Source organism: Neopelma chrysocephalum, unplaced genomic scaffold, assembly GCF_003984885.1.
Source record: "Neopelma chrysocephalum unplaced genomic scaffold, ASM398488v2 Primary Assembly neopelma1_100, whole genome shotgun sequence".
NCBI lineage: Eukaryota > Metazoa > Chordata > Aves > Passeriformes > Pipridae > Neopelma > Neopelma chrysocephalum.
Window position 1 is genome coordinate 156361 of NW_020897763.1, and position 69729 is coordinate 226089.

Sequence of the window (69729 nt, forward strand, 5' to 3'; positions counted from 1 at the left end):
GCTGCTCCCACTCCGGGCTTGATGATTATTTAAAAAAAAATAATAATAATATCAGCTTCAAATAGATCCTGGTTCAAATTAAATGAATAACTTGTTCTGGCTCAGCTGGACAAATATAATTGTGATTCCACCTTAGTAGCCCGTATTCATGGAATCATGGAATTGTTTGGTTTGGAAGGGACCTTGGAGCTCGTCTCATTTACCCCCCTGCTGTGGGCAGGGGCAGCTTCCACCAGACCAGGTTTCTCCAGACCCCAGTGTAAATCACCTCCAATGAGCTGTGTCTGGAGCACACCCTCGTTAATCCAATTGCAGTGTGCTCCTGACTTCCCAATTCCTCAAATGTTTGGGTAACGTCTCTGGTGCTTGGCTTCTGCTTTACTGGAAGAAAAATGATCCTCTTTTCTCCCTCTCAGGTTATTAGGAACTTTTCCACTTCCAGCCTTGCTCCCTGAGCAGTGTCTGCAGCCTCGAGCTGCCACAAGCTGCAGTTTTCCTCCTTTCCTTGCAGTTTTCATTCCTTTTGTGTTCTTGTCTGCAGTGATTATTTCAGAGGTGACTCAAGAGCTGCTGTGTTGCCTATAACTCATTTCTCTCTGTAATCCGAGTCTGTTGAGCCACTTTTCCCCAAATTTATTCCACTTCCAAGGCTGCTGTTGTGTTTAACTGCCTCTCTAGATGTGCCATCAGGGAACTGGACTGGGGGGAAGGTAAATGAGGGAAGGCCATCCGTGCTCTCTGAAAGGCCATGGGAATGCAGCTGCAGGGAAAAGCTCTGCCAGACTGCAAATCCTAAATGCCAGGGTGGGTGTGGGTGAGACAACACCCCTGAGCCCCTGCAGAGACCATCAGCTCTGCCCAAGTCCCTGGAGCTTGGAAGGGGGCAACTTGTCTGTGTTGTTCATCCCGAGAGGTGGAAACACGACTCTGGGAGCAGTTTGGCTCCAAGTACCAATGGAGGCCGAGGCAGCTGGAAAAAGGATGCTCCCTGTGGGGGTGGTGGGAGCTGCAGTGTCAGGGGATGGGATCCAACTTCTCCAGGGCTTTTCCTGGGCTGCTCCACGTGGCAAAGTGGGAGCTTCTCAGTGGGATACGAGAGGGAAAACCCTGTATTCCAACAGCTGTGTGTGTGTGGATGTGGGAGAGGAGGAGTGGGATCAAGAGTCCCACTGCTTGGGAAAAGCAGTGTTTGCATTTTCAGCTGTTTTGGAGCCTCTTGTGTTGAACAATAAAGAGTGTATGTGACATAAATCCAAAGGCACAAAGTGCAAAAAAAGTCTGGTTTTTGCTTTGAAGAAATATTTGTTGAGATCACGGATGCTAATACCAGGGTCTCCTGTTATTGGTACCCAGCGAGCCTGGAATCCTCTGATATCTAAATCAAGGTGAATAATTGACCCAAGGTGACTTTAAATTTAAAAGTAAAAAGTTCTTGCTATTACCTTTGTAATAAGATTAGCCTTTTTTTCCAAATAATTGAATTTTATTATTGATTTCTGTGTTACAAGCTCTCAATTGGGCATTAACCTTTTTCAAAGGGTTTGGTCGGGGTGTTTTTTTGTCTGTTGAAATCTCTTTAAGGTAAATTCAGATTTCAAATGCAACACTCGACTGATGTATTCCAAGAATTCCTCTCCTGGTGCCAGTTTTGGTGGCTCAGGCAGGAACTGTTGCTGTGCTGGAGAGATGACGTGATGCCTGGGGCTCATTTGCAACCCCTTGGGTACAAATCCTTTGGTTTTGGGAGTCTGGGACACAGATGCAATGGAGGAGGCAATGAAAGGAGGAGCAGGGGAGAGTTGCTGCTCCCTCCCCAGCTCCTGGTCTTCTCTCCTGGCAGCTCAGGTATCCTGGCAGGTGCCAACAGCTCTTGTGAAGCATCACCTGAGATGCCTGTGCACGTGCCAAGGCTGACACAGGTATCACTTATGGGTCCATGGGCATCATTTATGGGTCCATGGATAAAACCTACAGGTTTCTGTGGGGCAGGGGGCAAAACTCTCCCATTTAGAAAAACCTGGGGAGGCTGCAGTACACATCAGAGGTTGTAGAGGGTAAGGCCCAGCCCCAAGTAGGTGTTGTAGGGATCCAAATTTCTAAAAGGCAGATTTGAGGTGTAATTCGAGTGTCAAGTTTCTTAAAAAGATAAGTATGTGGGTGGTTTTAGCGAGTTTGTCATCAAATATAATGCAAACTATACCTGAGCTTGAGTGCTTGGGAAATTACTGGTTTAGCTCCCAGCCTTGCAGTGTCTGGAATCTCTCCTTGGTAAACACAGACCTTTGGAAGCCACGGGGCTGCTGGCAAGAGGTTGGTGATGCTGGTGTTGGCTTGCAGGTGGTGAACCCTTCAGAAACAGTTCCCAATCTGCAGTCGTGTCTCAATCCATTGGCAGCAGCAGGTTATGGAGCACTGACTGGGAGGTGGTGGTGTGTAATTAGAAGTGGCTCTCTGTGACCAGTTGCAGGATATTGCTGGGTTAATAAATGGTTTCACTCGTGTTGTCTTGGCAACAGAAGTTTTTGGGAGGAGAAGTGCTTGGCAGGTAAGTTGCTCTTGCCAGGCAGAGGTTGCCATGCTGGGCACAGCACTGTGGCAGGAGGGATGGAGGGTGAGGTGTCCAAAACACATCAGTCTGGGCAAGGAAGGGCCAGGGGGGCTAAAAGGGCCCTGATGCTGCTTCACAGGGGCGTTGGGCGATGCCTTTGCATCACATGTGCACCTCAAGTGCCACCCACGCCCTTTGTGTCACAGTGAGTCACCAGCCCAACAGCTGGAGAAATTATCCAGCCTGGGAATCGGGGGATGGAGCTGCTGGGAGGTTGGATGGAGGGCGGTCAGAGAAGCTCCAGGGCAGCCTCGTGCTGTGCTGGGTGCTGGTGTCACCCCTGGGACACTCATGGTGTGGCAGCTCCAAGTGCTTCAGCAGGTAATTACCAGGGAACATAAACACCACGGTGTGATCTCAGCACACCCTGCTGCCATGTGGGGCTGAGGGACCTGTGCAGCCTCAGCCCTGGCTCTCCAGAAGGCTCATTAGATTTCCAGAAGCTGCAAGAAGTCATCCTGCTGTACATAATTTTAATTGCCTGCTCCACAGTTGCATCTTGGCCCGTGCCTGTCAGATATATGCTGTGCCGCGTGGCACGACCTGCCTGCTAAGTTACAACAGGAATAAAAAAATACTGCAGAAAGTAAAAAAGAAAGAAATCTAATTATGGGCTGGAATGGTGTTCTCAATCTCTATTGCCATCTGCAGCCTGGTGTGTTAGGACCAGCACAAACAAATCAATAAAACCTGCAGCTTTTCTTATGTTGCCTTTGGCACTTGTAAGTAGTTTGTGCACTGTTCATGGGAGCACTCTGGTTTCTCCTCCCTGGTGATGTGCCATCCTCAGCCAGGAGGTTTCAGCGTTCATTCTGTTTGCAAAATCACTCCGGGATGGGGATTTGAAACTCTGCACCTGGAGAAAGGGCAGCAACGAAAGGGTTAAAAAGAATTATCTGGGCTGCAGCTTTAATACGTGTGTCGTGTGGAGGGCACGAAACTGAGTTTGGTAGGAGGTTCTTTGTCTGGAGCAGCCTTGGCAGTAAACAGATCTGTGATCTCAGAGGCAATGAGGCACCGGGAGCGCTGGCAGGGCCGTGGGGAGCTCAGGGGCCAGGAGGCTGGGGGAGACTCCGGCTCTGAGCGGGGTCCATAGGGCTGGAGCTCCGGGTGTCCCAGCAGGTGCTGCCATGCCAGAGGGTGGAACTGGTGTGAAGCCGCTCGTGTGATGAAAACCAAACCCACCCTCTCTTGCTAGTCCAAGTTTCTTGGAGAGCAGGGGGTGGCGGAGGATGCGAGAGGGCGATGAGCGGTCCCAGGGACGACGGCCGCTGTCGCAGGGCAGTTCACATCGTCACCGAGCTGTGCCAGAAGAAAAGCCTGCCCAGCTTGGACCTGGACACCTGCAGGGAATTCCTCCTGCTGCCTTCAGACCAGAGCCTCATCATCTCCGAGCCAGGTACGGTCCCCTGCTCCCGTCTGGAGGGTGCCCGTGGAAGGCAGGAGGACTCTACAGGGGAAAGGAAATGTTTGGGATCCCTGTGTTAGACCTGAGGGATTGGTCTTGGCACCCTTGCTGGGAGGGTTATTTTCCTTTACACATGTTCCAAGGTGAAGTTTTGGGTGCAAGTACTGCCTCACCTGTTGATGTGGAATGGGAATGCTGCACGGGGGGACAGTCGGGGTGTTCCGGGCTGGTTAATGAGATAAAGTTTCTGTGGAAGTTCCTTTTGCACAAACATGGAGTCCTGTCCTGTATAAAATAAAAACCAAACCAACAAAAAAAAGTAGTAAAGAGCCTGTTGAGGTAACTGAGGTGGCAGAAACTGTTTGCTGCTATCCCAATCTGAGAAAAGGAGGGACTTACATGGATTGCTTGGATTTTAGTTCACCAGTAAGGGATCTGAAGGTGCTCTCAGGTACGTGTTCTACTTTCTGTAAGAACTGCCTGAGTTGTTCCTCCTCAGGTTGTAGAGCCAGGGAGGGACACTGGTGTGTCAGTGATGAGTCAGGAGCAGGAATAATGCTCCGGGAGCAAAGAGGCATCTCTGTGTTGCAAAGGGGGAATTTTCCATACACTCCTGCTCACACCTCCTTGCTCCAGTAAGGTTCTTGCTATCATTTCAGGAGACATTGGCAGGGAAAGCTTGAGTCCCATGTGCTGAGGAGCAGAACCCCAAATCCCATGGTTTTTAGCATTATTGATGACCTGTATGTGTATTCCAACATTTTCAGAAGGATCCTTTTAAGGTTTCTGTAGGCAATGACCTGCCAACACAGGTGGGTTTCACAGCATCACTTCTCACAAACTCTTTCTCTCCTTCTGAGCACACTCTGCAGAGCCCCTGTGCAGCACAGTTGCCCATCAATCCCTGTCCAAGGCTTTCCTTCCCTTTTTCCTGCCCCCCTCATGCTGGCATGTGACTGGCAGCCAGGGCAGGTGTCACCAGGATTCCACCAGCTGTTGGTTTGCACTGGTGCTTCCAGCACTGTTTTGCTGGTATGTCCAGCCAAACACCTTCCTTTCACACCCCACTCTGCCTGTAACTAAATTCTCTTTTTAATAACTTTGTTTTATACCTGCTTGTTCTGGGGGCCTCTTGTCACAGCTGGTCATGTCCTTACACATCACATCCCATGCAGCTCTTTTCCTTATTGCAGATAACTTATTGTATCACTTCGGAATTCTTCACCTCAGCACCAAAATTAACATTTTCCTGACTCTGCAGCAGCAAGACCTGTGCTGCTCTTGTTCTGTCCACCCTGACATGACAGATGTGAATTTATTTGTGCAGCCTGTTCAGGACCTCGTGTTCAGGTCGCAATCACATCATCATCTGCCCTTAGCATTGCAAATTGTGTGCTCTGAGCTCTGGTTGGAGTGTCAGCCCCAGTGCCCTGGTGAGTTGTGCTGGGCTGGCTGCAGGAACAGCCAGGGCTGTTGTCTCTGCTCTGCATGACTGGGCCCATTTTTATGTCTAGACAGCACCGAGGATACACTCTGGGCCCGACATGTGCTAATATTTCTCAATACCTGGCTGTAAAACTGCTCCAGCACGGGAAAATATCTGCTTGCATTAAGTGTTAACTAATGTAGTTACAGAGGTACGAAACCTTTCCCATCAGTGTCTGGATGTTTATCTAATTATCTGCGATGCTGCTTTGTCCATTTTATCCTGAAGTCTTCTGTCAAGCAAATTTGCCCTGGGCTGCCTGGAGTCCTGTGTTCAGACCCAGCGAGCTCGTCCTCAGAAAGGCAGGCAGATAAAAAGTGTGGTTGTGTGAAGATGAGCAGATGGCACGAGGCATGTGCCATGTCAGTACCAAGGCAGAGGAGTCCTGGCTCCTGCTGAAGTGTCCCTGTGGGGACAGCACAGCCCTGGCAACCGAACACCAAGTTTGCTGGAGTCAAATTGGCCCTATTTGTCATCATCACGTGAAGTCTCGGGCTTCTTGGTCAGTTTGTTGCCTCCTGGATAAATCTATTAACTTCTGGCTGAATCAGCCTGGCTGGTCGAGTATCCTGGTGAAGTTGATGTTGAAGAAAGCACTGCCATGCTGCCAAAGCTGGGGGCCAGACTGCTCCTGCACAGCTCTGCCATCAGCCCCACAGGGGCAGTTTGGGTTTTTCTTCTGCTGTTTCATGTGTTGTTGGGGAACAGTATCCTCAGGGAATGCTGTGGAGTGGTGAAGAAATGAGCCAGGTATCACCAGCCTTCTTGAACTGCATCCAAGAGTGGAAAAAAACCCGTGAATATAAAAATATTACTGAACAGTTTATGTAAGAGTAAGGCTTTATGCAGTGATTATTTTTTTTTAAACCATTTTGGACTGAATGGTTTAAAGTGCTGCTGTGGACGAGGTAGATGCTCATCTGCTCTCTGTCCTTCGGGTTATGTAATAGCCGAATCTCCTCCTTAAAGTCAACAAGAGAAATGGAGCTGCAGCATTTCTCCTGTGTACACCCAACAAAGGAGGATTGCAGGGCTGCTGCTGCTGCTGGCAAGTCACCCAGCAGCTAAATATGTCAGAAAAATGAGGTGTTTGGCTGGGGAAGGTTTGGGTCCTGATGCGTCAGGGGGGTGTGAGGGGGAGCTTTGCCCGCAGTTTGGCCCTCGGCGGTGCCAGGAATAGAACTGATCTCTTGGCTGGGGGCCCTGAGATCGAGCGAGCTGCAGCAGCCTTTTGTTGTGCCTGTCTGAAACCCTCCCCCGGAGCTCCCTCCATCTGATAGCTCTCTTCCCTGCCAGGCCTCAGCTGTTGTGCAGGGATGCTGTGAGTGCCACCAGTGCACAGGCACAGTGCCTGTGACATGGGGACAGCATTTACCACTGCTGTGGTGTCCCTCAATGCGTGGACACGTCCCTTCTCTGCCCTAGAGGGGCAGTGGGAGCTCTTGGATGTTTGAGAGAGTTTGTGGTCCAGTCCCATAGAAGTGCAAAGCCCTTGGCTGTGGAGCAGGGGAGCCCCCACTGCCAGGACCCCTCAGCACAGTGAGCTGTCCCCCTTCCCAATTCCTCTTCCCGTGGGAGTGGAGCTGCAGCAGCCTTTGGGAAACAGGGAGTGGTCCAGTGCAGGGCCAGTTGGTCTTTGATGATCCTTGTGAGTCCCTTCCAGCTCAGGAAGGGATTCTTGAGCTGAATTCTGTGATTCTCTGATTCCCCATGGGCTGCTCTGAGCTCCTGCAGTGGAGTGAGCTCTCCCTGCCTGCTCCTGCCCAGGGCTGATCCAGGGGGATGAATTCTGTGGTCCTTGCTGAGGGAAGTTTGGTTCCAGCATCCCTGAATCCCTGGGAGCTGGGACTGTGTCGTGCCCTGCACAGCTCTCCCCACCATGAACTCTGCTGTGACTTGTCAGGTTGTTGCTGAGTTTGGACTGAATTTTGTTGCTGACTCACTCCCCAGATTCCCCTGAGCTGGGTCGTGCTCCCTGTGGATTTGCAGTGCCAGGTTTGGATGAGGACAGAGGCTGCCAGCCTGGGAGATCATGTGGAGGGATGGGATGGAAGGTTTGAGCTTGACTCATTCTGAAATGAATGTGCAGAGCTGTTGGAGTGGGACTAGAGGAAGTAGGTTTGGATTGGGTGTTAGAAAGTAATCCTTCCCTGGGAGGGTGGTGAAGCCCTGGAGCAGGTTCCCAGAGAAGCTGTGGCTGCTCCATCCCTGGAAGTGTCCAAGGCCAGGTTGGACACGACTTGGAGCAACCTGGGCTAGTGGAAGGTGTCCCTGCCCAGGGCAGGGAGTGTGGAACAAAGATAAGCTTTAAGGTTCCTTCCAACCCGAACCATTCTGTGATTCCGTGATTCTATGAGTGGAACAGGTGGCTTGTGATGCTGATTTAAGGGATGGTGCCTGGTTATGGGAGAGAATTTACAAAAGGATCAGAGCATATCCGGGAACAAACCCCTGGGTTTGATTCCCACCTGCTGCACTACTGTGCTGTGACTTTCTTTAAATAACCCAAGTTGGGTTTTTTTTCCTTAATGATCCATTTGTAAAACGCTTTACTTCCCTCTGGAAAGCTCAGGATGCAGTGGGTGATGGGCAGAGGGGCTGCAGGTTTTGTTCCCAAAGCCCCACGTCCCCAGCAGTCCCTGTTGATCTCAGCACAATGTGTGTACCCTCCTCAAACCCTCCCTTATGCACTGGCTCACCCCAACAAAATGCTCTTGTGCTTTCCTGGTGCAGGGGGTTCAAAGCTGAAGTGAGAGGATGGAATAGGACAGCTGGGGAAAACCAGAGGCGACTTTAGGATAATCTGTTTTCCCAGCACACGTTGCCAGCTGTCCTGGGCTCTCACCCCCAATAATTCAGAGCACATTTAGTGTTTTGCCCCTTGTGTGAACTGTTCTTTTTGAACTCTCAGTACAGCTCGTACAGCGCTGAACATCCTCCTGGCACTTGGCAAAGACTATTAAAATGTTAAACCAAGCACAGAACTGTTCTTGCTGCGGGCAGAAAAAGGGGTGAATTTCCTTGCAATAGAGGATTTTTCATTGCGGGAATGTTGGTGCAGAAAGACCATTTTTATATTGAGAAATTGCTTCTGGAGTATTTTTCTTGGGAAAAAAAAATTATCCCTTGATAGGATAGTTTGACTAATGGGAAAACTGATTACACCCCCATTCATGGATATGGGATGGCTGCAGCCACTACCTGTGAAATATGGGCACGTCTGGAATTTACTCACCAGCCGTAATAACAGTTTTCTGAATCACCATTCAAGTGGATTTTAAGTCAATATAGCAGTAAACATGCTCAAAACCACCCAAGCAAAGCTAATATTATCCACTGAAGCTTATGTTTCCTGAGGCCAGGCATGTGAGGAGTTGCTCCTTGGGGCAAATATCCTTCTTATCACGGAGTAATGCACTTGTAAAATGGATCTTGCCTTTCCTCCCAGGAAAGAGCCAGCCAGAGCTACGTGCAGCAGATTTGCTCTTTAGATCAAGTAAACCAGGTTTGTGCTCAGGTCCTGGAGGTATCAGGTTCAGACCTTGCTGCCAGGAGGAAGGTTTGCAAAACTGTATTGGAATAGGGTTGAAACCAGCTGTGTAAATGTAGGAAAAATGGATTAAATCGCCTGTCTATGGACACGTGTCTGTGCTTATGTATTGTGTGCGGATCTGTGACTATCCAGCTGCCTCTGGCTCTGCTCTGTGACGGTCCTGGTAAATAAAATGCACCTCTGGAGCTGCGTGGAGTGTGCGTGTTCAGGAGCCCTGTGAGCACCTCTCTGCATAGGCGCAGGTTTGCAGCCGCCTGATTGCTGCTGGTTGATTCATCCCCGAGGCAGAGCGGGGAGGCTGCTCCTGTTTGTAGATTTTTGCGGACCGGGGGAGCCTGTTCCGATGCAGCTGCAGTAGCCTCATGCATAGTCAGGGATCAGCATCTCCAACTCCATAGAAACAGGCGGCGGGATCGCTGCTGGTGTTAATTGATGCTCGAGCAGGCTGAGGGCAGCGACCAGGGACCGCGCTGAGGAGCTGCTGCCGCGCTGGTAAGTCCACATTTCTGAAGTTACTTTAATAATTCTTTGCCTTTTTTTTTTTTTTCCTCTCAACATGGAGCCGCTTATCCTTAAGAAACATTTTGCTTCAGCAGTTTCTGCCTTCGCCGCCGAAACATTTTCTCCTGCTCTCAGTCTCCTCCCGACGTTTCTCACCGAAACCCAGCGTGTGCTTCCAGCTGGTTCAAACCAGGGCGCACACACACACACACACACACACACAGCCTGGCTCCGATCTTCCCCGCCGTTCCGTGGGATGGCTCTGGGAAGGTGGTTGGCGTTTTTGTGTTTGCAGGTGTTTGTTGCTTGACATCTTTGCCGTGCTGGAGTCGCTCCGTGCGCCGTGTGCGCCGTTTGCTGCACACACCCCGTGTGCTCGCCGGCAGCCGGAGCCTCTCACATGTGTGTCTTCACAAAACAGACCCACAACAGGGTCTCACGCCTCATACAATTTGTTATTTAACTACAGTTTCGACTACCCTTGTTTTTCTTACCTGTTTCTTCTTACTGTTCCCCGTTTCTAGGTCCAATCACATATTCTTCCTCAGGACCCCGGGTTTCCATCTCATCTTGGTTAGGCAGCTTTTTCTGGCTTTAATGTTTCCTATTTCTTTTTCAAGGGTGATAATACATATTTTTCCTTCCTATCTGCATATGGTAAAATCAGGGAGCTCGTCTGCAACAGCCCTTATTGCTTCAACCCAGTGGACTCACTAACAGAGCAATCACGCTGGCAGTTGTTTGGGAGAGATGCAATTAGTCTCTCTGCCATGTATTGTCTTTAATTATACTTGTACCTTGCAAAATGGCATCCTGGAGGGTCAGGGAGGGGATTTTTGGAGTGATTATTAACTGTACAATTCACCAGCCTGGGGAATAAAGAAAGTTATCCTTCAGGGTGTCTCCCAGGTAGCGGAGCCGCAGATGCTGATTGAGGGTGTCTTTATGTTTAGTTCAGTTTGTTGTGCTGTAGCAGGTTCACGTTTGACAACATCACAGGAAACTGTGCAGCAAAGCCTGAAGGCAGGATGCCAGGAGCATGGTTCATACAAGCCCTTTCCAAGCCATCATTAAGACACACAGCCCTAGACTGTTTGGTTCCATGGAATAATAATTGCCCAGGAATTCTAGCACAGCTGTGCCTGTGGGATTGCATTACTCTGGTTTTCTCTGTGTGTTTGTAGCTGCTGCAAAGCAGTGAATACACTTGTGTGACACAGTGTGAGGTGAGCACAGAGAGCACCTCCTCATTTTATCCTCTCCAGATGCAGCACTTCATCTCTCGGATGCTGGGGAGCATTTGCTCGGAGTTATTTGATCCCAGGTCTGAATCTGGGCTCTGGTCAAAACGTTCATTTTGGCAGGATTGTGAGCTGCAGGGTGTGGAGTGATAAGAATCACTGGAAAAGGGAATCTCAGAACCCATTTAATCAATGTGGGGGATCAGGCAGCCCAGCCTGCACACACCACTGCCGCCGAGCACATTTGAGGGGTTAAAGATCCCTGCCTTTGTTCCAAGCTAATGGAAGCAGCAGCAGCAGCTAATGACAGGAGCAGAGCCTTTCGGGGAGGAAGTTCCCTCATCATTCAGCGCAGCTTGAACAAAGAAATGCTCTTTTCCAAACCTCTGCATTTCAGAGCAGGGTCCCTGTACCAGCCGTGGGGCCCAGGCAGGTGGGGCCTTCCTGGCTGCTCCCTCTGCATCCTGAGCAGTGCAGGACTCACTGGTGCTGCTCTGCCACTCAGACCCACTGACTGTTGTGTGCTGGGTCTTATTGGCACGACAAGTTGAGAGAGAGAGAGAGACAGAGGGCATGACATGAGCTTATGTGATTGTTTTGGGTCTAGGTGCCTTCATTTGGCAGCCTGAGGACACTGGTCTGGGTATCACCCAGCCCTTGCAGCCCCTGGAGCCAGGGGACTTCTGGATGAATCCTGCATCTCTAGTTTTGGGTCTCTGGTGTGGCAGATCCGGGCAATGAAGCTCCTCCAGGATGCTGCGTGAGCTCAAGGAACCCCTTGTGCTGGAGGAGCTCCATGTCCTGGGCAGGGGCCACTCAGGAAAGTCTCTGGAAAGCTTTCTGTGCTGCCTTGTCCCACAGTTGGGATCTTCTGCCCACCCTGGCTGAGCACTGCCTGGATTGCATTGCTGGGCTGCCAGCACTGGGATGGGGGTCAGCACTTGTGGAGGGCTGGGGTGGGGAGAGACCCCAGTTCTGCTCCCAGTTAAACTTCATCCTGAGATCTTCTCAGGGCAGCCTGATTTTAGTGACTTTTTGAGCCAAAATGGAGTCCAAGAGAGAGCTGCAGGGAAGCCTTTCCCTAAAAATGAATCCCACAGTAGGAAGTGAGCGACAGCAAGGTGGAGAGTGTGGGCACAGAGGCACTGCTGACCTGTGCTGGTGCCTCACAACAGACACAGTTTTGACCAAGTTTTTGAAGGGAAATTTTAAGGTCTTTAGTTGTTTAAGGGAGACAGAGCAACAGCAAAGAGCTTTTACTTGTTTCATTTGCTTCACATCCTGAAATGCAGCTGGATTTTTGCATCCCAGAAATGTCTGGATTCCCGTGGTTTCCTCTCTGCCTGGCTCTGCTCAGCTTCAGGTCTGAATAGAGGCTTCCCTTTATGTGGAACAGGCTCCACAAGGTTCCTCTGGCACTCAGAGCTCAGCTCAGGCCCTGTCTGTGCAGAGTCACATCACAGGAGGAGGATGATGCTCAGAGTCAGGGATTTAACCTCAGCCCGGGTCACTGTGTGTGTTCAGCACCACCAAGTTGTTTACAGATGTTGCTACAGCATATTGTGATAAAATGTCATGGGATTAGCACACAGCCCTGTGCAATAATTGCAGGCAGTGTGGCTTATAATAGTTCATTAGCTTGTCATCGCTTAGGCAGAAAGCAATGACAACTCTTACAATCACATTTATAATGCTCCAGAGAACAGTTGATTAAGTCAGAAAGTGACATAAATCACCGGGAAATGTTTCCTTCGGCTTGAAAAAGTTGGGGTTTTTTCCTGTTTTTGTCACTTCTGATAACAGAAGTGCTGTGTTTCTGACAGCCCAAAGTTCCCCTTTGGGCTGCACACGCCAGCAGAAGTTTCAGTGACAAACGTGCCTTGGACACAGCCTGGAGGGAGAGGCCAAATCAGTCAATAACCACTGAATACCAACATTTTTGGTCTTCAGGAGCCTATGATCTGTCCCCTCCAGCCCAGCTGTTCTGCTGGGGCACAGCCCCACTGAGTGGGTGTTAGTTCTTGTCTCTGCTGTGTCTCTCAGCACAAAGCCCACGGTTACCAGTGGGCGAGGTGACAGTGGGAGAAAGGAGTTTTGTCTGCAGATCCCTCTGGGAATATCAAGCTGAGGATGGGTTAAGGACTGTCCATAGGCAGAGCCAACATCTGAGAGGATGGCTGGAACATTGGATTTGGTATTACAGCTCAGCAGAGGTGTGGGCTGGGTGGTATTTCATAGCTGTGCTTTGGCTGTTCAGAGCCTGCGAGGGCAGAGGCTTCTCCTGCCTGGAGCAGCCATGCAGAGGGCTTGTGCTTGTCAGCTGTTCAGGATATTTTGCTTTTTTTGGGGGGGCAATTAACTCTTTCTCCATTCTATTACAGTGAGCAAGGCACAAGCTCCAGGCTACCAAACTCTCATCTTACATCACATCCCTTTCTTTGTGTTTTGTGCACTTTCATTTGGTCAGAGTCGATGATCTTGGAGGTCTTTTCCTTAATGATTCTATGATTTGTATGTGTTTATTTATTCTTTTTTTTTTCTTTTTTGCTATGTATACATACAGGGCTCTAAAGTGCCTCATGGTTGACTCTGCACTTAAAAATCACGTTTGGTCTTTCCCTCTGAATGATTTTGTTCAGATTTTCCCTCTGCTTTTTTAAACTCTGCCGGGGGCTGGAGCAGCTCCTGTGACTGAGAGTATTTGCTGCCTCTTCCCTGGATGATAGAAGGGCCAAACCATGAACTGAAGAACACCAGGTAGCAAAGGGTGTGGCAGTGTCTTTTCTCTGTTTAATGCACTTGTCTAAGCATCTCTCTTAGACCCTGAGCTGTGACAGTCCCCAGCGAGGGACCAGGCCTGGGGTGCAGAGAGGACGAGGACAGCGCAGGCATCGCCTCCTCCGAGCCAAGACACAGCAGGAGCTTCAGCTGTAGCCTGGATATGTAGGCAAGAATAAAAACAACTCTCTTTCCTTCTTGCAGGCAGGGCACAATGCAGGTGACTGCTCAGGGCTGTCCCAGGAGCCCATCCTCTCACAGCCATGAGGAGCCACAGGCTCCAACATGACATGGGAAAGCCTGGAGGCTGTGGTTGTTGGAACAGAGATTTATTCCATGTGCAAATGTATGGCTTAAATATTTTCTCCTTAATTATAATTTGAACTGGAGTTTATAACATTTGGGAATTTGCAAGTACTGGCAGTCACAAGCTTTCCAGGGAAGCAAATTCTCATAGAAAGCTCTTCTCTGTGGTGACCAGGACACGACCTGATGGAACAGCTGGAGCTGTGTCAGGAGGGGGTTAGGCTGGATATCAGGAAAATGTTCTTCCCCCAGAGGGTGGTTGGGCACTGAACAGGCTCCCCAGGGCAGTGGTCACAGTCCCAAACCTGTCAGAGCTCAAGGAGTGTTTGGACAATGCTCTCAGGCACATGCTGGGATTTTGGGGTGTCCTGGATGATCCTTGTGGGTCCCTTCCAACTCAAAATATTCTGTGATTATAAATTATGCAATAGTTAAAGGAACAAAACCTTGGCTGAAATTGTCCATGTCACACATTCTAGCTCCTTTCCCAGCCACAGAGCCACATCCCCATAAGAAACACAGTAAATGGTGGGAAAAGCCCTGGCATTGCCTAATGAAGGAAGTTTTGCCTGGATGGGAATGATGAGGCTGCTGTTTGCACTTGGGCCATAGATCACAGACACTTGAAATGCTGGATCCCTGCAAGGTCTCCATATGAAGGAGGTTGTCTCCATCCTTGCAATAATGAGATGGTTTGAGTTTTATAGTCTTATATAATTACTCTCAAAATAGCTTCTGATTCATCCTCCCCTTTGAAGCTTATAGTTTGCATTCCAATAAGCCCTTGCATGGCAGGAACCCTGTGGTAGCAGCAAATTAATTTTTAAGAAGTTTTTTGCTGTCTAACTGAAACTTTGGCATATCCAGTTTGAATATTCCTGTCCTTGTCTCCCCATGATCCGTTCCACAGCTCGGTGTGTGCAGGAGATGAGGAGGCTCCATCAGGGTTCCTGGGGAGCCTGTGCTGGCAGGAGGAGGCTGGTGGGAGCTGATAGTACAGGACTCAGTGTCCAGGGCCTGGGGAAACACAGGAAAAGGAGAAATCTCCTTTCAGCTTCCAGGGAGGCATTTCTTCCAGGGAGACTCTGTGGCTGGAGGGTGCTCTGGGCAACCTGGTCTGGTGGAAAGTGTCCCTGCCCATGGCAGGAGGTTTGAATAAGATGATCCTTAAGGTTCCTTCCAGCCTAAACCATTCCATGTTTCTGTGATTCTATGAGTGCCTCCTCTCACAACATCCAGCTCATGAGCATTCCCAGCATTCCCACCCCTCTGCTGCTTTCAGAGGGGAGTTTGCCTTTGAGCTCCATGTGATGAGCTCAGTGTGGAAGTTTTCAGTCTGTGAAAACTTGTTGTCAATTCAGATTCACCGCTCTGTCTTCAGTGGGATTGCTTGTGGTTGATGTAGAATAACAAAAGAAGTGGATTATTACTTACATGACCAAGAGAAAAAAACCACTCTGATTAGTTTCTCTGTTGACCAGTGACAGGACCCGAGGGAATGGATGGAGCTGTGTCAGGGGAGGGTTATTAGGAAAAACTTCTTCCCCCAGAGGGTGGTTGGCACTGAACAGGCTCCCCAGAGCAGAGATCATGGCCCCAGACCTGCCAGAGCTCAAGGAGTGTTTGGATAATGCTCTCAGGGACAGGGAGGGATTTTGGGGTGTCCAGTGCAGGGTCAGGAATTGGACTCAATATTCTAAAATTCTATGATTCTGTTTTTTTTTCGGGTTGAGTCATGGTACCAGCTATTTCTGTGACTTCAATCCCTGTCCCACAAACTCTCAGGATATGTCACTGTCCTCAGCTGGGTGATGGTCCCTGTCCTCCTACAAGGGATCCTGGCAAGCATCCAAGCTCTGGTGGGTCTGAGCAGGGTGTCTGTAGGTGTGGGTAGAGCCATAAGTGAGTCCTGACCTGTGCTCCTGGTGCTGGGATCACTCCCTGCACAGGAGCAGTTGGGAAGGTCTAAGAAAACAGACCTGTGACCCTCAGACCCGAAGGTGATCGATGTCCCCGGTGCTCTGGGGTCAGATGTGGTGCTCTGCAGCCCTTACCACCTCCCACAGCATGAGATAACGTCTGAGGGGTGGCAGGAGCTCTGCTCCACCCAGAATTGTGGTCTGACCCGGTCCTTTAACATCTGCTGAGCACTTGATGAAATATTTTCCCCTCGCTGAGACCCACAGCTCTGTGATGGTGTTGGAGCAGCAGCTCCTGCGCTGCCAGGCTGCCTGGGAAAGGCGAATTGACGGCAGTTAGACTTTGAAGTGACAGCTCCTAATGACTTGTCTAGCTCAGGAATATTTCAGGGCATATTCCTGTAGCTCCTGGCTGCCTGGAGAACGCCACCAGTAAATCAGGAAGTTGCTGAAGTTTCAAATGACAGCCAAATGGCAGCGAGGGGGCCTGAAATGTGACAATGAAGCCACCAGCAGGGGACTGGCACACTGGACACCGTCCCAGCAAACACAGGCAATCAGGGAGTGGGCTTGCAGTGCCTCCCTCCCGCTGCCACGCTCTCTGCAGCCCCCGGTGCCCACTTAGCTCTGGGCTCTGTAAACACAGCTGCCAGCTGATACAGGGATTGGAGCTGTGTGGGGTGACAGGGACAATCTGATCTTTTTCATCTGCTCTGTTACCATTCCCGAGGCTTGGAGAGGGGATAGGGAGCTGGCTGAGAACTGCTCTCTGCTGCACTGCAGTCGCATCTCATCCAGCTCAGCATTCCAGGATTTACAAGCCAGTTTCCTTTCCAGAATCCCTGTTGCAAAGGGCTCTGTTTGCTGCTGAGCAAACAGCTCAGCATCACCCCCCCGTGGTGCCCCTCAGGGTTTGCTGTGTCCCCAAAGGGGTCATTCCCATTTGTCTCTGTGGCCCCTGGTTTGGTTTTGGCTGCGATGCTGCTGCGGGGATCTAATATTTGGTTTCTGTTCCACCCAGTCCCTGTTCCTTCCTCCAAAGCTGAACAGCTTTGCTAAATAAACATGTCTATGTCTGAGGTTTAATGGAACCCTCTTCCCTCTCCGCAGCTGCTGCCCTCTGCTCCCCTCTGCCCACAGGCCTCTGAGATCCACCACAGCTTCTCGTGCCCAATTTCCAGCCCTCAGCTAATCAAACTCACATTGCTGATGCTTCTCAATTGAGAGAAAATGAGATCAGCAGTTGGTGGGTGCCTCACGTGGTCCGTTGTAGCCCCAGAGCTGCCTGTCTTCTCCTCCAGCAATAACTCTTGTAGTAATCCATCACTTGAGTGCGTGATCCCTACAAAGCCCTGCAGAAATAGAACAATATATTCTCACAAGCACTGTTGCAAGAGAAAAATGTAGCAGAAAATGGACAGAGGAGCCTGGAAATATCTGCTGGCGTGGTGTGAGCGATGGCTGGTGTATGACACTGGAAAACCAGTCATGCAAACAGTGCAGGAGAGGAGAAGGTACCATCACCCCCTGCCTCTGGGATCTGCCATCTCCTGGAACTGCTCTGCTCTTCCAGGACTATTTGGGGGGGAAGATGTTACATGCTCCGAGTAGTAGCTCAGAATAGCTGGGAGCTGCTGAAGGAAACCCAGTGGGGAGCAAATCAGCCCAAGCTCTCCAGGTTTTCCATGAGCAACTGGAGAACCTACGAGTTAGAGCCCCTTGCAGGGAATCACAGAATCACAGAATATGCTGAGTTGGAAGGGACCCACAAGGATCATGGAGTCCAACTCTTAGCTCTGCACAGGACCCCTTTGCTCTTGGTAGGATCAGTTTTGAGGCTGTGTCTGGGTCTGTGCATGAGGATGGAGCTGTGGGACCAACTGTGCTGTGGTGACAGCACTGCTGGTACCCAACATCAGTGGAGGGTCAGGTCAGGGTGTCCCCTCTGCCTTGGTGAGAAGCTCCAGGGCCTGAGAAAGGTGTCTGTCCCCTTGCAGGTGTCACAGAGCTGGGAGAAGGGGACAGTTGAGTGGTGGCCACTTCAGCTGAGCTCCTCCAGCATCACTCTGTCCCCACACAGCACCTCTGCCTGCAGCACTGAGTGTTTCCAGCCCATCAGACGTCCACTCGTGGTATTCCAGCTTCCTTTAAATACAACAGGTAGCTGGAATGACTAATGGATGCTGGAGTGCTGAGAGAGCCATCAAGTGTGTTTTGTTTTCTCTATGGGGAGTGGGTGGAAGGAAAGCTAAATTACATCTTCAGGATATTAAATATAACTCTTCACATTAAACTCGGAGTTAGCCATGAATCTCTTTAATGGCAGTGCAAGCTGCTTCACAGCAGTAAAAGTCAATGTTGCCACAATTAGACCACTATTGTCTTGCAGTTAACAGACTGCTGTAATCATGACTTTGTCATATTATTAATCACTTTCTGTTTGGACTTTGCTAATTATCCCCTTTGGTAACTCAGTTTGGGTATTATGGAGTCATCAGGGACATCAAGCTGAAAGGTAGTTGGACCATATCTCTTAATTAGTTCCCATCCAAGACGAAACAAAATGGGTGATTTTACTGATGAGCTGCTCCCTGAGTCCACAGACACCGGGGTGAGGAGTGCTGGACTAACCATGGAATGATTCCCTCTTCCTCAGTTTGCTTTTAGCTTCACAGTTTTATTGCCCCACTGGCTCTTCGTCCTTCCCTGGGCCTTTACTCTTTGATTTAAAGGCAGTAAAAAGCAGTGACCTTCTTGGAAATTTTACAGTTTTGAGCCATTCTGTGAGTTTTTTGGTAAGGTTCAGTAGCAAGGGGTTTAGATGTCACAAAATGGGTAAAAAACAAAAACCAATAAGCCAAGTCAGGGCAGAAATGAGATCATTTGTGGGTGGCATTGATGGGATTCAGTCTCCTTGATGCTCTTGGCATCCCTGTTGCTTGCTTTCGGCTTCAGGTCTTTTTTGTGGTGTTTTGGTAACAAGTGGGTTGTATAATAAATATATAAATAACAGCTTGATGAATTATTCTAAACATACCAGCTCATGCAGGTAGATGTTCGTGTTCATACCCATGTCTTTCCTGTTCCTTGTTCTCCTCTCCCTCCTCATTAGTCAGTCAAGAGCTTCTTTACTGCTGCTCTGTGGCCAAAAGCAGTTTCCAGCTGAAGATTCCTCTGGGAAGCAGCTCCTGCTCCCAGGGGGGAGCGAGACTGGAAAATAACCATGTTAATTTGTTTTTGAGACCTCCTTCTTTTAAGCTTGATCTTTTCAATTACAAGTTGTAATAAACCCCATTTTCCAGCATCACGGTGTCTCTCAGGGGAACTGGGAGAGGATGAGGGACCAGCACGGAGTTTGATAGGACCAGGGTGAGGAATGGCTGGAGCTGCTCTGCACCTCCATCACACCACTTACCCGACAGCAAAGTGACAAATAACTCACTGGTAATTTTTTTAGGGGAGAATACAGTAAAAACATCGTTCTTGTCATGTTTTTCCTCAGGTGAGTTGTTTGTCAGAGTGATAATGTGACTCTGTCCCTCGTGAATGGTCAGGGGCTGAACTGTTCCTGCATTAGACAGACTCCTTCCTCACTGCTGGATACAGGCACATCCCTCTTTTCCCCCTGCTTAGGACATCTTGTCCAAACCTTGCACAGGGTTGGATAATTCTAACCAAGAAACTCATTCTTCCCCTTTTCTTAGGGGTCCTTTTGGCCTGTTCTGTCTTTGGGGGAACTGGCCTTACCTGCCTCTGTGCCAGGAATACCCAAGCAAGCTCTGACCCTGAGGCATTTTCTGCTAGGTGAGGAATTATCCTGTTTTTACAGTTCCTTGTAAGTTAAAGGACATTTAAAGCATAACATTTTGAATACTATGTATTTTCTAGAAAGTAAGTGGTATTTTCAAAGTCATAAGAGAAAGCTCATTAAGTCAATGAAGGTCAACTCTGTCCAATTGATATTTAAGTTTAATAAGTCACGAAAAAGTCCTGGAGAATTCAATGTCATTTTCAAACAACCCAATATTCTAACCAGGCAGATGCTTAAAAACTGCCTGTAAAATCCTGATCCCTTCTCCTCCTGCTTTATGGCAGCTGCCAGAGGAAGGAGTAGGAGGTCATGCATAAAAGTGTCTGTAATCCTGTCAGATACATTATGAATGCCAGCCCGGCAAGGAGTGACAAGAACCAAGATCTTTCTCAAGCTGGCAACAGGTTTTCTGAAGGGAAAACTGATTATTTCTGATGGTTTCTATTAATGAGCCACATGGCCCATATAAATCCTTGGAATGGGTGGAAATAACAGAAATTCTGTGTCATGCAGCAATTCCCAGGAGAGAGAGATTCTGCATCACAATGATTTCCTTTGTACCAACAATGAGGCATTTGCAAAAAGTCCAGGTTCTTGAGTTTTCTTATGAAAGTGTTTGAGTTTCCTGGGCACAATTCCAAGATTTAACTCAAAGTGTAGGGAATTGGTACCTCTGTGCTCTCAGCTTTGGTGAGAATACATTTAGCCAAATCTCTGAGGAAGCTCAGCCGCTGACTTGTACAACCCCATTTATTATTAAATAAGATGGGATCTGTTTATTCACCCCGGCAGCGATCTGTGTTTCCACCTCGGAGCTGAAGGAGAGAATAAACGCTGCAGCCCGACCTGTACAGGAGGCTGGGAAAGGGAAAGAGGAGCTGCAAAAAGCTCTGGATGACATTTATTCTTTCCCTCTGGACCTGCTGGCACCTTCCAGCCCTGCCCTTGGATGGAAAGCACCCGTGGGCAGTCGGGGAGCTTCGCCTCGGGCTCCTGGTGAACTTGCTAAGCTCAGTAATTCTGTGGGAAAAGTTTCCTCCAGGATATCAGAAACAACAGATGGTTTCCCAGGTGTTCAGCAGAACTGACTTGCTCAGGTGTAGGTGTCACATCTTGTGTCTGGTGCTGCCTTGAGATTTCACTTATAAGAAGTGGTGCAGCAATCCTAAATACCCAGGAGCTGCTGTACTCCCAGAGGCACATGAGCAAAGGCCGATGATACAAATGTGTTCCCGAACACTTTGCTGTTACGGTTCATAAATGGTGGGTGGGGTTTTGCTGTTGTTTGCTCCTTTGTGGCTTTCTTTCGATAATTTTAAAATTCGGCTATTTTGTCAATATAAAAACTTTGTCTTTTCTCGTATTTCATAGATTTTTCTTAGCCTTAAGCATCGAGGCCAGGTTGGATGAGGCTCTGAGCAACCTGGTCTAGGGGAAGGTGTCCCTGCCCATGGCAGGGGGGTGGAACTACATTATCTTCAAGGCTCCTTCCAACCCACACCATTCCATGATTAAATGTCTGATTACAGCTGTACAAAACTAAACTATATGACCAAGGGAAGCAGAAGGTCTTTTATGACTCCTGTTTAGGATAAAACACGTCAGGAATCACATTTATAGCACAGAGTTGACTTTCCCAGTTCTGAAATGCGGAGGTCACTGACCACGTTCCTTGGGGCTCAGGCAGGGAAATAAGTGTGGTAACAGAAAACATTTATAGTTCAAGAATAGCCATAAATAGGGTGAATAAGGGGTAATGGTTATTATGTATAAAATTTTGGAGTGTTTGGTGTTTTTTGCCTTTCTGTCCTGACTTGCACTTAGCTAATTAAGGAGTGTTGTTCTACTGGTAACTACAAATAACACAGCAGGCAGTCAGGAAATTGTCCATGAACTCAAAGCAATCCATGTAGTCCTGACACTGCAGACTTACCTCCAGAGCAAACCCTGGCTTCACCATCAGGGACTGGTATTCCTTGTGATCCTGAACTCTTAGAGTTTTGGTTTGGGTAGGAATCTGGGAATTAATACACTGTAGGAAAGGAATTCAAACAGCCAATGTTTTCCCTTTGTGAAGTGCTGTGAATAATTTCATATCCTAGATGTATGCACACACACACACACACACATATATATTCCCTCTTTCCTGATTCTTCAGCCACATGTATGGAAGCTCTGTCTTCTCCAGAAAAAGACTGAAATGCTGAATTACACAACACACAAGGCAAAAAGTGTCTCAGAGAGTCAGAGAACACGCAGCTCCTGTGCTATTCAGAGTAAGGAAGACTGTGCAGTACTTTCTGTGCAGTACTTTCTGTATAACCTCCTTCTACGTTTGGTTTCTCTGCATCAGCAGCTCGTGATCATTTTTTTTTCTTTTGGTGTTGGTCTTTACTTTTTATTTCCCATGGACACATCTGGACAAGATGTGGGTGTTGATAGTACAACACTAATCTACTTCCAGGATCGTGGTAGATGGATTTTTTTCATTATAGTGCCTGAACAGCCGTGGCGTGAAGCAGAAAGGCACCTTCTGCCAGTACAGCACTGGAGATTGTTTCTACCATGCAATTGTACAATTCTTCCTGATTTCAGACTCAGCAGTTTGCTGATGACACAAAACAAACCAAGGGTGATATTTTATAGCCAGTTTAAGCATCATAGTATGAAACTTCATAGCTCTGGCCAGATGGAGACACTCATTTCTACCCAAACGTGTCCCGAGTCTGTCCGGGGATGCTCATTTGGGTTTGACTCTCACTTGAAGAACTTGCCAAGAGCTCTACATTAGTTGTGAGATAAGTCAGTTTGGACCATTTCTTCCATTTACTTATGATTTTCTCACCATCTTTCTTCTCTCCTCTCCCGTCCCTCCCCTCCCTGTCGCTGTTGTTCTCTCCCTGTAGAGCTCTCCGTCAGCCTCCTTGCAGTGATAGTTATTGTGTGTGGACTGGCCCTGGTGGCAGTGTTTCTGTTTCTCTTTTGGAAGCTGTGCTGGGTTCCCTGGAGGAACAAGGCCCTTTCCTCTAACCTGGCCGTGCTGCGGGGCGAGGCAGGCTGCCACAAGGACAGCATGGCAGACAAGCTCAAGGACACGGGGGCCCTCAGCTTCCTGGAGGCCGCGGTGAAGATCAGCCACACGTCCCCAGACATCCCTGCAGAGGTCCAGATGTCCATGAAGGACCACATCATGCGGCGCACACGGATCCAGAGGCAAACCACAGAGCCGGCGTCTTCCACCAGGTGAGTGAGGGGTCGGGATGCTCGGAAGGGATGTGATACCCAGCCCGGAGAAGAGGAGCCTGAGGTCAGACCTCCTCAGGGTCTGCAGCTTCCTCCCGAGGGGCAGCAGAGGGGCAGCTCTGATTTCTGCTCTGTGTGAGCAGTGACAGGACTCAGGGAATGGCTGGAGCTGTGCCAGGGGAGGGTTAGGTTGGATTTCAGGGAAAGGTTCTTCCCCCAGAGGGTGGTTGGGCACTGAACAGGCTTCCCAGGGCAGTGGTCATAGCCCCAAGGCTGCCAGAGCTCCAGGAGTATTTAGACAACACTCTCAGGTGGGATTGTTGGGGTGTTCTGTGCAGAGGCAGGAGTTGGACTGGATGATCCCTGTGGTTCCCTTCCAGCTCAGGGTATTCTGTGATTTTATGATTCTGCTCAGCAGGGTCAAGGTGCTCAGCAGGGATGGGGTGCTCAGTAAGGACACTGCTCTGCGAGCAGCTGGACAGGCAGGAGGATTGTTGAATGAAGCCAGAGGTTCAGATACCATCAGGGAGGCTAAAGAAAGCACCAACACGCTGGATTACTGTCCAAAGATTGGCCATTAACCAATTAATGTGTTAAGACTGGCTTACCGTGGGCCTTTTTAAAAAATCAGGGATTCAAGCCCTATTACTGTGACTTGACCTCATTGTGTCAAGTCACCAGCATGCTTTGGCCACTTTAATTTTGTTCCAACATGAAAGGCAGGCTGAAGTATCAATGATGTACTCTGTCAGACAGAATTAGACCTTTTGGCTCGCTCTCGCTGCCGTGGCTCCGAGCGGGAACAATTAGATCAGCAGAATTGATGTATCGGTCAGTGCACGAGCTCAGAACCAGCTGCAGTTGGTGCTTTTGCCCATCTCCATCTCAGCCAGGGACAGAGACATCAACAGATCCTCAGGACGTGGGGTAAGGCTGGATGAATGTTGGGACACCTTCTCGGCAAGAATACTGAGCAGAGATTTAGATCAGATGTGAGGAATGGGTTCTTTACTCAGAGGGTAGGGAGGCCCTGGCACAGGTTGCCCAGAGAAGCTGTGGCTGCCCCATCCCTGGAAGTGTCCAAGGCCAGGTTGGGCGGGGTTTGGAGCAACCTGGGCTAGTGGAAGGTGTCCCTGCCCATGGCAGGTGGTGGAAAAAGATGAGCTTTAAAATCTCTTCCAACAAAAACCATTCGGTGATTCTGTGAAATACAGTAGCTCTCCTTGACACAGAAGGCGGTGAAACGGGGACAGGAAGGGGTGATGGCAGGGTCCTGGCTGCGCCCCAGCACTTCTGTTTGCTTCGCTGGCCGTGCCCGTGATGTGCAAGGGAGAGCAACTGTGAAAACAGACATTGCTCAGAAAATTGGCTGCATTTCTGCAGAATTAGTGAGGCACCGACCGCAGCCTCCTGTTTGACGTAGCTGGAGTTAAATCAACGCGGTGCCACCTGCAATTGTGCCACACACTCTTTCATTTATCCACACGGCTCTTTGGACTGCTGATTCCCTCTCTGCATGCACATGATCATTCTGTTTTTATTACACCTTTCCAAGAGAGGAGAAAAAAAAAACCCACCTCAGCCTGTCTGAATTAGGACAAACAAAGTGGGACTTGGCTGTACGTGGGCAGGTTTCAAACCCACTTTCTCCTTGGCAGGTTTCTCTGATCCACAGCCCAGCCTAATGCCTCTGAGGAACCTGCCAGGGAGAGTAATTTCTCTCAGCACCACGTACCACCGAAAGCTAATGCTCTGGCTGTACCAGTTCTTGGTTTGGTTAAGTAACTCCATAAACTGCTCCTGTAAACACCAGATAATCTGGAATAATGCCGTGAGTCCACAGAAAGCTTTTTTGCTTTGCTTAGATAAAGCTTTGCTTACACACAGCTTCACTTGTGCTGGAGGGGAGCTCAAGGCAAGAGATGATTCCTGACAAGGCTGTGCCTTCCTCCCTGTCAACAATTATCTATCAGTTTCTGATGAGTCTGTTGGAAAAGTCTGGAAGCAGCAATACCCTGCAAAGCCAACTGGACGGGGCTTGGAGCAACCTGGTCTGGTGGAAGGTGTCCTTGCCCATGGCAGGGGGTAGAATGAGAAGAGCTTTAAGGTCCCTTCCAACCCAAACCATTCTGGGATTCTACAGATAAAACCTCACCTTCTGAGGTGGTCATGGTTCTCTCACAAAGAAAAAAAAGTGAGGGTTTTTTTTGCCTGAGAGAACTTAGTGCCAGTATCTTGGAAGTGTAAGGGCTGAGGGTGGGAATAGTCTGGATTGTTTTTGATCTGGTTAAGGAGTTGTTGGGGCTCATCTGTTCAACTTTGGGCTGTGACTTGTGTAACAGGTGAAAAAATGCAGCTTGTTGCAAATACTCTGGAATTTAAGAGATTTGCTGGATGGGCTCCTTCAAGATTTTTGGAGGTGTTCCCCTCAGTGTTCAACTTCCATAACACACACAATTTCTGTGCAGAGGTCGGGGGGACCTATTGAACTCCTTCTCGTGCTCTCCTGCTTCCTGAGCTTAGCATTCCAGGGGAGAAAAAAGGAGAGGAATGTCCTTGGAAAACCATACGGCTGTCTTGTCTTCCTCCTGCAGGCACATCTCCTTCAAGAGGCACCTCCCTCGGCAGATGCACGTGTCCAGCATGGACTATGGCATGGACCCCCCCCCGGCCGTGGCCGAGCAGCCGACCAGCATCGGCCGCATCAAGCCCGAGCTCTACAAACAGAAAACTCTCGACACCGAGGACCCCAAAAAGGAGGCGGAAAAAACCTGCGGGAAAATCAACTTCACCCTCAAGTACGACTACGAGAACGAGACGCTGACCGTCCGCATTCTCAGGGCTTTTGACTTGCCAGCCAAAGACTTCTGCGGCAGCTCGGACCCCTACGTGAAGATCTACCTCCTGCCCGACCGCAAGCGCAAGTTCCAGACACGGGTCCACAGGAAGACTCTGAATCCCACCTTCGACGAGTCCTTCCACTTCCCTGTGCCCCACGAGGAGCTGGCGGGCAGGAAGCTCCACCTGAGCGTCTTTGACTTTGACAGGTTCTCCAGGCACGACATGATAGGGGAGGTTATCCTGGAGAACCTGTTCGAGGACTCAGACCTTTCCCGGGAGACTTCAATCTGGAGGGACATTCAGTACGCAACAACGGTGAGTGTGTGCCAGGGAGGGTCAGCCCTGCCCTGGCAGCGTGTCTGGGGTGGTGCTCTTGGGGTCTTGTGGGGTGTCTGACAGTACCAAGTGTGTGCTGGGTGTTGCCAGGGTAGGTTGGGGTTCACTTTTGTCTGCGCTGCCCAAAGGGGTGAGTCCTGCACAACTCCCCGCTGATGGGTTTGTTGCCTCCCTGCAGATGGCCCCGTCAGCCCTGGGGACCTGCAGCCGTGGCACAGGTGTTTGCCTGTTGTCACAGTAAGAAAGAGCTCTGGAGGGCCAGTGGGAGGTGCTGGGCTTTGCTGCACTGAGGGATGTCAGATGTGCTGCTGGCAACTCTTCCAGAGGTGGGTTTGGGTCTTTTAGTGGTTCTGTTGAGTTCCCTCTGAAAGAGAATCATAGAATCATAGAATCATAGAATCGTAGAATCGTAGACTCAGCCAAGTTGGAAGGGACCTCTGAGATTATCAAGTCCAACCCTTGCTCCACTGCTGCTGTGGTTACTGGACCATGGCACTGATGCCACATCCAGTCTCATCTTAAAAACCTCCAGGGACGGAGAATCCACCGCTTCCCTCGGCAGTCCATTCCAATGTCTGATTACCCTCTCTGTGAAGAATTTCTTCCTAATATCCAACCTAAACCTCCTCTGGGAGAAGCCAAGCCTCAGGGAAGTCCCAGTTCTTTCCGTGTCACACGGAGCTGGCAAGGGAAGGCACTCCTCACACTGATCACTGAGTGTAGAGCAATGGCATTAACCTTCCAGAATAGCTGCCTGTTCCTCCACTGCCCTCCCAGGAGGACCTGGCTGGTTCTGGGGGCAAACAAATGATTGAGCTGCTTTGCAGCTGGACACTGAGTCCATTGTTGTCTTTGTCACTTCACATTGTTATTTCTGAAACTGAGATATGAGACACCCTCACCCTTGCAGCCCAAAGTGTGGGCCCTGTCACGTCTGTCCTGGTGATTGGCAGAACCCCAGGACTTGCAAAAATCTGTCCTGCAGCTCCCCTTGTAGCTCATCTCCCACCTTTGCTCTCCCACCTTCTGCACTGGGGAGGGAACTGTCAAACACAAACCCTTACTGAGTTGTGGTCAGCAGCACCAGAAGATATTTGCTTTGTAACTCTGCAGGTTTTTCCTCGGTACCGTGTTCCTCACCAGCTGTACCCCCTGGTCACTGCTCTCAGTGCTTGTTCTTCCACTGTGGTGTGTTCAGAACTTCCTAATAGAGCTGTGAGGTCTCATACATGTGCCCAGCACTGTGTCCTGTGCTGCTGTGCCCAACAGGGACATGATCCCAGGCACCACAGGGAACACAGTGTGCATGCAGGATAACCAGGAAATCCAGGATATCAGCCCTGGAAGGTGGCTCTCAGGCTAGAGCTGTCCTGGCAGGGCACAGAGAGCTTTTCCCCTGCCAGTCTAAGGACATGGAGGTGGATGTGATGCCTGCCAGGTACTCTGGGGCAGTGCTGGGAGCTGCTGCTGTGGTGCCTTTTGAGCATCTTGCCTGGAAGTGCTGTGGGAGGGAGGCACAGGATCAACCACGAGGAAAGTCAGTGGTGTTAGCAGGGAGCTCACAGCTCTTGGCTTTCAATCCACAAATAGCCATGGCTGCTACGACTGATGGATGGTAATGAAAGGAAAAACGCTGGCAAAGAGTCAAGGAGGCACCAGGCACATCCTTCACCTGGCAAAGAGCTGCTGGGAGGGGAACAGGGTGCATCAGATGTGCTGGTGTCTCATGGAGGAATCTGCCCATCAGCTCTGCAAGAAATAGTGGGTGTTTTCCCAGCTAAATAAACTAATTTAATGGGGGAAAACCAAGCAAAAACGGGTAAAGATACACCAACAGAAGGGTTGCTGAGGGAAAAGCCTCCAAAAAAGGTGTGAGAGGAGCAGAGTCAACATCATGCCCAAGGCATGTTCGTGTAGCAGCCTTGCAGAGCTCCCAAGGACACGTCCAGTGCCACATTTGGCTCCATCCCCTCGTTCTCTCTGTGCCATTCTTAAGGAATGGGCTAATCCTGGTACATCTCAGCCAGTTGTAGCACACCCAAGGACGTTTCTGTTTAATCAAAATTGAGAAGGGTAAGTACAGTTTTCATAAAACCCAGAGAGAGCTCTGGGTGACTAATAATACATTAGATCAATCGTGTGGGTAAGAGGATGGGAACACATTTAGGCAAAGACCTAGGCTAGTCAAATAGCCAGCACTCAGCTGCTTAATTAATGACTGTACAGCTTGTGAATCAGTGAAACACTTTTGGTTTCAAGTCTGCAAAGGTTATTGATTCAGAGCTTCCATTATTTCCTAAAAGGTACCGATATGAATTTTGGAAATGTCCCAGTGTCTATAATCTGCAAGAAAATGATGTACCCACAGGACACACTTTGCTCTCTGGTATTTATGGTTGCAAAGAAAAATCTCTTGCCCTGATACAAGGAAGTCAAGGAACAATTTATGTTCATTTTATAGCCTGAACAGGTCCTCCCAGTGCCAGAAGATGAACAGAAGATGAAATGGTGTCCAGAGTGTGCTCTCACCATCTCACACAGTCAGTGATGTCTCTTCTGACGTGTGTGTCCAAAGTTTCCTGCCCCTCGTCCCTCCCAAACCAACTAAGAACAAGGAATGCATGAAAGAATAGACCCAGTCAAGAATAATGATTTTATATAATATTCATTAGTATTCTGCACATCTAAGTGGAATAAAGATTTAATCTTTGCCTTACCTGAGAACGAGCAGGAAATAATTTGGCAAAAATCTCATCCATCAACAAGATCTATTCCCCTAACACTTAGCAAAGCTTTAAGTGCATTTACTTGTCTTTCTAGTTCCATCACTCTCCTACTAACAGCTACAATTTCTTTTCAGCAGATCATTATATCACATTGAAAGGAATCAAACACAGCTTCCGAAAATAAACGGGTTGTTTGCTCTACAGATGTGGGATCTGTATGTAGAAAATAAGAGATTTTTCTTTTTAATCCATTTTTAGAAGGTGTTTGGAAATCTTTCTGCTGACTTCAGATATAATGATGCTTTCTAGTTTAAGTAAGACATTTGGTTTGTTGATGTTCTTCCCTGAATTCCTGTGGGCAAGGCAATGATGGAAAGGGCTTTTAGGAGGTGTAGTCGATAAAGCTCCATGTACAAGGGGTGCTAAGAGCAATGTATAAAAGTTATTTGATGGGGCACTAAAAGAGTAAATTGTGTTGGCCTCTGTGTAATCCAGAACTACCAAACACTTCTGAGTGCCATCTGCTGGTTAATTCACCATTTATACACACACAGACACAGCCCCACACTGTGTCAGCTCCTTGAAGGCATCTCAAAGGGGTTGGGGGTCTAATTGACAGTAAACTAAAAGCTCAATTGCCATCAAACCGTGCCCTTCATGGTTCTCTTCTGATTTAAAGCTACGACCCCCCAGTCAGTAACTACCCAGAAAATCGAACTCAGCTCCAGAGAAAACCACTGTGTTACTATAAAATAATTTTCCTTTTCTGCCAAAATACTGAGCACCATCAAAGTCCATAAACCTCTATTACTGAATTCTCCCCTGCCCATGGCAGGGGGCTACAACTGGATTATATTTAAGGTCTCTTTCAGCCCAAACCAGTCTGTGGTTCTGTGAGCAGATGGCACCAGCTGTGCTAGGAAGTTTCTCATGGAGTTTGTTGCAGTGCACGACCAAAGAACAAGGCACCCCTGCCTGTCAGGGTCTCACCTTTCTGTCATCTCACTGTGTTTGTATCACATTCCTCCACCTGAGGAAATAGGTGTTAGTCTCTCACACTTGGCTGTAGGAGATGTGCACTGTGCATTCAAATAAAACTTGATACTAATATAATTTCCTTGCTGGCACTGATCTGGTGTGAGATATCCCATCACTTCTGTGTGAGCAATGGAGCAGAAGAGCAGGGCTGTGATGTTGTCACAGGAAGCACATACTCCTCTGAGGCAGAGGAACACTGTCCTTAACTATGATGTGAAGCTGTAACATATTTTTCCTGTTCCTTATAATAATTTTTAGCCAAATAACGTTGGGGTGCACTGGAAGCACCACCATACAGTGAAATGTCCTTCACTTCAAATGGCAGAACAGAGAAAACAGTTCTGGCTGACTGTTCCTGCACGTTTCCAATCTCATGTGTTCTCTGTTTTATTAAAGGAAAGCGTGGACCTGGGCGAGATCATGTTTTCCCTTTGTTATTTGCCAACTGCAGGTCGCCTCACCTTAACAGTCATTAAATGCAGGAATCTCAAAGCTATGGACATCACTGGTTACTCAGGTGGGTGCTTGGTGGCTGAGGAGGATCCCATTGCATCCACATTTCCCCCTCCCTCTCAATATCCTCAGTGGATGATGGGCTTATGTCTCTGTGTCATCATGGAAACACCTGACAAAGCTTTGTCTGTGTTTTGTGTATGAACAAAATTTTAGAAGTAGAATTGTATTTTAAACTTGTTCTCCAGAGCCTGAACCCAGGGAAGGTGACTGTACACAGGAATATACAGAAATATTCATGGAGCCTGCCAGTGGTTTCCCATCCCCAGTGAATGGTTTGCAGGGTGAGAGCTCTGATCCATCTCTCAGGTTGGACACAGACCTGTTGCAGACACTGACCCCAGCAGTTTTATGAGAATAAGGTGTTTTCCACTATCCATCCTTTCACTATAGCCAGAATCAACCATTTCACCCCAAAATTAGGAAAGGATCATGGGTCACCTGGCTACATTCCAGGGGAATGTACATTCCAGTACTCAAACAGAAGGATCACAGTCACCTGAGGACTGTTTGCATTCACAGTTCTAAAGAGCTGATCTGTAAATCCAGCGTGCACAAACTCTGGTTTTCATCATAAAAAGCAGTTTCTTTCCCGGAGATCAACATTTGAATTTCATTGTACAAAAGGCAATAACAACACAGACCTTTGCAGAAAATGTTTCTGCTCAGCAGGAGCTTGGTGCCTTATGAAATATCTGAAAATTGAGATTTCAGGTGAAGCCAGTTCTGCCTTCCTGTAATAATAATAATAATGCAGTGCTGGTTCTCTGGTGCCTGAACCTCATGTCACCACTCACAGCAGGATGAGAAATGGATTCAACTGGTGTGCAGACATCTCTTTTTCTAAAAGTCAGTTTGAGGAGGGCCTCTGGCTCATGGGAACTCACAGCCCATCCTCTGACAATGCTGTTTCTATATCGCAGCGGCAACAAAATACACCTCTGTAAACTAAACACAATGGTTTTTATTATCTCTTCCTCTCCAGATCCATATGTCAAAGTGTCTTTGCTCTGTGACGGGCGAAGACTGAAAAAGAAGAAAACCACCATAAAGAAAAACACACTTAATCCCACCTACAATGAAGCAATAATCTTTGACATTCCCCCAGAGAACATGGATCAAGTCAGCCTGCTCATCTCCGTCATGGATTACGATCGGTAGGTGGGAGGCCCTGGGGAGGTGGAGGGGAGAGCAGCCCCTTGGGTGCAGATTTTCCTGCTCAACAGCCATTTTCCACAGTGTTTTCCTTGATGGGAGAGCTCTGTGGCATCAACCTGCCCCTGGTGATTTTATTGCTACAGTGTCATTGATATTCATGGTTGTGGAAAACTGGAATAGTGAGTTTGGTGAAGTTGGTCCTTCCTTTGTGGTGTTTTCTTGAGCGAGTCACGGAATCACAGAATGTGCTGAGTTGGAAGGGACCCACAAGGATCATCCAGTCCAACCCTTAGCCCCGCACAGGCCCATCCCCAAGAGTCACATCATGTACCTGAGAGTACTATCCAAACACTCCTTGGGCTCTGTCAGCCTTGGTGCTGTGCCCACTGCCCTGGGGAGCCTGGTCAGTGCCCAACCAGCCTCTGGGGGAAGAACCTTTTCCTGAGATCCAACCTGACCCTGCCCTGGCACAGCTCCAACCATTCCTTCAGGTCCTGTCACTGGTCACCACAGAGAAGAGATCAGTGCCTGTCCCTCTTCTTCCCCTCACGAGTCCTGTGTTCCCCTTTGTTATTTACTTGTCCTGCAACCCATCACCCCACTCTAGAAAGCAAACAGTCTCTGTCTGAGCAGCAATTGGTGTATGAGTTACCCATTACTGAACTTGCACTTATTCTTGCTGTCCACGACTACACAAACAGCCTCCCAGGTCCTGTGTCTGGACTGATCTACGGTTCAGACAATTTAAAAGCTACTCTAACTGTTTTGTCAGTGCTGGGGCTGGGTGTGCTGGCAGTGCCAGGTGTGACCAGACTGTCCCTGTGCAGACACCAGCACCAGGGGCCAAACCTTGGCTGGGAAACTTGGGCAGGGCGAGAGAGGTGAGGGAGAGGTGTTTGTGTTGCTTCTCTGTCATCCTGCAGAGTGGGGCACAACGAGATCATCGGGGTTTGCCGTGTGGGGGTCAACGCTGAAGGGTTGGGCAGGGACCACTGGAACGAGATGCTGGCGTATCCCCGCAAGCCCATCGCGCACTGGCACCCCTTGGTGGAGGTGAAGAAGTCCTTCAAAGAGGTGTGTGGGGCTGTTCTTCCCTTCTCTAATGCATGTTCTGGGCATGAGTGAGCTGGTTCCAGGCTTTCAGAGAGCTTCTCCCCTCGCCTGGGATTTTCTGACAGGAGAAGAGGGAATTTTCTCACCAGAAATGAACTCCAGAAAACAAGTATTTCTGTATTGCCTCGAAATAGCTCCTCGAGCTCACAAGCAAGGATGAGAGAAACTGTGTTTACAGATGTGACTGTTAACATCTTGGTTTTTTTATTTTTCTTATTTTTTTTTCTTTTTAAATTAGAGATTGAGAGCAGTAAGGGAAGAGAATGCTGCTCTGATTGCAGAACAAATTGTCCAGGGATATTGCCTATTTCAAGTTTCAATTTTTCATCCTAAAAGATTTTTCTGTTGACTCATCTCCGAGCCTTTGAGGGAGAATAAATAGAACAAATGTAATTGCTCTAAGCATCTCCAGAGAAAGAGACTCACTTGATGCAGCCCCAGATGATAAAATAGGGCTGAAATGCCTGGGTACCATTTTGACCATCTCTAGCATTTTCTCCCTCCTTGCACTCCAATTTCTCACGCTCCTATAGAGCTCTTTGGCTCTGGCTGATTTAGGTCATAATTTCTGGAGGAGAGAGAAGAGGAAAAGGGCAGGGACGCTCTTGACACTTCAGGTATGAGAAGAAAGCCAGCATTTGTGGCCAGTGATAAGATAATAAAGGCAATAAAACCTCCCACTGCATCTGGGGCTAAGGAAGTATTTTCTCTCAAAGCCATAGAATAGGCACTTAACAAAAAGCATCTTATTTTCCCCTTGAGGGACAGATACTGAGCTGCACTGGAAGGCAGATACTGGGCTGGGTGAATCTGATTTAGTGCATCAAACCCTTTGTTTCTTTGAAATCTGCTCTTTCCTCTAACAAGAAGGGGTGGTGAGGCCCTGGCACAGGTTGCCCAGAGAAGCTGTGGCTGCCCCATCCCTGGGAGTGTCCAAGGCCAGGTTGGATGGGGCTTGGAGCAACCTGGGCTAGTGGAAGGTGTCCCTGCCCATGGCAGGGGGTGGAATGGGATGAATTTTAATGCCCCTTCTGGCCCAAATCATTCAATGACTAAGAAGGCAGTTTGTGCTCTGTGCTCTCTATCCCAGCCCAGGTGGGTGTCACCCAGTGGGAAAACCTGGTAATTAATTATTTAGTGGAAGACGCAGTGGAGGTGGATATCAGATGGATATATCAGATAATGGACACCTGAAAATTCACACTCATGGGGACTTTCTGTGAGCTCACATCGCACCACTGCAAATCAGGAATAATCACACAGGCCAGAACTGGTGTAAATGGAAGCAGAATTAGAACAACGTGCCACTTGTGTTTAGTGGTAATGTTGCCTTTTGCTGGTGAGCAGCAAAAGGCTTTCACTGACCTTGTCATGCTGAAAACCTGGCAGCAGGAACATGAGCCATGTTTGGGCAGGATCCATGTGCCACCTCCCACAGCCACAGGGAGCTGGAGGCCACAGGGTTTCAGCAGAAATGAAACGTGGTCCATCATTTGATCAGTTGGCTCAGGGTCTGTGGTGTCTGTAGCGTGACAGCAGCTGCTGTGTCTGACCCAGGGGCAGGAGTTCCTTCTCCAGGTGATGATTTTTATGGCTTTACTACACTATTTTTCAGATGCAGTTGGGGTTTTGAAAGAAAACTCTTCTAAAGTTCTTCATGATGACTGGGAAAAAAAAAAGAAAGACATTATTATTATTATGAAACGCAGAGAAAGTAAGGGGCAGACATGTAAGATGACTCACCTTCTAAAATATACTTTGAAAACCATGGCTGAGCCCCCAAGACTTTGGAAAAAAAACCTGAGTGAATCATTTCACCCCCCAGTGCACAGGTCAGGAGCTCTGCTTAAAAGGAAAGAAAAAACCCTCTGATCATCTGTTCTGGTATTTCTGCCACAAATTGGTGCACAGAGCCAGCAAGCAAATGGTCCCTGTGTTTATTTGCCCTTTTAGGTTTTAGCACTGCTGTCTGCAAATCCCTAGTGCAGCCTGAAAAACAGACCAAACAGAAAAGGCACAGGCTCCCGGAGAGAAATTAATGGGAAATGGTATTTGCTGGTTACAAGTTATTGCATCATCTTTTCCATCATCTTTTCCGTATGAGTTTGGACATTTTTGAAAAGAAATTTGGGATTTTGGTCCTGTAGCCTCTGCTCTGGGTCTGGTAGAGGCTGCTCCATCCATCCAGGCTCTGTGGGCTCCCCTGTCCATCTGCCCTGAGTGGCCCTCCATCCCTTCTTCACCCTCGTGTCCTCGTGGGGGTGAACTCAGGCTGTGCTGAGCCATCATCTTCGTCTTTGTCTTCATGACTTTCATCTTGGTCTTCGTTTGCATCTTCATCTTCCAGACTGTTTGTTCTGGGCACCAGCAAACGGAGCGTTGGCTTTCTAGTTGATCCTCCTGGTGGTCTGTGACCATCAGCAGTGGCCTCTGCTGCACATCAGTGCCTTTCCTGATTGAGTGCTTGACCTCACACTGAAGGCAGCAAAGCTGGGATTGAAGTGTCTTTTTGATGCCTGAATTGAGAAATGGATGAGTGGAGCTGTTTGCTCCCTGCTTGGGTGTCCCAGCCCCCTCCCCACAGCTCAGAGTTGGAGAAAAGGGTGGGAAGCTGGAATTTCTTTGCTAACCAACACGTGTACTGCCCTGCCTGGTGCACCTTGGAAAAGCTCAGGCCAAAAGAAGGAGCTGCCACTGTATATTGAGCACAGCTCAAAACAGCACCCAGTTTCTGGTGATTTTATGAGCAAAACTCTCACCAGAGGTGTGTTGCAGCAGGAGGATGCCCCAGCCCTGGCTCCCTCACCCTGCCAGAGAGCTGCAGGACAGATGGATGGATGGACAGTGGTGTTGGATGGATGGAGAGTGGTGCTGGACACCCCAGGCTGGGCCACCAGCCTCCTCCTGCATTGTGGGCATGGTTCTTGGACTGTCCACCACGAGGACCTGGCCAGCATCAGCCTGTCCCACCACAGTGCTGGGCTAACATGGCCCAGAAACCTCATTTCTGTGCTGAAAATGTGATTTGGGCCCTTCCTCTGTGAGCTGGTGTCACCCACTCTTCCCTTCTCCTCCATTTCTGGAGCCTTTGGGGAAATGCTTCTGATGCACATCATGTCTTTGGTTGCTCCATATTTATCAACAGTGAATAACAAACCATAATCACTGCACTTCTCTAATGACCATCATCATTAACAAGAGAACATGGAGAACATGTGCAAATGAATCATTAATTACAAGCTTCTAAGTACTATCCTCCTCACACAGATGTTCAGAAGGCGAGTTTCTGAGCAGAAGAGGAGAATCCCACTTGCTGCTGCATTGTGGAGTTATTCTGACAATAAATTCTCCCCCTCAGCACAACTTGTTCCCATCATTCAGCCCCGAGGTCCTGGTGGCACCTGCTTGGCCTCCCCGGGTGCTTCAACCATCCCACTCATTGCTGTTCCCTCTTCATTTCCCAAAACTCCCATCAGCCAGGTCAAGTGATGTGTCCAGAAAGGGAAATACAAAATTACAGCTTGTTCTCCCAGACTTAGAAGGGAACTTCTGGAAATAGGAGTTTTTCTCTGTTGTCTGTGAGAGACAAACTCTGATATCGAGGAGGAGCATCATCAGCACGATGCAAAACGGGCCTTTGATGTTGCCAAGTTGCCTCTGACATCCAGCAGGGAGCATTTATTTGTTCAAAACATTTATCCAGATAACAACTGATAACTCTGCTGAGAGCCAAGTCATGAAGAATAACCATTTATCTTTAAAGATAAGCTCTTCCAGACTTTTGGGCCTGTTTGGCTTTGATCGAAGTGTTCCTGGTTTCTGACTGTTAATTGCACAATGCACGGTTCACCTTTTCTGATTAAAGGAAGGAAAAATATCCCCAGGCTCCTCTTCTGTCGCTTGAACCTACTCTTGGAAAAATTTTCATCACATTTTTGGAGTAGCAACATTGTGACTGTCACTGCAGACAGAACAAGGCGGGGGTGTGGAGAAGGCTCTGCCAAAATCCCATTGCTGCTGGAATTTCTGCTGTCTGCTCTTTTGGTGGTAATTCCAATCAGGAGGTTGTATCCATCATCAATTCCTCAGGGATTTTAGCAAATGAGAAACGTAGGAGAAAGTGTTTTCTTACCTTAAAGCTGCCCGTTTGCAAGGACAAGCTTCCCAGCTTCTTCGTTCATTAATTTAATGCAATTAATTTAATGAAATTAGTTTAATGCACATCTGTGCAGTGAGTTACTTTTACACTGTTTGGGGAAGAAAATTGGCCAAATTCTTGAGCACTCCAGACCCATGGAGCATCTGCAAGTGGCTGTTTGCCTTGCTCAGCCTCCCTGCAAGCACCACACAACCATCCTCTCACCTCCAATTACGCTTCTTTGAGATGCCTTTGCCAAGGCAAGGGTGAAGTTTGCTTTCCCAAGTGAGTTTTCACCCAGAGAAATGAAATTCATACATGCTTGAGCATTAATATCAGCCAGCAAAGAGCTTCTGCTTATGCAAGAGAGGAGGGAGTTGATCTGGGGGGAGAAGGAAGCGGTGGAAATTCTACGCCTCCCGTTGTCTCTGGGAGATGTCCATCATTTGTCATTTGAATTTAATAAAACAAGATGGTGAGATGGGCAAGTACTCAAAAGCTTGAGGAGAAATGGGTTGGAATTGTAATAATAGCCCCCAAGGCAGATGACTAATAATTTATGATCCCATAAATACGGCAAAAAAAAAAATGTTTTGCTCCATCCACTGACTCTCTGATCTGATTTTCCCTTTGAGAAATGTCTCCGTTGCTGTGGACAGAGCTGCTGTGGAGTAAAATTACCAGACTGGAAAGACTCAAGTACTTTTGAGATTAGACAGTATTTCTAACCCAAAAAGACAACGGCAATAAAGCAAGAAAGAGGCGAAAGCTGAACTGAGACCACTTTGTCTTCATGGCACGCGCAGAAACTGTTTATTTTTCCTCTTTTTTTTTCTGAGGAATCTTCACAATTGGGAATTGATTTACAAAGCAATAAAGCAAATTGTTCAGTAATTCCTCCTGAGTGGTTAAACACGGGCGTCCAATAAGTTGGAAGATGTAGAGAAGATGAGAATGAGGTGGGACAGGAGCCGGGCAGAGCGGTGCAGGGATGGGGTGGGAATGCTGAGGAATGGGATACAGGCAGTGTGGAATGCCGAGGAACAGGATGCAGGCAGTGTGGCACAGGGAAGAATTCCAAATAATTTCTGTTTGTTTAGGCTTGTTTTCTCTTTTCTCTCGCAGTGGCACGGCCGGGCAGCGAGCTTCGACAGCCAGGGCTCCTGTCCCTCTCCCAAACCACCCCCCACACCGTGATATGGAGCACAGAGAGCAAAATGGGACTAATCCAAGTTATTTTTGCCCTTGGCCCACAGTCTCAGTGATTGCTGAGTGGCGGTGGCAGCAGCGGGACTTTCTGGTCTAGTTGTTCCTGCGTGAGTAAAGGTAGAAACCCGTTTTGTGGTCAAATATGTTTTTGTCTAATACGTCTCCCAAGGTGATGTTATTTTTGTGGCTTTTACTGTATGGATCTGTTTCCGGAGGAAGAAGGTGGACTGAGACATGAGCTGGAAGTTTGGTGTGTAAAATAATGTGTAAAATAGTTTTTAGTGTCTACGAAGGCTGGACAAGTGAGAAGGTGTGTCTGCAGAGAGCAGAGGGGGCCAGGAGAGGGGACATCGCTGGGAGAGCCCTGGCAGAAGATGGGAGAGACTCTTCCAACCTGCCAGCAGCTCCGTCCTCGTGGTCAGCCCCACCCCAGCAGAGTGTTCCCGGGTTTCCTGTTCATGTAGAGGTGTCCATGAGCTCTTAGAAGTTTGTGCAGTGTGTATCCCAAATTCCTTTTCTCATATATAAAAAATCCTGTTGATTCCTCGAGGGGGGAGGGGGAGCTGTTTTTTTTCCCCTGTATTTGAAGTCTCCCCAGAGTTAATTGCATGAACAGTTTCTTCAGAGCCCTTTGTAGCTGCTGCTCATCCCCCCTGTACATCACCACATTACCCGGAGTGGAGGGAACGCCGCTGCCAAAAGTGGGATTCAGAATTAAAAGGGGGAAGATGACACAGAAATAGGTGGCTATCCTTGCATGACCCCCGGATCTCCATTTCATATATCACCCAAATAATAAAGGGTGAATCAAAGGGGAAAGGGAAACACGACCAATACTTAAAAAAAAAGAAAACTTCCAAACTTTTTTCTTGGACTTCCTGTCAGTACTTCCCCAGGGAATAAAGTTTCTAGGGCCCAAACCCTGGAGGAAGGTCAAGTTTTGGGGAAAAAAAATGAAGCTTTGCTGATTGTTTGGTTGCAGAGGCCAAAAATGAAGTTATAACATCCCAAGTACTTACTGGCTTTGCAGCTAAATCAGCTGATCTTTATCAGCCAGCTGTGGATTTTGGACACTTTCTCATCGTGGATTTTTCTCTGAGTTGAGAAGTGCTTTAGTGCTGTTTATTCCACCCTAATGAAATTAAGTAAAAGCAAATATTTTTGGTTTCGAGGTAAAATTCGCGAGCGAGGCAGCCGGTTCTCCTCCCATCAGGGTTATCAGAACTGCTTTCATCAGCCACAATCCTCAGGTCAACTTCAGTTTCCATTTTCCTAAATGTCACCACATCATCCTTCACTGCACATCACGACTGGCAGAGAGGGGTGTTTGCATTGCTTGGGGGTGAGATGAATCCTTTGTGCAGCGAAGGGTAAATACATCATTTCTCATCGCACCTTGTGTCTTAATTCTCTTTACGTGCCACATGCTATAGGAGCAGAAACTCAATAAAATTATTTTATTTGTAAGCGCTGCCTTGCCTGGTGAAATATTTCCTCTTGTGAAAGCAGTAATGGGGTGTTATGCGGTGTTGGATGGTTGCAGTAATCACAGTGGATGCCATAAAATGTGCTAATGACAGAGCCTGGGATGGCGCGAGGCTGGGCAAGGGCAGACGGCGTCATTTGGAGCAGACATAAGCTCTGCAGCTCCTGGTTGGGCTGGCACAGTCACACCACCCCTTGGGGAACAGTGAGCACCAGTTGCAGGAGGAAAAAAAATTGTATTTCAAGCGCTTACAGCTCATTGAAACAAAAAAAGTGGTAAAACTGCTTTAGCTTCCCAGCACAAAATGCTCTGTGGGCTTCTACTGAGGAACAGAGGGGAGGACGTCCCTTTTGGAGACCACCCATCCTTGCTGGGAATGTCCCAGGTCTCAGTACAGGAAAAAGGCTCTAAGCACTGAAAATAATTGCCTGGGTGGGTCAAACACTGGCCGTGAACCCCCTGAACCTTGGCCTGAGCTGAGCCCCAGGTGAGCAGTGCTGTGAACTGGCAGTGCCCCTGGCAGGTTTGCAGACCAAAGAGCAGGACACCCCCAGAAGAAGCCACAGCAGTCCTGGCTGATGGCACTTGACAATCTTTTAATTGCACCAACCCACTCAAACCCTTTTCTCCTTTAATCCTGGCTTCTTGGGTTCTGGCGTTCCCTGTGTAATCTCCGTCTTTTATCCGCTCCTCTTGTTATCTAGGATTTAGTCAAAACATACGTGGGGTTTGACACAAAGCTGCTATTTTTAATCCTGGCTTCACACAGATAATCAATTTGCACTCAATACTGGCTGTCACTCGTGTTACTGGAAAACTGGATCTCCCGTTAGTGAATAACACCCACACCCGGGGGGCTCAACCCCCCTACAACGGGGATTTTTCAGTGCTGAGGTTTTGCCACATCCCTCAGCGAGGGGATAATCAACCCATTGTGTGTTTGTCATCTCCTCCTTGCAGCCCCTCGAGGAGATTGGTCACACTCACGGAGACAAACTCCACCACCACGAGTGCAAACATTTCCCTTTCATCCACGGGGGGATTAGAGCTCCGAGAAGGAGCTGAGCCTGGAACAAGTGCCATCCCACGATTAGTTAAGTTGTTTTCTTGCTCTTCACTTTCCTTGCTGCTCTAACCACAGAACAGTAACTCACAGAGAAGTTTCAATTACTTCCAAGCAAAATAAGGAGGGTCACCACAGGGCCACATCCCACGGGATGCTCGGCCATCGTGGGACTCCTTTGAAACTCACTGCAGAGGGGAGGATGCTGCTGCAGGCAGCCCCAAATGAATAGTCTATTTTATTGAGTTCTGCAAGAAAAATAAACACAAGGAGCATTCCCAGACCTTCCTCTTATTTTTTTCCCCCTCTTTCTCTTATAGTTTTAGTCTCACAGTCTCCAATTTCATAAAAGTCTGACTGACTGCAGGAAGAGTGAGAGACACTGGAGTGAGAGTGGCCATGTGGGGCCTGTTGGTTTAAGGGTGGGGACACAGAGAGAAGGGAAATCCCACGGGTCCATTGCACAGCTCGTTGTGAGGGATCAGAGGGCTGGGAACTGTCCCAGGCATGTGCCCTTTCACTGACTTGAGAACAAAACAACTTGTACATGGAAAAAAAAGTGAAAAATATCGAATGGAAAGTGAATTTCAGACACAGAATCCCAGAATGGTTGAGGTTGGAAGGGACCTTAAGGATCATCTCATTCCACCCCCTGCCATGGGCAGGGACACCTTCCACTAGCCCAGGTTGCTCCAAGCCCTGTCCAACCTGGCTTTGGACACTTCCAGGGCTGGGGCAGCCACAGCTTCTCTGGGCAACCTGTGCCAGGGCCTCACCACCCTCACAGGCAACAATTTCTTCCCAATACCAAGCCAGGGTGTTATTCTCTGTTATTGGCTTCCCACTGATCACATTATTGTGTGAATTTTATTTTTCATACATCAGCAACACATTTGTTTGGCAAAGAGAGGAGTCTTGTCATAACAATTTATATTTATTCTCCAAAAGTGGCCCTTAATTTCTAATTGTGGAATACTGCTCACAGGTTGGCAAATAACACACACGCACAATAGACAGAGAGGAAGAAAACAACTGGGGTTTTTTGAGGGTTTTAAGAAATAAATCAACGTGTTCTGTAATTATCTTAGGGAAAAAAATAACAACTGAGCAATAAATTTAACCTCAGTATTGATGCTGACAGTGTTTGTGTGTGTCACAGCTGCCATACTAAGGCTGGCTCTGTGTCCCCACAGTCAGGGATCACTTATTCCTCAGGATGTTTTTGGTCATGTGGGTCACTCCAGGTGCCCTGTGCCCATCCTGGGCTCAGCTCTCTGGTAGGAACAGCTTTCAGTGCTTCATTTTCAATTTTTTTTCTTGTTTCTTCCAAAACTGTTTATTTACATGCAAATCTTGAATAGCCTATAAAGAGCATGGAATCACATCCTTTTAATCCCAAGCACATCCCAATCCTGCTTCAGTCTTTAGGTCAGTAATGTCAGTACAGATACTTTTATCTTCACTTACAAGATAATAAATTAGACAGAAAATTATATACAGCTCCTTGCAGAAAAGCACAGTCCTGATCCTTGAGATCCTGATCTCAGTCCTCTATTTGTTCTTCATTTTTACTACTTCTGTTATTTGCCCTCCTAATTGTCTCTCTAATTAGGCAACCCCAGACTTCTCAATCTCATTTTGCCAGAGGTTTTCTCTGCCAGTGCCCTCATCATTCCTGCTGCCATCAGACATCAGTGGAGTTGTGCACTTATTTAAATGCCAGGGCAGGGATCCCATTCCTAGTTTCAATGGATCACGCAAGGATGTTCTCTCTGGGACTGGAAACTCTGTCATTTGTGTGGAGCCACAGCTCCTGGGTGAACAAACCCAGCTGCTGCTGGGGCACATGGGGGTGGGATGAACATCCCAGCATTGGGAATCCTGCACCATCTCCAGGTGATCTCCAGAGCCCAGGAGACCTGGGTTATCCCTGCCTGTTGTGATAGGACAAGGAGGAATGGTTCTTAAACTGAAGGAGGGAGGATTTAGATTAAACATTTGGGAGAAATTGTTCCCTGTGAGGGTGGGGAGGCCCTGGCACAGGTTGCCCAGAGAAGCTGTGGCTGCCCCATCCCTGGAAGTGTCCAAGGCCAGGTTGGACTGGGCTTGGAGCAACCTGGGCTAGTGGAAGGTGTCCCTGCCCATGGCAGGGGGTTGGAATGGGATTCTATAAGGTCCCTTCCAACACAAACCATTCTGTGATTCTATGATTCATTTTGCAATAAAAGGTAACATAGTTTGCTCTTCTGCTGGGGTGAGCATCACCCCAAAATCTGCCTTGTCAGGGGGCCAGAGCTGCAGGTGAACTGGAGTTTTGGCTCTTCTTTGCACATGCACAGGCTTAGAAATTCTGGATCTTTGTCTGCATCTTTGTCTGGATCTTTGTCTGGATCTTTGGACTGACATATCCTTGTCCAAGAGCCAGAGACATTCTGGTAGCTCTGCCTGGCTCCCAAACCCTGCAAGCCTTCAGCTGCAATGCTACTTGGATGTACAGGAAACGTTGGGTTTTTTTTTCCTGGACTTTTCTTAAAGATAATTTGTAATTATATTTTACAGCTTTTTATATATATATATATTTTTTTAAGACAGTGCATTAGTCATGCAAATATAATTATATATCTTACGTTCCCGTGTCAGTCGTAATTAAAAACATGGTATTTAAAGCACATCTATTTCAAAAACTCAATGTAGGGTTCTATTAAAAATACAGTTCATTAAAACTAATAAAGTACCTGGATGGGTCAAGGCAAGCCCAGAGCATGTCCTGTTGCCGTGGGAACAGGAAGCATCAAAGCCAAGTGCAGCCCTGGTAACCTGCAGCACCGGGAATAACCGGCAAAAATGGGATTAGGGGAGAAAACCACCCCAATTCCAGAGTGGCATTTTCCTGGCTGGTTCTTCCTGGAGCCGGAGGAGGTGTTGGGAGTGGATCACAATGCTTGGCCCCCAAGGGTATCCCACGGGAACGGGGTATGGGGCAGCCTGGGGGGTTTGGGGCATCGGTCAGAGGCACATCCAGAGCCCAGACGGGCAGAGAAACATCCCCCAGCAAAGCAGTGGCTGGGAAAGGGAAACCAGCCATCCAATTCACGTATGTAAATACTTTCTGGCTCGTTAATTGCTTCCAAAGTGGAAGATTTCTCCTAATCTCCCATTAGCAGCTGCTCATCCCTCTCCATTTCAAACTGCCGGAGATGAGGGTTTCTTCGCAGTCAGGAGGGACACAGTGGAGGAGCAGTAATTTTTTAATTAAGTCGGTTTGCTGGTGTTCCTCTCAGATGGCTCACAGAAATGAAGGAGGATTTTGCTCATTTTTGCTCACTGCTCTGCTGATTTCCTTGAGACCACCCCTCCAGCCCCAACCATGGACACCCCACCAATCTCCCTCTCCCAGTTCCACTCTCTGCACCAGCCCAGCGGGGACTCTGGTCCCACAGGACCATTCCCATCCCACAGGACCATCCCCATCCCACAGGACCCTTCCTGTGCCACAGGACCCCAGTCCAGCACAGTGCTGCGGGTTGAAAATCCCCTGGAGCACCTCTGCTCCCAAGGCAGCCACAGTGAGAGCAGCTCCAGGCACAGATCCCTTCTCCCAGGGAGGAATTAATGCAGTTTTCTAGGACGTGATGGTTACAAAAACCAGGAGGACCTTCCTGCCTGTTGCATAACCTTGGCTTTATCTAATGAGGCTCTAATTGCTGCCCCCTGTGTGGGCTCTGCAGGGCTGCCCTGTCCTGATGGAGCAGCCCCTCCACAGGGATGCACCACCTGGTCCTTGTGTGGTGAGCAGGGAGGGAATTTTCCCCTCCTTCCTCAGGCCAGCAGGATCCTCCACAGGGCCAAGTGGAAGGGAGCATCCCATGGAGACAGAGGATTCTCCTCCTGGGGCTGCACAGTGGGAGCATCCCTGGTGCCTCAGGACTGGCCAAATGCCATCTTGGGACTGGAGGATCCAGCTGTGTTGGGTTCTCCAGGTTCTGGGGTGGATCAGGAGCCTTTCAAGCTCGTCCCTCCAAGGTGATGCCACCCGTGAGGGCCGTGCTGGTTCTTGGATGCTGCTGACATTCCCAAAGCCAGAGTTCCCAGCAGCAGGAATGAAGCTGATGATGCAATTAAAGTGATTATTTCCTAAACCTGCACATTTCTCCAAGCCCGTGGAAGCAGTGAAGGGGAGAATGGAAGCGCCAGCGATGCAAAGGTGCAGCTGGAATTGCCTGGTTTGCCAGCACAGACCTGAACATCCGAGGGGATGATGACACTGCACCCCAGCTGTGCCAGATTTCATGGGATTTATTGGTATTGATGTCTCTTGATTAAATTACATTTCTTTCTGCATTTATTCTCTAACAAGCTGAACATTCCAATTTCTGAGGCGAGCTCGGGTCGGGAATGGCAGGAGGTGGTGGCTGACACTGACATCGGAGAGGGCTCAGTTGGGGAAGAATGCTTCTCATTTAAACCCCTGATTTCCTGAAAAACTGCAGTTGGGGAAGAATTGACAGTTTGGAGCCAAGCTGTGAGCAGGGATTTTCTGCAGGGGCTCCGTGGCCTCTCTGGCTGCCAAGAATCCAAGGTTGCAAGGCTTGGAGCAATTTTAGATTGAAAGGGAGTCATAGAATCATGGAATGGTCTGGGTTGGAAGGGACTTTAAAGATTATCTAGTTCCAGCCCCCTGCCACGGGCAGGGAATCAGACCTTTCATTTTTCCTTCCCTGAGCAATTCCAGGGAAGTGCTAATCTTTGCAGCATTTTCATTTACAAGGGTTAGGAGGTAATTTTGGAGAAATCCATTTAACTGAGCAATTAGTGAGTCAATAACACACTCCTGCATTTTATTAGAAAGAGAAAAATTGATAATTTCTGTTTGTTTTGACCTTCCCTCCGTGGTAACGGCAGCAATTTCCAGGGATAATCACAGTTACCATGGTTATACCTCCCTCCAGGTCCTCAGCCACCTGCAGCAGGAGTGTTGGCACAGCCAGGGGTGCTGTGCTGGGGGGGCAACTGCTCCAACCCTCCCAGGTCCTGTGTCCTTGTGTCACCCCAGTGCTCCAGATGTAGGAGCTGGAGCCCCCAGGCAGAGCAGGGCACCTGCCCTGCCTGCACCACTTGTCCTTCTCCAGCAGAGAAGATGGGCTGGGGACCTCAAATTTGATGCTTCACTTGGTGCCTCATCCCAGCTGGGGGTGAGGGACTTGGAGGCCAAGAGACAAACAGAACTGCATCTCATGTTTCTTGGAGCTGACTCACGATCCCTGAGCTGCAGCCAGCAAAGCACTGGGAAAGGGACCCCAAAGCCTCCTTTCCCAGGGAGAGGCACTGCACCCCCTCAGCAACCGCTGCCCTCGGGAAGAGGGATTAAGCAGAAAATTCAGATCCATTCCAGAAAGGCTCCGGGGAGCTGATTTTTGGGAGGAAAGAAATTAAAGAACTGCTTAGCTGAATAGCTGAGCTGGTATTTTTCTGTCCTCGGGAAACAACTTTGGTATAATAGCATTAGTAATAATAACACCCCAGAGAAAATCCTGGTGAAATCATGTAGACTTTACAGGGTGCATGAAATCCCTGGGACGGGGGGAGCTGTCGGGGTGGGCCTTGCTGGGGTCAGCAACGTCCCCCTTGGACGGGATGGAGACACGTTACACAAACGGGAGCAGCGCACACGGAATAATCCATCCTGCTCAGAGCACCAAAATAACTGCACAAATCTGTCAGTGAGCGAAACTGCCCAGAAAATATTGAAATATTGAAATACTGGTGCGTCACGAGGCACCTGACAGGGCTGAGAGCTCCCAGTTGGAAGGGTTTATTTTTAATCGTCCTGTCAGGAGGGAAGGAAGGAGCAGACAGCACTGGGAGGGGTGAGAGGAGCTTGAGCACCCCAGCCTGGCTGGGGCAAGGGGGCACAGACCACAGCATTCTGCAGAATTCACCTTTTTAAAAGGAATTTGCACTTCTATCCCTTTGGGCTGCAGCACATCTGCTCTGACAGGGCAAAAGGAAGGGGGGAGTGCAGGGGTGTGAGTGTTGGGGGGGGCTTGGGGGGCTGGAGAGGGATGAGGGGAGCTCTGAGCCGTGGAAAGTACAGCCAGAGCTGGGGTTGGTGTTCGAGGAGGAACAGTGGGGTTGGGGGAAGTGGGGTCAGCCTGAACCCAGCTGGGGCACAATGTGCTCGTCCTCAAATCTCAGCATCAGCCCCAGCATCTCCCCCAGGCAGGAAAGGCTGTGGATGAGGGGACCCCCTGGGATACTCCCCCTCCCCAGGCCGAGCACCCCCAGTTGGACCAGCTCCAGGTGAGGGTCATCCCTGTGGATGGACACACATCCCAGGAAAACCTCCCCTGGCACCTCATGGATCCTGTCCCTGCACCTGCACCCCCAGAGCCTCCTGTCCCCAAACTGCCTTGCAGGACCCCAGGCTCATTGACAATGCCAAAACTGGAAATAGCACAGAGCTGTGCTGGAGCACACACTTCCCAAATCCCTGTAATCCTTCAGGAGACCCCACTTGCAGAGGAAGGCGAGTGTCTCCACGACAGGAAGCGTTTCAGGTGAAACTGGTTTTGCTTATTCTGCATTTTCATTAGGAAATGCAAAGGACTGTAAAAGAGCTGCTGCCATCCCATGGCCCTCTTGGCACATCCGAGCTCATCCCGAACTCCAGTGTCCTCCCAGCTCTGCTGGGAATCCTTGGCTGGAAAGTACTTTGCTGCCTCCTGACTCATGTGTGAGGAGTTCGACCTCAACCAGATGTTCTGTGGGCAGAAAGACCTATTTGAAGTCAAAACCCAGTGATTAGAGTTGCCAACCAGCCATTAAGAAAGTATTAAATGAAGAATTATCCCCCCCTTCCTGTTTCAATACAAAGGCAGCTTCATTATACACTTGTTTGAGTTGCCTGGTTTTAATTTTAGTTCCAGTGTTTCTAATAGGACATCCAGAGCCCTTTCACTTTATCAATTGCTCCTGTGAGCTGAAAAAGAGTCAGGGAGGGGAAAAAAGAGTCAATATCCTTGAGAATTAGACAAAGGAGAAAAAATTAGCCCAAAGATCTCACTTTTTCTTTCCCACTGATAACACAACTTCTCAATTTACTTGACCAAATTGCCTTGCAAAGAGGAGTATTTTTCAAGAGGAGCAGAGATGAAACGGATTATTACTTATAGAGGCTCTTCTTTAAAGAGATAAAGTATTTGGCAATTAAAGCACAAGGAGCTGCAGACTCCCAGGGAAGGCTGTGACTTCTGGAGCAGCCCCATCAGCATATTTTCCACTAACCCCTCGTTTTGGAAAGCGATGATCCCACTGAGGGGTCAGGGTGTGGGGCCACCAGCCACCTCCTGCTGCAGCATGGAAGGAAGGAACAGGAACAAACCTTGTCCCAGAGCCAACTCCACTGAGGGATGAGGGAATGAAGGTTTTTCACAGCCTTCCAGTGGGTCTGTCTGCCCACGTTGGCTCCAGGTAACCTGCCCAGTGCCAAACTGGAAGGCCATGGAATCTCTGCCACTGGTGACCTTGAGCCAAGGCTGAATTTCCCTGGAAATCTGTTGGTTCAGCAGGAACAGCTGGGAGGGCAGAGACAGGGCAGCCTGGGGCTGGGGCCATGCAGGGCAACTGGGAGCAGCCACAAAAACCCACTTCCACGCAGGACAGAGGGGTTTAAAACAGCCCTGTGGGGTCCCTGCATCCCACTGGAGCTCCTGCATCCTCTTTGGGTCCCTGCATCTTGCTGGGAGTCCTTACATCCCACCAGGATGACTGCATCCCATGGGGGGACCCTGCTTCACACCAGGATCCTGCCATCCTGCCATGATCCTTGCATCCTGCCAGGATCCCTGCATCCCACTGGGGTCCCTGCATCCTGTTTGTGTTCCTGCATCCTGCCAGGATCCTTGCTTCACACCAGGATCCCTGCATCCTGCCATGGTCCTTGCATCCTGCCAGGATCCATGCATCCCACATCCTGTTTGTGTTCCTGCATCCTGCCACGAGTCCTTGCATCCTTACCAGGGTCTCTGCATCCTACTAGGGAATCTCTTCATCCTGCTGGGAGTCCTTGCATCCCGCTGGGGCAGGGCTGGATGTTGTTGCTGCTCCTCCCACACTGGGGGCCTGGACAGGGCAGGGCAGTGGGTGGGGAGAATTAACACCAGGGAGGGCACTGAGGGCCCTGACAGCTGTGGCACAACAGCCCCCCAGCTGTGGCACAACCTTTTCTTTCTCCTGATAGGGTCAATAAATATTTAAACAAAAAAAAAAAGGGGAATCAATAACCCCTGGCAGGAGAAGAGCTCTGGCATTCACAGGCAGCAGACCCGGCACGGTGCCCGGTGGGGGTGGTCGGGTTGGGGGGGATGGTGTTTCCATCCCAGGGCAAACATCCCTGCTGCTCCATTCTTCCATGACTGACTCCCTGTTCTGTGGGATATCTGGCAGGACAGATGCTGGAACAGGCTTCTCCTGAGGTCCCTCACTCTGCACAGTGTCTGTGACGCTGGATGGGGACACCTCGGGGACAATCTCTGCTCTCTGTGACCAGGGACAGGACCCCAGGGAGAGGCTGGAGCTGTGTCGGGGGGGTTTAGGTTGGATCATAGAAAAAGGTTCTTCCCCAGAGGCTGGTTGGTCACTGAACAGGCTCCCCAGGGCAGTGGGCACAGCACCAAGGCTGCCAGAGCTCAAGGGATGTTTTGACAACACCCTGAGGGACAGGGTGGGATTTTGGGGTGTCCTGTGCAGGGCCAGGGGTTGGGCTGGATCATCCTTGTGGATCCCTTCCAGCTCAGAAGACTCTGTGATTCTTTGAGCAGTACAAGAGCTCCCAGTCCTGCTCCCCACAGCCCTGTTAAAATGAGCTCCAGCCAGCTCAGAGCTGAACCACTTTTTGTGATCAAACATGTCTTTTTTGTCCAAGTGTTTGTCAGCAGATGAAGATAAGGCCGTTCTCCTTTATAGGAGTTATTCCAAGGCTTAATTAGTTGATGCTCCCTGAAGTACTTTGAAGATGTGGAGTGTGAGATAAGTGCTGTGCTTCAGAAGCCCATCGGGCACTGCAGTTATTTTTTCATTTTACTTCTCATTCCCAAAGTGTTTGTACACAACAAATTCCACGGGAGCATGTGGGGTCCTGAGCAACCTCTGACCATGGTGGGGGATTGGAACAAAATGATCTTTAAGGTCCCTTCCAACCCAAACCAGCCTGGGGTCCCCAACACAGGAAGGACATGGAGCTCCTGGAGTGAGTCCAGAGGAGGCTACGGAGATGCTCCCAGGGCTGGAGCCCCTCTGCTCTGGAGCCAGGCTGGGAGAGCTGGGGGTGCTCACCTGGAGAAGGCTCCAGGGAGACCTTTGAGTCCCTTCTAGGGCCTGAAGGGGCTCCAGGAGAGCTGGAGAGGGACCTGGACAAGAAATGGAGGGACAGGACAAGGGGAATGGCTTCACATGGACAGGGGCAGGGTTAGATGGGATATTTGGGAGAAATTCTCCCCTGTAAGGGTGGTGGGGCCCTGGCACAGGTTGCCCAGAGAAGCTGTGGCTGCCCCATCCCTGGAAGTGTCCAAGGCCAGGTTGGACGGGGCTTGGAGCAACCTGGGCTAGTGGAAGGTGTCCCTGCCCATGGCAAGAGGGTGGAATGAGATGAGCTTTGAGGTCCCTTCCAACCCAAACCATCCTGGGATTCCGTGATCCTTGGCAGGTGCTGCTCAGCAGTGTCTGACCCCGTCCTGCTCCCACCAAGGGCAGCACTGGTGTCACAGGGGGTTCAGACTGTGCAGGACTTGGTTCAGGTTACGAGGTGGTTTCTGGTGCAGAGTCATTACTGCCCCATCAATTTTAATTCAGGACGGAGGAATCATCGGTATAATTATTTACTACTGTGAGATTTCTGAAAATTATATTTCTGCTACCGTAGTTATTGATCTTGAAAGGGGCCATAAATTAACTTGACAGTTCACAGAGCCTTTCACACTTGGATAATTTCTCTGCTTGACTTGCACTGTGTGTTGAACTTTCAGCACCAGCCAATTACAGTCATTCAAAGTGCGTATTTGAAGATTTTTCTTATGCAACCAGAAGATATTTTGATTATAATACAGAAGAACTTGAAGGAAATACCCAGTGCTCTCCACATTGCAGGACAGCTTGAATTAAGGTGGGCATGGGGGGATGCTGAATGGGCCCTATGGTGGCAGGGGGGTGGCATGGCCATGCCATGACCCTGGGAGGGCTGGTGGCCCCAGGAGCCCCCCAGGTGCTCGGCAGTGGTGCTCCCCGTGGGGCTGGCACCTCCCTGGGGTGACCAGGCAGCTCTGTGGCCTCTCATCCCCGAGTTGGCACCAGCAGGATTCAATCCCCACCTGGGGACCAGCCCACAGCTTCACATGTTCAGTGCTTGTCCCCAGAATTGACCTCTGACGGGAAAAAGGGATGCTCACGACACAGAAACAGCTCCTGATCCACCCTCTGTGCTCTCAGGACATTGTGACAGGAACAAATCACAGCAAACCCAGGTTTCTGGAGGGGACCCACGGCATCTCTGGCCAGAAATGGGCCAAATCCTGCACCCTGCAGGGGTGTGGGGCAAGTGGGGCATATGGGACAGTTGCTGCTGGGGCAGGAAGGGTGTGGCATGGTGGCAACAGGGGGCTGCATCTCCATTCCCTGAGGGGCTCCCAGATCCTGCCCTGTCCTGTCCCACCACCTCTGGGGCTCCCCTGTGCAGGAACAGGAAAGGGAAGGGGCTGGGGGGACCCGGGGCCTTACGTAAGGTGGCGATTCTTTGGCTGCAGGGGGAAGACAACTGTGCTTCATTAGAAATAAACTCAGAAAATCAGCAACATCTGGTGTCTGCTGGCTGTGACACTGCCCCAGCATGGGACAGAAATCTCCTTTTGTCCTCCCAGATTAAGGGATTTTGCTGTTTGCTCACAGTTTTGTATAATGTAAAACAAGCTGGCCCTGACCAGGAACCTGCTGAAAGCCTCAGCATCAATCCCTGCCCAAAGTCCCCCAAAACCCTCACCCAAAGCTCCAGCTTCAATCCCTACCCAAAGCCCCCCCAAAACCCTCACCCAAAGCTCCAGCTTCAATCCCTGCCTGAAGATCCCCAAATCTCTCCCTCAAAGCCCCAACATAAATCCCTGCCCAGCTCCCCACCCGAGGGCTGTCTGCACTTGCTGCTCCAGCCAGCCCCGCATGGACTCCCCGCCCTTGGAAAGGGCCTTTTGGGGTGTCTCTGGCACCAAGTGGGGCTCAGAGCTCTGGCAGCCCGGCCCCAGCACCCCCTGCTCCCCCCAGGCAGGTGACCGCACTCGCTGCGTAGTATTTATTCATTGTATCACAGAGAAGAAAACCTCCTTAAATTAGTCCAGGGTTCCGCAGGGCGGTCCCAGGCCTGGTGCCGGTGTGTGAAAGGGGGTGGCCTGGGCGGGGATCCAGCGTTTCATCCTTTCACAGTGGTGGGAGATGGGGCAGAGCGGGGCAGGCCCCTCAGACCTCCATCTTCTTCTTCATCTCCATGCGGTAGATGATCTGGTAGCCGTCGTCCCAGGCGTAGACCTGCCTCTCCCGGGGGCTGTACTTCATGCTGGAGTGGGACCCGTAGCGCTTGGGGAAGTAGACGAGGGAGGCGTCCTCGGGGGCCAGGGTGCCGCTGACGTCGAACACGCACTGGACGCGCGAGCGGCTGGGCAGGCGCGTGTTGTACACCACGTGCAGGGCCCCGCACACCACGAACGCGCCCTCCGCGTTCTCCCGCGGGCACGGCGTGTCCCACATCTGCTCGATGTCCAGCGAGCCCGGGTCCAGCTTGGCCAGGCAGATGTTCTTCTCATCCTCCTTGGTGGCGTAGATGGCCCACAGCCCCTCCTCGTCCGCCGCCACCTCGATGTAGGTGAAGGGGGAGAGCCCGAAGACGGGGATCTGCTCCTCGGCCGGGAACACCGAGCTGTCCACCACCGTCTTGTTGGCCAGGTTGAACTTGATCACCTGGAACGACAGGCCCTGCTGGCGGATGTAGTAGAGGTGCCCGTCGTAGACGAGGTGCCCGGTGCCCACCCAGGGGTAGGGCAGCTTGATGCGGGCGGCCTTGCGGGTGGCGGAGAAGAGGGTGAACTCCCTCATGCGGGGGAACACGTACACGGTATCGTTGGCGGTGCCATCAAACACGTAGATCTTCTCCGAGTTCCCCGCAGCGTCCTTGGTCCAGAGCCCCGAGGTGCTGCCGAAACGCTTCAGGATCTTCATGGCTCTGACGCTGGCGATGGTGTCGCTGCAGTCTGCAAGAGCGGGGTGGTCATGAGAGCCTGGAAACCACCCGGCCCTGCAGCTCCCACCTTGCACTGGCACCACATGGGTCCTGCTGCGTCCTATCCCAGCCCCCAGGCAACTGCCCTGCAGAGACACCCATCCCTGGTGGCACTGGGAAGTCCCCTTGTGCGCCCACGCCACGGGCAGGGGAGTCACCCTCACCCCAGCCCTGTCCCACAGGGCTCCAGCCTGGGGCTTGGATGTGGCCCCCAGGCAGCTGTGGGGATGCAGGATTTTGTACCAGAGACACCTGAGAGATGCCCTGCGGGGACACAATGCCATGGAACACGGCCAGGGGAAACTTGGATCTGGGTGGGCTGGGAAGGCTCGGGGTTACCCCCACATGGGATCATCCCCACAGGGAGCCACGGCAGCCCCTCACCTGTCAGCTTGGTGTACTTCTCATTCTTCCTCTGCTTGGCTGTGGCCACCTGCTTCTCCATCAGGGTCTCATCCACCTCCACGCAGGGCGGTGCCGGGTTCTGTGTCTCCAGGTAGTCCACCTCCCGCTCCAGCCGGTCCACGCGCACCGCGGCGCTCTCGGCCTCCGCCCGCATCGCCTCCCGCTCCTTCTCCGCTGCCTCCAGCATCCCCAGCACCTGGTTCTTGAAGTCCCGCAGCTCCGTGGAGTAGCGGCTGCTCTGGTCGTGCCACTGTGAGATCCTCTCCTGGGGTGATCAAGGGGACGCTGAGGTCTCCACACCTCACAGCCAATCCCACTACCTGCACGTGGCTGTGGGAGCCCCCGGGGCCACACGGCACCGCAGCCCTGGGCTCGTGTCTCTGGGTCCCACTCCCATGACGGTCCCACTCCTGTGATGTCCCCACTCCCACATGGTGCTCCCAGACCTGTGACGCCCCTGCTCCCGTGATGTTCCCAGACCCTCGGTGCCCCTGCTCTCCCACAGTGCTCCCAGACCTGTGATGTCCCCACTCCCGTGATGCTCCCAGACCTGTGATGTCCCCGTTCCCGCAGTGGTCCCACACCCGCCATGCTCCCCATCCATCCTCATGCTGGGCTGTGCGGGGCCCTGGCAAGGGGTGCCAAGGCACCCCACACTCTGCTCTGTCCCCATCCCAGCTCCAGACCCCACCGGCCGCCGTGGAGGAAGGGCTGGGAGCCCCACCACGGCGTGACACGGGGTGACTCGGGCTGTGGGGCCCTCCATGGGGCCGTACCTCCAGGAGGGTGAGGCGCCGCTCCACGTACTCCATGAACTGCTGCTGCTGGGCACGGAGGGGCACGGCGAGGAGCGGCAGGAGGAGCAGGCAGCGCCAGGGCCCCATGGCCGTCGGGGAGTGCAGCCTCCAGCTCAGTGCTCAGGAATGCTCCGGCCTCTCCAGCCCTTATTGAATCCAGATGTGCAGAGGGAGGAGAGGCTGTTCCTTCCCCGCAGACCAGCCCCGGGCGCCTTAACCCCTTCACGCCCCGTCGGGTGCCCACGGCAGCTCCACGTGGTGCCATCGAGGTGCCATCAAGCTCTGGGGCTGGGATTGACGTGTGGGGCTGGGGCAGGAGCCTGGGGACGGGCTGCTGGTGGGGTTTGTGGGATTTGGGGTGCAGGGAGTGCTGCAGGAGCCCTGAGCAGCGAGGGAAAGACATGTTCTGATGAGGGACATCCCGTGGGACAGCCAGGGACCACACTGTGCCACAGGCATGGGTGCAGCCCTGGTTCCTCGTCTGCAGAGATGCCCGAGGCTGGTGGCCAACCTGAGCCTTGGCCGTGCCCAGGTGTGGCAGAGGCAAAGCCAGACCAGCACCGCTGCCACCAACCCCCTTGTGTCACCCCCGTGTCCTGGCAGCTGTGCCAGGAGCTCCTGCCTGACCCCCTTGTGCTGGGCTCTTGTGGATCCCCCTGGGCCCCTTGAGGCCATTGTTTGGCCATGGTCAGTCACCACCCTCAGCCAGGGGCTGCCCAGCGCCGGCTCCAAAGGTGGCCTGAGAGCCCGTGTGGGGCCACACGGCAGCTGCCACAGCCCGGGCGGGACAGGGTCAGTGTGAAGGACGGACGGATGGACGGACAGATGGACGCTGCAGCTCCGTGCCCTGCATGCAGCCGTGCCAGGCGGCTCTGTGGGCACAGTCTGTGGGCTCCTGGGCCATGGGAACCCGTCCGTGCCAGGTGCTGTGGCAGGGCGAGTGTGCCATCTAGTGCTGCCACATCCCGAATCCACATCCCAAATCCACTTCCCCGGCACTGCCGACATCCCATCCCCGACATCCCACCCCGGATGCACCAAACCCCTCCTTCAACAGACCAAGTGACCACATGAATAGAGTACAGAAAATTAACCCTTTTTATTGATGCATTGCAATTGTTCTACATTTTTACCATATTATGTAGAAAATACTTAAAATACAAGCTACTTTGTAAAACCAAAGACAAACATTGAATCCAAAGATAAACTATGTTTTCACAATGGACCCTTTTCCCATATAGTTAGTATTAAATTTTTAAATATCTATTTCTTTTGTTAAAATGATTTTTACATACCCCCTAAGTACATCAGCAATACAAACATAGATCAGTAATTGTCAGAAACTACCTGTATCTAGCGGCTTGTAAAAAGGAAGAGCACAACCATAAAAGAAAGTTAAATTTTACACAGTAACTAGCATATCAAATACATTTAATAAAGTAGGAATTCCATTGCAATATCAAGGATTCAAGCAGAAATACTAACATTACATATAATGTACTGCTACATGTAGTGAGATAGATATAGTTCAAGCTGAATCTGAAATCACACATTATATAAAGTTTAGCAACAAACAACCATGTGGACATGCGGCACCATTCAGAAGTTTAAATAAAAATAAAAAAAGAAAGCAGGGCTGTGCCAATCCTGTCATTTAGAAGCAATTTAGTTTCATGTACTAAAAGAAATTGCTGAGTCAGAGGTAAATTACTGCATCCCATCAACTAGGTGCTAAGCAGGAAAGCCTTGGGAGTCGCCTCTGCAGTGGCTATCACAGCTGCAAATACAGGTCAGGTAAGAGAAAACTGATTGAACAGCTCAAGAATCACACAGACAAACCTAGATGGGACCACGGTCATCAAATATTCCAAAGGTGAGTCCCAAACTAGTTGTAAAAAAAAAATTAAAGTACTCCAATTCCTATCCAGAGAAAGCAGATTTCTCTACAAAATATGTGTAGTGGCTCTGACAATGAGGAGAGTCAATTCTCGAACCCAATTTGAGGCTGGATATGCAAAAGGGAAGAAGGGAAGTATCTCCTTAGAGCACAAGGCACCCAGACTGGGCATCACATCCTGGGGGCCAGGCTGGCACCCACCGAGCTTGTGAAGCCCAGCTGCCCCCCTGGCCCTGCTGGGGTGGGCTTGGCTGTGTATCACTGAGGAATTTTGGGGTATAATTGACAGTTGGTTCCAAACAGAGCACGTTTGATTTTATCTATGTCATTTCCATCTCATCCTCCTCGTTCCAACTCTTTTGGGAACTTGGGCAGTGGAAGAGATGACGCCGTGCTTCGGGAACACATTTGATTGGGATTAATTATGTTACAGAAACTCTAAATGGTTATTTTAAGCTGCTTTTTTGGGGAGTAAAGTGGCAAGTTCTCAGAAATATTAGCAGATTTTGCTAGAGGTCCTTTTTTTTTTTTTCCTGTTAGTAAAGTGTTTTCCACGAAGTCCTATTTGTGAAACAGGGAGTTGGAGCTTGGTTTGCCTTTCGGTGGAAAGGCACAACTCTGTACACCCAAGAGGTATCTCAAGGCAAGTACTGAACACAAGCAATGTCAAAAAAAGCAAGAAAGTGCCTACAGCAACAAACAGCATCGTTTCCAGCAACGATGTGGCATAGCAAGGTTGGTTATCCACTTACAGAAGTGCTCTGACTACAAACACACTGAACAACAACGTGGCTAATGCTACCGTCCAGTTCCAAAGTCCTCGACCCCTCCAGCAAAGAGATGCCAAAACCTCCATCAGTTCATCCATTTCAGGGCAGTCCAGACTTTCTTCTATCAGGAACGTGGGGATTTCAGAAATGACTTTTGCATTTCTTGCCACGCCCCCCCTCAGAACTGGCCTCCTTCCCACTGGGACGGAACATAAACTGGGATTCAAGGTTACCAAACCTCTTATTGCTGCAGTAACACGACCGCTCGAACCAGTTTATCATCCTTTTGGACAAGATACTTCACCTACGTATTAGATGAGAAATAATTCCTAGTACAAGGGACCCAAGAAAACAAAGTGTAGTCCAAAAACTGCACTGATTATCCAGAATGAGTATTTCCTCTGAACACTAACTAGGGCTACAGCTGACAGACCTTCCCAACAACTCCACATTAGCAGTAGCATTATAAAACTTTTTTAATGGTATTATGTGCTTTACAGCAGGCTCTCTTTGGTATAAATATTCTATCACCAAGCTAGCAATATTTTACACGACACGTCTGCTATTCCTGTGGGGGAAGGTAACGCCACACTAACCTAATAAAAGTGATTGCACATATTTAATCACTTCTGCAATATTAGACTAAACATTCCAATGCATTCCCAGCACTACCTTTTATCCGAAATGCACTGACAGACACTAACAGTACATGTGCCATTTTCAAAGGGAAAGCTTTAAGGGGACATCGCTTCACTGGGAACAAAAACGGAGCTTTGATGGAGCGTTGGAAGGGATAAGACGCAGCTCTGCACCTCCTGCTGCTCTGGCTGTGGAAAGCTGGGTGAATTGCTTCAATTCGACGGGGGCTTGCTGGTCCCTCATAAGGCAAAGCTCACTGTAAACTCTAGTCACACTACATCATCATTTAAGGCACTACAATAAGGGGACACACCAAACAACTCTTCATCACACATACCTGTGCAAAACAAATCCGAAGGTATCCTTTCCTCTCGTGAAGCTCTAACTCCTCTCTCAGTGCTACAGTGATGAGCTCTAACCATTGCATTATATCACATACATTCCAACATGAATCAATTCATTTTGGTTTAAATACAAAGGATACAACACTTCCATCCCCAGGAACGTTTAAGAATTAGACAAACACTAAGTACAGAGTTCAAGTATAATCACTACACATTTTGATTACAAAGACAGAACATTTGGGGTTAGCAGGAAGTTTTGCTTGTTATATTTTTCTAATCAATATGTACATATTTCATTTTCTGTAAAATATTAAAACACCACCAATACAAAACTTCTAAAATAGTTTTAAATTCAGTAATAAACTTTAAAATCTGGACTTTTTTTTTTTCCTTTTTTTTTTTCTTTTTCTTTCTCTTTTTTTGTTTCTGGGTTTTTTTGTGGGTTTTTTGTTGCAATTCCTACATGCACGTACTGTTTACAAGTCTTATTAAGAGCGCTTTAAAGTAGCTGTTGACATATCCAGGAGGATACGCTCACAGGAGTATAAAAAGCTGTACACATCAATACAGTGATGTTTCATTGTATTTCAAATTCATCTCCCTCCTAAATGAATCACGTGAGGAAAAAATCATTAAGAAAAACAGAACAAAGCAAAGCCCTGTGCTTCTGTGAAGGAATCCAGCTCCATTATAGGGCCAGCATCTAATAAGCTGCAGAAACCAAATTTTAGAGCAGTGCTGCACTATTCACTCTCAACTGAAGACAACAACATCCTGACAGAGCTGCTGAGCTCTGTCACACAGTGAGATCCTGAATGCACTTTGAAGAACTTAAAAGAATTCTGCAATGAACACAACAGAAAATTCAGCTGGGTTATGGAGAATTTTCAAGAAAACAAAGCAGACTCCAGGGTTTGCAGGACTCCTGAATATATCACGTTGCTGCTATAAGGCAGCTGCCTCTACCAGTCCTTAAACAAAGCAGAGAAGCAAACAAAAAACCTTTGACAGAAACACATATGGAGATGTAATGGCTTTTGCAGAACCAGCAATTTGTTAGAGACAAAGTGAATTAGAGAACAAATGTTAAAATACTAAATCTGATTTTAAAACTGCCCCAGCAACATAATGAGATAAACATGCATTACATTTTAGTGGCAACATGGATTTGTGCAAGCTGCTAAAATAGAATCTGCAAATCTTTTCTGTTTAAGTTACACAAGTTAAAAAAAGACATCAGGATCTGTCTTCCAAGACACTGATTTGACACCCCTTTTGATTAGCACAACAGAACAATTTTAAATAAATGTGACCATGAATTTTTTTTAAAAGCATCTATAAAAAGTAAGTAAAATTTTAAAAACTTAATTAGTGACCCTCGTACTGGTAACAAAACATGCTGCTCAGTTAGTGACCGAACTCACCAGAGACATTTTGGAACAACACACACCCAGATCAGGGAGAAACACGAGCCAGGCAGTCATTCCCAGGTAAAGGTTCACCTGAAATCCTTCTCCACTCTCTCTATTGCAGGACAGTGCTTTACTGGGAACTACAAGTAGGAGTACTGGTTGATCTTGGTCGGGCTCAGCGGGTATCCAGTGTAAATAGCAGATCCTCTGGAAGCACCAATATAGGACTGGGGAGCAAACTGGTGTTGGTACTGGGCGGGTGGGACGTTGGAAGTCAGCAGACTGGGCCCAACACTCACGGGGACCTGGTGGACGAGGGTGCTGGGGTGGGCAGCGTACGTGGTGTGCCGGGAGGAGCCCTGAGGGGAGAACAGGTGGGCGATGGAGGTGGTGGAGCCCAGCGTGGCCGCCGTGGTGGGAGCATAAGTGTACATGTGGGGCTGGCTGGACAGGTGGGCACTGGCCGTGGCTGCTGCCAGGTGGGGATGCACTGGGCTGCTGTGCTGGAACGTGTAGGGAGCCTGAGAAATAGTTGACGTGAGGGGGGCCACATAAGCTTGCTGCCTACGTGGGACAGCGTTTCCACTTCTCTCCTGGGAGGCCAGCACTGTGGTCTGCTGGTTCTGCAGGGAGAAGAAGTAAATAAGGTCAGTGGTTACCCCCCTCAGCTCAGGAGGTGAGCAAGGGTCAGCCAGAGCCTCCCCATCAACACCTCCGTTCTACAACGCTCCTGCAGATCCTCCCTTGTGAAACCCTCCCTCCAGATCCTCCCCTATGAAACCCTCCCAGAGATTTGAGAAGGGTGGCTGCAGTTCCACTGAGACAAAGGTTACACTTTTTCCCTACAATGGGATCAAGCTGCCACATCTGGGGTGCCACAGGACACAGCTGGACAAGTGCAGGCAGGTCCTAGGACTGACCCAGCCCTTGAACTCCTCACAATCCACTCCTCTGCACCCTGATGAGGGTGGCAGCAGGGCTAACACATTTTAGGACAAAAACCTGTCTTGTGCCCATGCCAGAAATGAACTGGAGGTGTAACACTCCCTCTCCTCCCAAAGGCTACTGTAGAGTGACTCAAAGGTCAAGAATCGTGACAAAAATTGAAGTGAAACCAAGCTCTGAAAGTTTCAAGGGAAGTCAGGTGCTAATTTTTAGTTCGAGAAAACAAAGTCCAGCCTTAGTCTCCTGGTTGGGCCTTTCTGAGTTCTAGAGAAAAAAGGTAAAGAACAAAAGTACTGTACTTGTACTGTGCCTTCAAAGCTACTCTAATTCAACAACTGGATCTTTGTTGTCCCCCCACCTGAGTGGCAAGAATGACCTGCTGTAAGACAGGTATGAACATGAGCACAAAGGAAGAATATGGACATAACCACATTTCCTTCTCCTGCCCTCTGGTACAGGGACAAATTCTTTGCCTCGAGAACCTTCCCTGTGCTCCCTACAGAGTCTGTCCCACCCTGCATCGCCCCAGCACAGAATCAGCTTCGAATCACAGGTTGCAGCTATTGATCCTCCAGTCATTCCCCCAGCCTTACAGCACCGTGTTCCCAAAGCAATCCTAAAGCACCACAGGAGGGGTCAGCAGAGCCGGGCAGAGCTCACCTGGCTGAGGTTGAGGGGCTGCACGCCGCTGGTCACCACGCGGTGGGAGCGGTACCCCGTGGGGGTTATGCAGCATCCTGACGACTGCCCGCTCACCGAGGCCACTGGCTTGGTCTTACTGGTGCTGCTCAAGATGCCTGAAAGATTTCACAAGCTTAGTCCATTCCTCCCTCTCCCCTGCACTGTGGTAACCAGCTCTGGGAAGCAAAGAACGCCCAGGGGCTGTTTCTGTCAGAGCGACTTTTCTTTAATTACGATTTAAAATGCGGTTAAGAAACCATCAGGAATGTTTAGAGATCTTTCTAAAAGCAGCCAAACATTAATGAAAGGTAAATCCATCAATGACATTTGAAACAGTCTAAGGCTTTCAGAACAGCAGCTGTGAAACCTAAAGCTGCCAAAGACCCAGAAAGGCCAAAACTGTGGGAATGAACGTGCCAGGGGTGGGACACACCTGAGCCCTGGCAAAGCTCCTGGGCACAGTGAGCTCTGAGATACCCACCTGAAGCCTGGGTGGCTACAATGCAGTCGTTGAGCTGTGTTTTCAGGGGTGGCACGATGATGGTCCGGGAGCTGGAGCTGTCGGGAGCGGCCCTGCTGGGCAGCTCCAGGGCCCCTCCGGTGCTCCTGAGCGAGGACAGGGGGTCTGCGGCATAGGGGCTGTTCAGGGAGGAGTCAGAGTCAGGGGAGTCGTTAACAGTGACGTAGCTGATGACATTGGATCTCTGCTTCATGCCCAAACTGCAGGGGAAAAAAAAACAGAGCACAAAATGGAAAACATTCTGGCTTTTCCCACCAGAAGACAGGAGCTCTCCCTCTGGGATTGCATACTCTCCCTCCTTGTGGGACAAAATTCGGGTTAACTAGAGACACAAGAGCACAGAAGAATTTTATGTCTCATGTGTTCCCCACTCTCTCTGATCCTTGGGCTGAGCTCAGCACAGATCAGTCCCAGCTGCCCCAACAAACTTCCTACCTGGCAGGTTTGTATTTGCTGTCCTCCTCCTCATCGGTGTCGCTGCGGATGGTGATGACACTGACGGGGGGGCTCGGAGTGTCCGGGATCACGATGGGCTGGTGCTGCTCCTGCACCGGGACCAGCACGTTGGAAGAGGAGGAAGTGGAGCGCAGGGGGCTGGTCCCAATGAGAGAGTACACTTGGGTGGGCACGGTCTCCAGGGTTGAGCTGGGCCTGGGGGAAAACCAGAGCAGGATTCAGCTCTGTGTGAGCAGACTGGGGCAAACAGCACTAGGAACAGCCAGGTTCCAGCAGGCTGGAGCTCACAAACAAGCAGCAGCATCTTGACAGACACAAAGAGAAGCTCAGTGCAGAGCACCACAGACACATCCCAGAAGCTATCAAGGCACTCAGGGATGCCCTGAATGGGACTGATCCACCTGAACACTGCCAGAAACCTGCTACCCCTTGTTTGATGATACTGTCACATGCATTGCTATGGTACCAACACACCCTGAATGTGTAAAACCCCTTTGGCCAGGACAGTAAAGCACTTGGTCAACCATGTCCTTGCACTCACTGAAATTAGTATCATTTAAATCAGTGACTACAGCACAGAGGCTTTTTCCAAGACCTCTTTAAATGCAACTGTAGCACAATAAAGTTACACATTCGGTGCCTCTGTGATCAGAAAACACGTTTTTCACACCATAAAGGCAAACCTCCACAAACAAACCCATGGTTTTTCTAGGACTGGGAAAGGAAGCAATGGGATTCTTACTTGGCTGTGCTTGGTGCTGGCTGCTTGTTCTTCTTTGCTGGCACATTGCTGCTCTGCTGCTGCCTCACAACATGAGCCACTCCAACGTTCAGAGGCTGTGCTGTAGCCAACGTCACGTGGTTGGTCAGCAGAGATGGCTGTTGCATGAGAGTGCTGTACTGATTTCCATGGGAATGTGCATTCCTGGAGCAGAAAAAAAGAAAATAAGAGGCCCAAATCCCATGACTGCCCTGCAGGAACTGAGCTCCTGTGTGATTCTGAGGGGAAGGGAGATATTGTGGGCACTGTGATGGCATGTATTCCCATCTGGCACAGGGTTGGAGCCCGTGCAATCCCTACCTCCAGTCAGCCAACTGCTGGCTGCTGCCGATGGTCTCTGGGATGACGGCCGCTGGCTGGACAGAGTTGTGCAGAGCAACCCCTGGCAGCTGCTGCCAGGTGGAAGGGAGCAGGATCTGCTGGGTTCCCCCCGGCCAGGCCTGCTGCAAAACAACAAACACACACACGAGGCTCACTAGACTTCAGTTCCTACAGGTGCAGGGAGAGAGATCTGTCCAAGCAATAAATGCACCGGGGTGGATTGTTAACTTGCAGAGGTACAGCTCATCATTCCAAGGGTCTCAGCACAGAAGGATGAGAAAACCAGAGGAATGAGCTTCCCCTGAGACTTTGCTAATCTTTTAGGTCACTGCTGTCACCTGGGGATAGGAGTTTAATATCCTTTTGCAGATGCAGCCACATTGCAGTGCCAGGTGCAGCTTGAGTGCTCAGGATGTTTCTGTATGTAAATTTGCACACCCTGTTCTGCTGGAGGATTCCAAAATATTAAGCCAATTTGGTGTTTTCTGTTTTTCAGGGCTCACACTGAGAGAGTGTTATTATTGTGGAAATCCACTCACCTCACTGAAGTGTTTAAGAAAAGCCACACTGAGAGATAAGTTAGTTACAAGGGAGATATGTGAAGAATAGGTCCAATTAATTAATACTATCAGTGTTCCTGTCCAAATAAATTTGACAGGACAATATTTCCATGATTTTGACAGGACAATATTTCTATGATTTTGAAAATATCTCTCTCTTGCAGTTTAAGCTCTCCCTCTTGCAGTTTAAGCTGCAAAACCTGCTGTTTTATATAAAATATTTCTGCAAGTAACAGATCCACTTAGTACAAATACCAGTTCCGAACAAGAAGCCTTCAAAGCAGAGAGCTGCTAAAACCTCTGCCAACATAAGCGGAATAATCATAACAACATTGAAAAAAAATAAAAAATAAAAAGAGAAATATGTTAAAAGTCACACCATGCGTCTTTCCAAAAGCCAACACCTGCACAAGACAAAGCAGAGAGTTTAATACAGCAAGATATAAATTCCCAATGAGAGGCAGAAATCGGGCCTTCCAAGCGACGAACTGTTTTGACAGAGGAAGGACAAAAATATGCAAAGCTTAGCAAATGGCTAATGCAAACTCAGGGGAAGCAGCAAGGGAGAAGTGTCGGAAGCACTAAAGGTGAGCAAATTCACGCCAAAGGCTCCCAGAATCCAAACAGAACTAGTAAGTCCTCCAGGGAAACTCAGAATCCAGGCTCAGAGTCTGGAGACAGCTGGCTCGGATCTCCACGGCTGTACAGGGGAGTTGGACGTCAAGTCCACTGCACACACACGGGAGAACAGAATTTGCCTGTTGAATCAAAAGCCCAAATACACTTTGGAAAGCATCACTAACAACTCACTTGTGCCCCAAGCTCTGCTACAGTCACCCCTTGCTGTTTTTGGAGCTTAGATTGCAGCCTTTCAGCAATCTCAAAAGGAGGAAAGGAGAAGCATCCCTGGGTCTGTTTAGCTCAGAGCTGTGACCAGGAGAGCCCCACTCTCCTGCCTTCCCATCCTCAGAACCAGGGAGCAGCTCACTTGGTTCAGAAGAACTCAAATGAGTGGGTTTGAATTTCAGGACAGGTATGACTTGAGCAAATTCCACTTCAGCAGAGGCCTCCCTCTTGGAAGAAAATGACATTCAAACTACCACTTCAAAGCCACAAGAAACAACATGGTTCACACAATGGAATGTGCTTTGAACGACATGTGAGGATACCAGCACTTCAGTGCACTGCAATGTTTTCAAAAGCTTCACTGATCTGATTCTGGAGTTTTACAATGACTTCTTTGTGGCACTCACAAAGTTGTTCTGATGCAGGTGCCAAATAAATACAGAAGAGGACAATTTTGCAAACGTACATTTCTTAAAGGTGTGTTTATTCTCTTCCCCCATCCCTTTTAAAAATTGTTCCAAATAACCTAAGAGCTAGCTATTGCCATTTTGGATGCTAGAGCTCACCTTTAATTTCAACCAAGAAATACATATCAACTGAAAGTATCTGTGAAGAACAGAATCTTTATCTGGATGAAGCAAGCTACGTGCGATTGGCTATAAATAACAAAAGGCCAGAAAATTATTGTCAATGTTCAACAGAGGTTAAGAGAAATCAACTGCTAAAGCAATACATTAAAGGATTTGCTGTCATTAGAGATTTTAGCCTGTGCTTAATGATCTGAAACATTTCTCCATGCAAAGCAGCTTTAAACATGTTGAAAACAAAATATGGAGCTAACTTGCCAAGTAGGTCAAATTCTGGCCATCCAGGTACCTGTAGCAGAGTCAAGCTAAAGACTGATTCCTTTGTATTCCACAATCAAAAGGCAAAGATAGGAGAGTAAGCGAAGAACAAGAATGATTATAACTCTTCTAGATTATAGCTTAGAAGAGCTTTAAATACTAGGCTAGTAAAAGTCATAGTCAATGGATCTGGATTCTTTACAGAGCCACACTAAACGTCAGAGTCAGACAGTGCTTCAGCAATGTTGGGGAGGAAAACAACGAGACATTAAGATGTAGCAAGAACACAGCCACAAGATGGCACATGCTTCCATGCCCTCTGCAAGTCTAAGTTAAAACAAAAACTCAGTTAGTGAACACAATCAAGGGAGGCAATTACCAGTACTGCAGCCGTCTGTTCGACCAGCGCCGGCCGGCCGGCTGCGCAGTTCAGGGTAAAGGGCACCGCATACTGCGGCGTGATGGTGGCTACTTGAGGATGAAGAGTTGCTACCATTAGTGGTGTACAGCTCCCCTGAAATGTAGATCAGGCAGTGAGTGAAACACAAGAACCGAGGCAGGGCAGTGGGGTCAGCAATAGGGCCAGGCGAGGCGTCGCCCCGCTGGCGTTTCTACGGTGCGTGAGCGGGCGCCGGGATTGGAAGGGAGGCACTGAAACCAACACCCAGACCCTCCTCTAGGCACCTCCGTGTCCCTGAGGGGAACGTGAGGGACAGGAGATTTGGGAACAGGATCTCTCTGATGACACAGTTAAAAATGAGACAGGGTTGAGCTATTGATACTTTACTGGGTCACAGAGAGCAAGCGGCACCCTCACGCTGCACTGACCACGGCACAGGCTGTACCCTTGGCTCCAACCTACCTCCAAATCCACACACAGAACCCTTGGAAAAAGGTAAACTATGAGATTTAACAGAAGGCACAGCAGGTCTTTTGTGTCATCAAAGAATGAAGTTATCTGAGATGAAACCACTCAGACACGTATTAGTCCATCAAATGTCTAATTAAAACTAGACTATGAGTGTATAATTTTAAGTCTCAGGAAAAGCAGGGCTTGGATTCAGGTGGACCTTCAAGTGGATTCTGTTTTTTGGATACTGTTACCTGCATCATTATGCTAAAGAAACCAGAGACCACAGAATGCCACCAAAATTACTTGGACTGAACAATCTAAAAATTACTCCTCTACAAGAAGGTCAGTAAGTTCAATAAACTGCCTGGAGAGTAAAACTCAGAGAGTAAGTGTTAATGCCAGCAGAAACTAAAACTATGCAAATAAATAAAAATGTACTTAATTATAAAGGCAATTACAATTTTTCAGTGAATAAAACTCGTGAGTCACTAGGTGCTCATTGTATATTAAATCATTACTTTTTGGAAATAAAACTGGTTTTAATTTATGACACATTACTAATGTTTAAAATAGCATTTTTAGCATTATTAGTCAGTTTTGTTATTACATGTTAAAACTGCAAACTACAGAAATAGGTATGTCATTGCTACACATTAATTCATACTAAGAATGTAACTAGTTGAGAAGGATTCAGAAATAATTTTGTTGATTTAAAGATGAAATTTTATCATGAATAATCTGCGTTGTCTCCTCTGTTTACCGAGATTTCACTTCTCTAAGAAATGGTTTCTCCTGACACCTTTTAAAAGTGTAGGTAAAAATAACCCCACCCCCCCATAAAGTATTGTACACCCCTGAAAAAACACAGCCTGTTTTTAGCAACCGAAAACTACGTATTTATTCCCATTATTAATTCAAACTCCTGAAACCAGGGAGGCACATGACATAAGACAGTTTAGACTTTAAATATTCCAGAAGAACAAAACAAACCAAGAAAACACTGTCTTAGAAGTGATCTGCATTTACCCTTTCAGAGAGTTCTGAGCACAGAGGGGCAGGCAGGTTCTCCTGGATGGAGGTTGGAATTGCAGTTAACTCTGTGGGGGGGTTGGAGTGGGTTTTTTTACCTGTGTGAGAACTCCAGACTGGATCTGCAGTGGCTGTGCTGCAGGTGCTTGTGGCACAATTGGGACAGCATTTTCCATCCTTACTGGGAACCCAGAGTGCTTTGTAGTTGCCTGAAGTCCGGCTGTGGAGGACAAGATACATCACCACTAAGCTGATTTATTATTCTTTGTTTGTTTGTTTCCTAAATCAAATTGCTACCAGTAAAGACAGAAGACAGGGCCGGATTAAGAGACAGAAAAGCTGTTCCCTGTGACAAAAGCCTACTAATAAATCACCAGCTGAAGTAAATACTTCTGCTGAAGGGCTGTGATGGACAACCAGTCATCACCAGCTCAGCCCTGTGGAGTCTTGTTTTCAGAAACACAGATAACACAGACACCTAATTCTAAGTTGCTTGAGACCAATTCCAAAGTTCAAACCTTCCACTATCAGTTCCCATTTCACACATAACCCTTCAGACTAAGATAATCCAGGTACCAGCATAACTAGAGACCTCTGAGGATGAAGGGAGGGATGAACAGAGCTTGTGCTGAGCTCACGGATTCACAATCTGTGACAATCAAACAGCTGCACCAGGGCTTGGGAACTGAGGCTCAAACACCAGATATTTGCTCTTGAGATACAAAACACAGCAAGACACTTTCTGATTCTCAGGCAGGTCTGGCTCCTCTGTTGCTGCTTTCTGTGGAATGCTGTTGTGCTCAGTTTGGGGGGAAAAACTGGTTGAGCAACCAGCTGGAGGCTGCAACCCAGGCAGGCAAGATACTGTCACCTGTTCAAGCATGACCTGGAAGAGAATCAAGCTGTCTACACATGTCTGACCTGATTCTGCATTTACTGATGCAAGAGAACCGTGTGACACACACAGAGAGCTCTTCTCAATTTCGTACTTCCCTCAGTTTAGTGCAAATCACAACTTCTCCAATGTCTAATTGAAATTACAGGACCACACAAAGGGGTTTCTGCTTACTTTGAAAAGCAGGGGGACAAACAATGAAGGTCTGCTGGAAGGGGTCAGTCTGTGTGCAGATCTGGGTGGTTCCAGGCTGCAAGGAAACACTCTGCTGAGCCACTCCTGCAACTGGGGCTGCAGATGATGGGTACAGGGCAGACTGATAGTTTAGCAGGGAGACATCCGAGTTTGCCAGGGAAAGAGTAGCAGCAGCAGTAGAATTGGATGCCAACACACTGGCCTAGGAAAAGAAAATTAAAAAAAAATAAATAAAAAAAATCAGACATCTCTCATACTTGTTATAAAACAAACAATAGGAACCATCAGTATTATACTATGAAGCAAGGACCATGAAAAGGTTTAAGGTAAAAGGCATAAGATACAGGAGAAAAAACACGAATTACCCCAATTTTACTTACGTTGCTCAACTGACAGACAAATTTCCCACACATGAAGTAAAGAGACTGCCTTGGCCTGAGTTTTGGAAAATTAAACTTCAAGACAAGACTATAAATTTTGCAGAGGAATGTAAATAAGTATTTTGCAGAACAGGCTTTGGCCTGAAGGCACCGAATTAGACAACTCCATGTCTTTGATTAGTGTCAAAGAGGTAAAAGATGCTGTACCTGGTTGTGTACTGTGTTGAGCTGGTTGTTAAAGCTCATTGTCAGGTTTGTGCTTGTATTAGGAGCAACGTGAGTTGTGAATGGGCTCTTAATCTGATTCACTGTATCGTACATGTTAACCCTTCGCTTGCAGATCTCCATATTCTGAAAGCAAGATTTCACACTGAAACAGAATAACAGAAGGAAAACATGAGATATGTAACAACAGCACAACAGAGACATGACAGATTCCAAACTTTATGCACATGCTTTAGGTTTAAATTCTTTTTTTTTTTTAAACCAACAAAGAATGTCTTAAAACACGAAAAGGAAGCTTATGAACATTCCATTCCTTACACATGCCATTGCTATTTTCAGTTCAGCCAGAAACTGCAGGAAACAGCACTGACAGAAAGGAGAAAAGTGCTGTTCTGTGCTTCCAGTAAATCCTCCTGAAACAAAACAAGCAATCTAAGGAAGCTTACTGGTTACTGTGGGGGAAGTCCAGTAGATGTGTCATTGTAACAAATGGATGGTTCAAAGTCTTCAGTGGAGTAACTCTCTTATCTGCATCAATTGTCAACATTTTCTTCAACAAATCAATATACTCCCTTCGGTCAGCCTTCTCTGCCAACATGTCGGTGCCCTCTAAGTCTGTAGACATATTCACCTGAAAAATGAAATGAGAGCAGGTCACACAAACATCAAATTAATGCTACGTAACAATTCAGTAATTTCACATGGCACGGAAATATTTATTAACTATTTCTGTCTCTGAGCCAGATTAATTTCAGGTAGTACAGCACTAACACACAGCCTTTCCCTTGCTTGTTCTATGAAAGGAAGTCAAATTTAAATGTGGAATTCTCATCTCAACATGAAGTTGGTCTATTCAAAGATACCAACCAGGCTTCACTCTCCACTGCCTGGCAATCTGCCCTCATGTTCTGGGGGTGCTGGAAGGGGCTGGCAAATCAGAATGGGAAGATTCTACCTTCTCTGTACAGATGCAACATAATGGTAACAGCCACAAAAGTGATAGAAAATTGATATTTAAGATTTAAGGCCTCATGATATTAAAAACACTCAGATATTCCTTCATTTCACCTCTGAAGAGAGAATGAAAAATAGAACGATCTGTAGTTACTGTCAATATTTTCAAAATCCAATAACAGGCCTAATCC

At 48.8% G+C, this 69729-nt stretch overlaps 3 protein-coding genes across 3 annotated transcripts in view; 1 reads left to right on the plus strand and 2 right to left on the minus strand.

The window, feature by feature from the left end:
• The first annotated feature begins 3580 nt into the window (after positions 1-3580).
• Positions 3581-39393, plus strand: SYT6 (synaptotagmin 6). Its single transcript, XM_027695297.1, has 7 exons — positions 3581-4007; positions 22518-22854; positions 25449-26010; positions 30192-30312; positions 31294-31465; positions 32390-32540; positions 37843-39393. The coding sequence occupies exons 1-7, from the start codon at positions 3854-3856 to the stop codon at positions 37912-37914; spliced, it is 1569 nt and encodes a 522-aa protein (XP_027551098.1). The 5' UTR covers positions 3581-3853; the 3' UTR covers positions 37915-39393.
• Positions 39394-51792: 12399 nt separating this feature from the next.
• On the minus strand, positions 51793-54146 carry OLFML3 (olfactomedin like 3). The gene is made up of 3 exons (XM_027695254.1): positions 53970-54146; positions 53173-53458; positions 51793-52759 (listed from the first exon to the last, which is right to left on the minus strand). The coding sequence occupies exons 1-3, from the start codon at positions 54075-54077 to the stop codon at positions 51972-51974; spliced, it is 1182 nt and encodes a 393-aa protein (XP_027551055.1). The 5' UTR covers positions 54078-54146; the 3' UTR covers positions 51793-51971.
• A 919-nt stretch (positions 54147-55065) lies between these two features.
• Positions 55066-69729, minus strand: part of HIPK1 (homeodomain interacting protein kinase 1) — a 25247-nt gene continuing 10583 nt past the window's right edge. The window contains exons 6-16 of the mRNA XM_027695065.1: positions 69031-69215; positions 68567-68729; positions 67959-68181; positions 66988-67109; positions 65387-65521; positions 62736-62878; positions 62397-62579; positions 61634-61849; positions 61160-61398; positions 60658-60794; positions 55066-59675 (exon numbers count right to left, since the gene is read on the minus strand). Coding sequence (XP_027550866.1) covers positions 59193-59675; positions 60658-60794; positions 61160-61398; positions 61634-61849; positions 62397-62579; positions 62736-62878; positions 65387-65521; positions 66988-67109; positions 67959-68181; positions 68567-68729; positions 69031-69215 — 2229 coding nt within the window. The 3' untranslated portion in view covers positions 55066-59192. The remainder of the gene's footprint in view (positions 59676-60657; positions 60795-61159; positions 61399-61633; positions 61850-62396; positions 62580-62735; positions 62879-65386; positions 65522-66987; positions 67110-67958; positions 68182-68566; positions 68730-69030; positions 69216-69729) is intronic.

What these genes read in the sequence shown, in the direction of transcription:
- OLFML3 (XM_027695254.1), bottom strand. Translation starts at nt 54,077, where the DNA reads ATGGGGCCCTGGCGCTGCCTGCTCCTCCTGCCGCTCCTCGCCGTGCCC. An exon ending in GGCGCCTCACCCTCCTGGAG is followed by an intron (nt 53,459 to 53,969) that starts GTACGGCCCCAT and finishes TGATCACCCCAG; the next exon opens with GAGAGGATCTCACAGTGGCA. An exon ending in GAAGTACACCAAGCTGACAG is followed by an intron (nt 52,760 to 53,172) that starts GTGAGGGGCTGC and finishes CCGCTCTTGCAG; the next exon opens with ACTGCAGCGACACCATCGCC.
- SYT6 (XM_027695297.1), top strand. Translation starts at nt 3,854, where the DNA reads ATGAGCGGTCCCAGGGACGACGGCCGCTGTCGCAGGGCAGTTCACATC. An exon ending in ACATTCAGTACGCAACAACG is followed by an intron (nt 26,011 to 30,191) that starts GTGAGTGTGTGC and finishes GTTTTATTAAAG; the next exon opens with GAAAGCGTGGACCTGGGCGA. An exon ending in TCCGTCATGGATTACGATCG is followed by an intron (nt 31,466 to 32,389) that starts GTAGGTGGGAGG and finishes GTCATCCTGCAG; the next exon opens with AGTGGGGCACAACGAGATCA.